This window comes from Nuphar pumila, chromosome 2 (assembly GCF_984573655.1).
Source record: "Nuphar pumila chromosome 2, dmNupPumi1.hap1.1, whole genome shotgun sequence".
NCBI classification, from domain to species: domain Eukaryota; kingdom Viridiplantae; phylum Streptophyta; class Magnoliopsida; order Nymphaeales; family Nymphaeaceae; genus Nuphar; species Nuphar pumila.
In genome coordinates, this window is record NC_143250.1 from 86,291,933 (window position 1) to 86,364,021 (window position 72,089).

The window sequence follows — 72,089 nt, forward strand, 5'->3', positions numbered from 1 at the left end:
ATCGATTTGAAAATTCGTATTGATATCTTAAAAATCGATATTTAGAATCAAAACAATATCTTAAATCAATATTAAGAATCAAAACAAAGGGTTTAGGGTTAGGGTTTAGGTTTAGGGTTTAGGGTTGTTAGGGTTTAGGGTTTAGGGTTTTAGGGTTTTAGGGTTTAGGGTTTAGGGTTGTTAGGGTTTAAGGTTTTTAGGGTTCAGGATTTAGGGTTTAGGGTTTAGGGTTTAGGGTTTAGGCATTAGGGTTTACGGTTTAGGGTTTAGTTTAGGTTAGGGTTTAGGTTTATGGTTTAGGATTTAGGTTTATGGTTTATGGTTTAGGGTTTAGGGTTGTTAGGGTTTAGGGTTTTTAGGGTTAGGTTTCAGGTTTTAGGGTTTAGGGTTTAGGGTTTAGGGTTAGGGTTTAGGCGTTAGGGTTTACAGTGTAGGGTTTAGGTTTATGGTTTAGGGTTTAGGGTTTAGAGTTTAGGGTTTACGGTTAAAGTGTTTAGGGTTTAGGTTTAGGGTTCAGGGTTAGGGTTTAGGCATTAGGGTATACGGTTTAGTGTTTAGTAATATATTATGGGTTTAGGGTTAGGGTTTAGTAAGATATTATGGGTTTAGGTTTTGGGGTATATGGTTAGGTATAGTAATATATTATGGGATATATGTACCGATTTGTAAAATATTAAGTGCTTTCTAGTGTCGATTTGTTAGATATTATAGTATGTAATTAAAAACTGTGTGTGAGAAATTTACATTGTAGCGACATAAGCTGTCCATTTGCATGTTCAAATCGTTGCTCATTTAGCAATTTTTATGAAAATCGCTTCAAAGCTTCGTACCTATAATTAATTAATTGTCATGTGAATCGCTATCGTCAACAAGTATACATCGCTATTTCATCAAACATATAAATCATTCCTGCTTTTAACGTATAAATCATTGCTTTAAACGTACAGATCGATGCAAAAATCACACCCTTCATAAGTACATATCATTGTAACGTTCGAGATTCAACAATAAACGTCGTTCCACATCCTGCTCGATGTCAAAAATCGATATGCCTTGTGAGACCTGGATTCCGGTTGACGATTTATGCAATTTATGCAATGACGTATATGTCGGCCACAATGATTTGCCTTTGTATAGAAAATATTGGAATAATATAACGCAAATCGCGATTTGAAAGCTATTATGCTAAATTTTCATATCAATTTGTGATATATTATGCGATATGTATATCGCTTTGTAACATATTACGTGTTTGCTAGTGTCAATTTGTATGATATTGGTATTATGATATTGAAACGTGTCCATGCAGCATTTATATTGTTGTGCGATTGCGGTGGCGATTTGCGTATTCAAATCGCTGTTCATTTAGCAATTAAGATTGAAATTGCTTCACAACGTTATAGTTGTCATTAAATCGCTGTCACGTGAATCACTATCATCAACACACATATACGATAAGTCGTTTCTTTAATTGAGATGGTAAATAACAACTCGATGCATAGTATAGTGCAATGCAACTGCAGATCATGACAGATAACATGAAGAATGATGTGCATGTAGATTTAATTTTGCATGGTCGGCAAGAAGAAATCCTTTTGCCTCATAAGTGCGCGTAGTTTTCATTCTCCTCCTCCTTCTTCCTTTGCTTTTCCTTCTCTTCATTCTTCTTCTTCTTCTTCATTCTTAGTTCTTCCTCATCTTTCTTCGTTTGCTTTTCATCTTCAATATCTGATGGATTAGGTTCCGCATAATAAATATCAAACAATTTGTTCATGTCTTTTTCATGGTCAATGTTCATTATATTTTGGTACTTTACATAACCCTCATATATATCGGATTGGCAAATGATTTCTCCAAGAGTCATCCCCTTCAACGACGAAGGCTTTCTTGTCTTACGAATTTTAGTCATTGCTAACCTGCACAACACATAAATTTAATCACAAATCGTTATAAAAATCGAATCCTTCATAAGTATATATCGTTGTAAATCATAAATCGCTACTGCATTAAATGTATAAATCATGAATCATAAATAGGCTAAATCACTACTTCTTGAAACGTATAAATCGTTGCTGCATCAAACAAATCACTACTGCATTAAATGTATAAATCATTGTTAAATTCAAACTTACAAATCGTGGTGGAAATTTAGCGCTCATACTTACATATCGTTGTAATGTTTGGCCTTCATAAGAACAAATCGTGCTAAATGTTTTTCGACGCCCAGAAGGTGGATAAGCACAAATTGATTTGTTTCAGTATGAAAATAGGTGTTATTTAGCATGAATAGTATAACCACTTGTAAGATTTAGCATTTACATTTATAAATCGATTTATTTACATAACAAAACCTTACACAAAACTCATCGAAAGGACACAAGTTTTGCTAATCCGATAGTGGAGGAGAAACACCTAGAAGGTAGTGCTCCGACGACAGTAGATGACAAAAAGGGGTGCTCCGACGGCAACAGATGATGGCAAAGGGTGATCCCGCAGTAGCAGACGACGTCAAAGTCTGCATCATCAAAGGGAGCTCTTGTTACAACAGATGGTGCATCGTCAAAGGGTGAGCCAGAATGTTTAGGGTGACATATTGCGAGGACCTCCTATTAAAGCAGAGGAGTTTACTCCTTAAGGCAAGAATAATGATGAGATTAACCCTTTCTGGCGGGAGAACATTTTTGTCCTTTACTCGAAATGTCATTTCATGGCGCTAATGGCGGGAAAGGGTACTTAAGTCTTTTCAAACAAACCAGACTCCGATGCTCAGTGATGCTGACACACACGAGGAAACAAGCCCCACGTGCTTACATACGTGGCACTCATTCAAATCTTGAAACATGCACCTGCATGTTCTGGGAGGGAACATATGATTCGCGTTGCCCCTTCAATGTCCACCCCATTTCTGACATCTTCCCTCAGATTCCCCTTCCCCTCCGCCTCTAGTAAGGTGTACACAACGTTGATTTTCGTGAACGTGTTATCGTAGTGGAGCCCGATGTCAGAGTCCAAGATTCTGACATTCGGTCGGAAAATGACGTAATTGAGGAAGATGTGCTTCGAGTCTGACATATAGGCGAAGAGTAGGCAGGCATTGATCAAGAACAATGATATGGTCCACACGTGGAACCTTAACAAATACAGAACCCATCCAACAAGATCTCCCCAAAATCAACAATGTTGTCATAGGGGGATCTCTTCCACCCCTGTCTCCGGTTGCATCTACCCGACGTAGACAATGATGCCAACACTGACCATGATAGAGAGGGGGTTATGCTCTGCCCCTCTTTATTTTGATTTTTTTTTCTTTTCCGCTGGTGGTGGTCGAACCCCTGTATTGTCGTCACATAATGCATGACCCTACCTTGGCTCAATCGAGTCCATGCCCTGGCGCACCGCTGACTGCTTCTATTGTGCACACTAGTACTTCTCTATGATACCAATGATGGATTTTGGATAGGGTTGTGCATGGTGAGGGCGAGCTGACTGCTTCTATTGTGCACACTATTACCTCTCTCTCTCTCTCTATCTGTATTTTATATCTATTTTTGGCTTATGTGTTCTTTGTCTTGTTTGTCGGTTTCAACGGCTGTTGAACCGGTCGTAATGTTGATATCTTTGATTCGTCTCTCTCTCTCTCTCTGATACCAATGATGGATTTTGGATAGGGTTGTGCATGGTGAGGGCGAGCATCAGTTTGACAAAGGAAAAAAGAATTGGGGTTTTGATTAACAGCATACTTTAAGGGAGATTTTCTCGATGCTTGGATCAAAAATGCTATCCTGCATAGGCATGGGCTGGGTCTACTTATCCTTCCCAGCCATGAATCGGGTTTATAATCCCATTAAATATGGTATTCAATATGTTATTTAACTCACACTTTACGTGAGTTACGAATCCACTATGATGTGGCTCTTCAGATTTTCACGTGAGACCTTATGGCCACACTGAATCCATTATTTGGATCCAACACCAAGCGGCATGGAAGTCACTAACTTTGGTCAATTGCTAGAGGTGGTCTTGGCATTCGTAAGCTTGGGCTCATGAACAAAGCTTTACTTTGCAAGTGGTGATGGCGTCTTGTAACATAAGAATCGCCTTCGATGGCAATAATTAAGCACAAATATGATTTGACTCTCAAGATCTTGGAAAAAGCGTTTAGCTATATGAAAAAGAATTGCTAAGATTCTTGAATTTTTCTTGCAAAATATCAGCATCATGGAAAACAATTTTGACACCTCAGGGAATCTCTTCGCAGGGCAAGCTCTCTGCCTCATGCTATTCAGTACTATTGGATCTTGGTACAAAGGTGGTTTTTTTTTTTATCTGAATAAACAGGTAGGGGTCTGCTTAACCCCAGCTTTCTTCTTGGAAAACAAAAGCTGAAGTGTAACCAATCTAATAGCTAACATAGAAAACATTAATATAAATATCACATGAAATATGTTACTCAAAAAACTATCATAGAAAATATTACAAGTATTTTTTTTATATTCTTATCCCTTTTGTTTAATATTCAACATTACAGGTATTTTACTTCACTCATCCTGTGCCTCTAAGTTTGGTTCCATTTGCACAACACTCCAAAAGCAACCAAAGGCAAAATGTGAGTTATGCACAAAACCCCAAAACCAAGCGTTTCCAAATGAGACTTCATGAGATTCGAAGTTCTCATGAGATTTAGAAAGTGAATCTCATTTGCACATCACTCTCACAAGCAACCAAACGTACCCTAAATGCCTTAAAAGAGTTCATTGAAAGAGTCTTTCCAATACTTTGATTTTGTCTTCAATCATTCAGTCAAGTTTTTTTTTTTTTTGGTAATTTTCAAATTATTTAACTTTTGTGTCTTACATTGTATATGTTCAATTTTTATTCTTTTCCGCAATATTTTTCTAATAAAACACAATAAAATAAAAAGATTCAATATCTGACAATAAAATTCGAAACCGGTAAATTCGCCATTTTTATCATTGGTTCGTCGTTCCCTGCGGGCCCCACTCAATACATCCCAATTTCCTTCCATCACTCCCCGCGGGGCGTTTGGATTCCGGGAGAATTCCCGAGCGATCGAATTCCTCCCGCCATGAGCGCGACGGAGAGAGGGCGTCCGCCTCGTCTGGAGCCCCTCCGCGTCCCTCGCCACAAGATCCACCAAGTCTCCGGCGTCGATTCCAGCGAGTTCCGCTGCCTCCTCTGGGCCCTCCGCCACTCCTGCGTCGTCGGCCTGGACGCCGAGTGGAAGCCCGTCACTTCCCGCAACTCCTTCCCTTCCGTCTCCCTCCTCCAGATCGCCTGCTTGCTGGTTCGGAGCCCCTCCGGCGATGAAGACGAAGACGGCCCCGTCGAGAACGGGACCGTCTTCCTGGTCGACCTCCTTGCCCTGCCCCACCCCTCCATCGTCGGGCCTCTGAGCGAATTGTTCTGCTCGCCAGATACCCTGAAGCTAGGGTTCAAGTTCAAGCAGGATCTCACTTACCTGTCTTCTACCTTCTCCTCCCATGGATGCGATTCCGCTTTGGAGAAGGTGATCGCGAGCTTTTCTTCTTCATTTCCCCCTACTTTTTCTTTTTTGGGGTATTTGGGGATTTGGGGTATGTGAATTATGGACGGAAACCCTAGTTTTTGTAGTTGATTTTCCTTTTTTGGGATTTATATATGAATGTGGTGCATGAGTAGACTTGATCGTTTTAGATGATTTATGTTGAATTTAGAATTGTTTTTTATTTTTTATTTTTTATTTTTAAAAAGACGGCACGTTTTATCTCATTTGTTTCATTTAGTTTATATAAGTGGAGACGATAGACTGTGTTGAGTATTAGCCGATAGACAGACTGCTTATGTAGAATTGCAGAATGCAAGAAAGTAGAAATTGTTTGAATGGAAGGATAATTGACCATTTAGATTAAAATGTAAAAGAAATCCGAAGTGGGGCTTGGATGGTCTTCTATCGATTATGTAATAACGCAATAAACAGGAAGTTGAAGTATAAGAAGCATCGATGATTTAGTTTAGAATGCAATGTTGTCTGAGCTAGGTCTTGGCCAATCATCTGAGTATTTGTTTGGAGAAGAATTCCTTAATTTAATGTGAATGCAGATGTGATCACAATTGTTTCTTGGTCAGTTGTTTGACCCTTCTTGTAGAATGCAAGAAAATATAAGAAGTTGAAGAAGAAGAAGGCTAGATCGTTTAGATTAGATACAAAAATTGTATGAGTCAGGGATCAATCACTTTTCAACTCTTCATGTAGGTCTTAAGAGATTCGTAGTTGTTGAAGTAGAAGAAGAATTGGTTAGTTAGAATATAATGCTTGCATTCTCCAAAATTATGTCTGGCCAATCTTCAACTCTTTGTTTGGAGTGTAATGTTGAAGATAAATTAGAGTTGATCCTTTGAGTGGATCATCCTTCATGACCACTTTCAAGATTCCACTCAAGGAAATCAAGTAAAAGAAATCATTTATATGTGTTAAAATCCTAAACCTAGAATTTAGAGTAACTCCAATCGATATATTGATCTATGAGTATGGACTCTCTTACTTGAGCACTCCCACCAGATTTGAACAGATGTAACATGACCCACCCTCTTCTCAGTGCTTGTCTCTCAGTAAAAAATTCTGGGAAGCTTTCCTTCCTTGAATGGAACCATGAAAGTCTACCTGATAGCTTCGACATTCTTCTTTAGGAGTCACCTTCAATTCTTCATTCACCTCTGGCTTTAGGATTGCCAACTGAGTATTGCATTTGTGCTTTCTTGGCATGATTAGCATATAAGTTAATTCATTAGCCTTCAACTCATCCAACTTTGTGTCTTGATTCCAGAGCTTAGTTGCAGATTCCATGGGAAAAGTGATCCCTTAGGTTAGATTTCTGTGTCACAGTTGAAGCCTTTGCTGCAACACATGATGTGGAGCCTTCGTTCACGGACAAACGATTGGAAACCTCCCTACCCCATGAGAAACATTACCACAGAAGGTGGGTTTCCTCAAACGTGGGCATCTTTCCTTACGAAAAGAGGCTCTGCTGTTTGTGTTGCCACAGTGGGGGCTGCAGAAACACATGGGCTCCATGCATTTCCGTAGAAACCTTCCAGTTTCTGTGGCACACACATGATGTGGAGCCTTCGTTCACGGACAAACGATTGGAAACCTCCCTACCCCATGAGAAACATTACCACAGAAGGTGGGTTTCCTCAAACGTGGGCATCTTTCCTTACGAAAAGAGGCTCTGCTGTTTGTGTTGCCACAGTGGGGGCTGCAGAAACACATGGGCTCCATGCATTTCCGTAGAAACCTTCCAGTTTCTGTGGCACACACATGTGCCTTTAGGGTGTGTTTGAAATTCATGTCATACTTACATAGATCAAGTTGTTGCATTTCCGTAGAAAACTTTGAATGCCTCGGATCTCAGCTCCGAGGTGATATAAGATCCTAGGATCTCAGATCCTATTGTTCAGCAAGGATTTGATTTTGTGTTTATTTTCAAAATAGATTATAAGTTTAGATTTCAAGTACAACAGCAAATGTCAACAAGATGATAGATACATCCCATAGAATAAAAGGATGATATACTGAGAAGGATGGTACACATTTGATATATGTAACTCTTTCTGCTGTAAAGATTGTCCATAGGATCTTCCACGGCAGCCATAATAGCTTCGACTTTTCACGCCAAAGGAAGAACTACTCTTATTCCACAGTTTCCCTGCTATAGTTTACAATTTAGCAACAGTCTTAATTCCAACTAATCTAGAATCATTAATCAGAGAATCCAACAAAAAAGAAAAAAAACAACTCATCATCACAATCTAAATAAAAAAGATTTGGTACTCTGATAGAGCACACCCAGTGTTGTGAAAAGCGTTGAGGCGTAGCGAGGCGCTCCACCAAAATCTAAGGCGAGGCGTAAGTCTCGAGGCATAAAGCGTAAGCCTCAAAGTTTTTTTTTAAAGCTATAAAAAACATCTAAAATTATAAATAAATAAAAAATTCTTTATTGATGAAGCAACAACCAACAAGAAATAAAAAATCTCAAATAAACACTAAAAAAATATGAGATTAACATGTAAAAATAACATTAATGCAACAACTTGATCTATGTAAGTATCTAAGAAATAAAACATGAGCATTAATTAAATAAAAAATTAACATTAACAACGAAATGCATATTAGCATTAACAATATCATGTCATAATTAGAAAATGCTTTTTAGCATTAACAACCAAATGTTAATATATATTAGAAAATGCATGTTTTCATTTCCATATATATATATATATATATATATATAGGGTTGTGACTGCATGTAATTGCATGACTTAATTTTGCCACTAAAAGGGTTTAACGTCACATTCTAGAAGAGATTATTACTCCTACGAAATTGAATACATTGAACAAGTTGACACGGTGATATTAATTTTCTGTGAAACGAAACAACTAATCTCAATGACTTCATTAACGTGGTTGCTTTGAGTGTCTATTAGACTGTAAATTGGTGAACCTGCTACTAACGGTGTCAATGGATTGGGTATGACCCGATCCTAACCCATATTGGATCTTATAGGGCTAGGGTTTGGTTGCAAAGAAGGGATTCTGATTAATTATTCAGGTTGGACCCATGAGGTCCGATTATTATATGGGTTGTGTATGGTTTATAAAATTTTATACCAAACCAGGTATGACCGGAGTTTCGATTAAGATTCTCAAATTTTTAATATAAAATAATTAAAAATATTATTTTGCCAGGTATGGATTGGGCCTAGTTTATGTAATTTTTATCGGATCTGGGTATAGTTTTTCTTATAAAAATTCGGTTAAACCCGAATCTTGATCCGATACCTACATTACTTAGTCGGATTCAGGTTTGGACCCACTCATTTTAACATAGGTCCAACCCATTGACACCCCTACCCTGTGCATTTATCATGCCCTTTTTTTTATATTTACACATAGAAACCACTGTTAGAAAGTATGCAGAAATGAATTACAAGAATGCATAATGCATTCATAAGGTCCAACATTGGACAAACACAACCCCATAATGGGGAATAACAAAATGGTCCACTAAGGGACACCACAATAAGCCTACAAAGAGGCATAAGTTGCATATGCTTTATTGAATGAGGGCCTAAAAGGCCATATCTTACATTGGGGAATACCCCTCTATTTATACACAAAGGAGTGAGAGAAAGAGTGAGAGAGAGAGAGAGAACATTGGGAGGCCCAAAAGGGGACTCGTTGGGCCCCCAACAGTCACATTTGTGACCGTTGGAGGTCCAATGACTCCTTTTGTTGGGACCCTCAATGCAATGCATTAAATGCATTTTACAATAAATAAAAAAGAAAAAGAAAAAAGAAAATGTAAAATAAAATACATGTAAAAAGATGTAAAAAGACTAAAATGCCCCTAATGGGTAGAATTACAAAAATACCCTTTATAGGGTATGATGAGATAAATACATATATATGTATATATGATTACATATATTTTAACACCCCCCATCAAACTTTGCGTGGGGATAACGAGAAGTTTGAAGATACAAAAAGAGGGTTTTAGTCTTCAAAAAAAAATTTCAATGAAAGTCACCAACATTATAGCACATGAAAGAACATCCCCAAGCTCTTTTCACGATGTATCATAGATGCTTCATTCATCCCATTTTGAAGATCCTGTGGAACAAGCCAAAAGAACTCCAAGTAAAAAGTACTTTTGTATCTTAATCAAATAAGAGATATCAAAAAATGGATAATAGACCATAACATTGATTAAGAAGGACAATGATTCAAAAGATAATTTATGCATTTTGATTGAGTATTTATGCAAAACACGAATTAACCTTAAACATTGATAAAACACACTAAGTTCTTGAAGAAAGATAAGTGCACAAAGGCCACACTAAGAACATTTGACCAAAAATATCTCCAAGAACCATGTAAAAATGCCTTCAAAGATATGCACTTCAAGCACCAACACCACAAAGGAATATGTGTGCAAAGACACACCAAGAACACTTGAATAAAAGTACCCAAAGGTACAAAGGGGACACTCACAAATGCAAAAGATTGAATTTCTTAGAATAGGTGAGCACTAAGGCTCCCAGAATCATTCTTACAAAGGGTTTTATCAATATTTGGAAGTAAGGAGTGTGTGCACGAAGAACACTCACAAGTGCACAAAGACACACAAAATATGAGATTTGTATTAAGATAAAGTACAAAATTTCATGTATTAGAAATATATCTAAAAAGACTGTTCACATAAGAACAAATTGCTCCCAAGGGAAGTGTACAAGAGCATACGAAAGAAAGCATGTTTTACACACATAGATCACCAATAAGGAGACATTTTATCAACAAAAGATGAGTTAATGATTTCTCTCACATCTTAGAGAGAAGAAATTCTATGCCAAACAAATGCCATATGTGAACTTGCAAGGACATGATCTAAAAAACATCCACCCAAGAGTCAAGATAATGAGTGTTATTTTAGTAGAGAACCTTACACATTTAGAAACATCTCACTCAAATGATTGCAATTATAAAAACTCATTTTGCATATCAAATACAAAGGTGGCCAAAACCATAAGCACTTAATATGTAGATTAAATGCCAAAAAATCAATTTGATTTTGAAATATGTATATTAATGATACGATTCACTTGTATCTTTAAAAGACAAAATATGAATGAAATTTCACAAATTTCAACAATAGTTCATCCACTACAAGCAACTACCTCATTAGTCCTCAAAAACCCACAAATCAAGTGTATAAGCTATTAGAACAAGAACATAATCATAATGCCATTAAAGGCCAAAAGACACACACAAAAGTGTATATAAACACATCTTGTCTACATGTAATAATACTTGAAATGAGTGTATCAACGATAAGAACAAGAGAATACACGCCAATATGGACCAAAAACATCTCTTGTCTTCGTAAAAAGACACTCAAAATCAAGTATGTCCAGCTACTAGAACAAGAGTATCAAGCCAACCATGGGCTAAAACAAATACATCTCTTGTCTACATAAAATGACACTTGAAATGAGTGAAAGAAGCCAACCATGGGCATACATCTCAGCGACTAGAACAAGGACACAAATGTCAATATGGACTAAAATCACACACCATGGTGTGAATCAACGTGCCTTGTCTACATATAATAACACTCAAGACAAGTGTGTTCAGCTACTAGACCAAGAGAACGAGGCCAACAAAGGGCTACCAACACACAAAGGTGTAATAAAAATCTTGTCTACATATGATGACACTTAGATAAGAGTTATAAAAAGAGAAGACTTTTGAGGCAATAAGACTTGTAATGACAAACATTTAACAAATTATCAATTTCAATATATCTTAAAACACTTATGGTTTCAAACTTTAGACATCCATCACATGTATACATAATTAAGAGCATCCATAATAAAATCAATGGCCAAAATAAATGAGTGACACACATAATTAGAGATCACATAACAAGTCATTTTAGAGTCAAACTACAAGTTGACAATCTAAAATGACATAACACGAGGTGCACATAACTCACCTCAACAAACATCTCTAATATAACAATAATAAGGTCAAACAAATGATGCATTAAATAACAACATGTGATGAACAAATATAAATGCCATAAAAAGACAATAAACACTTAAGAAAATCATTTTCCAAATAGAAGTTTTTACAAAGAGGACCGATTAAAAATCGAATCAAAGGTCCAATATAATCAATCACAATAATATGCCTCATAACAACAATTTTGCATAAACACGAATTATGCTTAATCATGATCAATTCTTTAATTTATACAAAAAAAAAACTATCATGAAACATTAAGCAAATAATGCATATGAAATTTCTATATCATGTAAGAAGAGGAAGCTCACGAAAGCTCTCATAATACAACATGCTAAAAAAGGCATACATAAAATAGAGAAAATATCTCATTAAAGTGGGATAGAGCCCACACAAGAAGATGGTTTTGAATGCAATAGGTTCAATAATGAACCAATAAACATGCACATAAAGTGCGAGTACACCCACCCACTAAGGGATGAAGCCAAAAGAAGGTTATGAAATCATTTATCATAATGCAATCATATTTTAGAAAACATTGAGTTATCATGTAATGAAGCAAGGTGGTCTTCCACAAATGTTCTTCGAACACTCAAAAGGAGGTGTCTAAAAGACACTTTAAGCAAAACCCATAAAAAGGGTAAAAGAGGAACAACACACATGAATAAACAATTTTATTTATGTAAAAGAATGCTTAAAAAACATTACAAAACAATTATCAAAATGTATTCACGACAATCTAGAGATGAAAAATCTAGAACCATTCTCAAACATTGAGAACATCTTAATGCTATCAATTGTAATACAAAAATACATATTTTCAAAAGATGACACAAGAGAGTTTTAACAAGGAACCAAGGCATATCCATAGATAAAAGAAACAATATGAGAGACTAAGTGCATACATTCTCATAGAAAAAGCACTCATGCAATAATTAAAGCCATATGTCTCATAAAATAAACATGCTTTCAATCAAGTTTAAGCATATATGCAAATGATTATATAAAATTTTACATTTTTAAGCATGTAACGAATCGAGAATTTCAAACATGAATATGCATGTCTATCAAGGATGAAATACAAATTGTATTTTGACGATTATCATATATATATATATATGTGTGTGTGTGTGTGTGTGTGTGTGTGTGTGAAAAACAAGTTTATATTTTATAAAATAAGACATCATTATCAAATCATTAAGATAAGACAATGATTGACGAAACATCTAGAATAAATAATTCATGGTTTTATATATATATATATATTAGAGTTATTTTCAAAAAAAGGCTTCAAGATTCAAAACATACTACATATATCTAGTTTCCTTAAATAAGTTCAATGATGGTTAAAATGCTATTTTAGAAAAAACCATACATTTCCTTTCAAAACATACTATATATAGATATATATGTATATATGTTTACATATATATCAATATATATATATATATATATTCAATGGTAGAAAAAAAAACAAGTGTTTTTCTCATGTGTAATGCATGGGCTAAATACTTGAAAAGTGTAAGAATACATGCCAAGTAATCCCAAGTAGAAGGAAGAGAGATAAGAGATAACAAACGCTTCATCAAAACGTAAAGAAAGAAAAGAGGTAACAAAAACTTCACCACTTTTTCGATTTTTTGAACATCACGCTTTCTGATGCACCGAAGGACTAGCTTGATTATAACTGTGCTCTGATACCATGTTAGAAAGTATGCGGAAATGAATTACAAGAATGCATAATGCATTCATAAGGTCCAACATTGGACAAACACAACCCCACAATAGGGAATAACAAAATGGTCCACTAAAGGACACCACAATAAGCCTACGAAGAGGCATAAGTTGCATATGCTTTATTGAATGAGGGCCTAAAAGGTCATATCTTACATGGGGGAATACCCCTCTATTTATACACAAAGGAGTGAGAGAAAGAGTGAGAGAGAGAGAGAGAGAACATTGGGAGGCCCAAAAGGGGACTCGTTGGGCCCCCAAGAGTCACATTTGTGACCGTTGGAGGTCCAATGACTCCTTTTGTTGGGACCCCCAATGCAATGCATTAAATGCATTTTACAATAAATAAAAAATAAAAAGAAAAAAGAAAATGTAAAATAAAATACATGTAAAAAGATGTAAAAAAGACTAAAATGCCCCTAATGAGCAGAATTACAAAAATACCCTTTATCGGGTATGATGAGATAAATACATGTATATGTATATATATACATATATATGTATATATGATTACATATATTTTAACAACCACCCCTAGGATCAGAGACCTAGCCGGTGTTGGCTTTGCCGGACGTACTTACGGTCAGCGGGCTTGAACAGGGTAGTAAATGCCCTTTTTACTAGCAGCTTAGTTAAAACTGCGTAAAAAAACCCTAATTTTTGGTCAAATGAGGGCTTTGACCCTCATTTGACTAAAAAATTCGAGGCGTGTACGCCTCGGCTTGAGGCGCGCCTCACCTCGAGGCATGCGCCTCAAGGCGTATGGGGCACACACATTGGGGCTTTTGCGCTTTGTACATGCGCCTCAAAGCATAAAGCCCCTCGCCTTGAGGCGAGATGCGCTTTTTGTGCTTTGAGGCGTGTTTTTAATAACACTGAGCACACCTTTCTTAGCCATCCAACGTGACCCAGTGATTTCTTTTGTGAAAATCATATTGACTGCACTTTGCAATTCAAAATGAAGATACCCATGGGTTTCTACTCTAATTATACAACAGCACTTCCACCAACATATCCACATATCCTGTATAGCCACATGAAAAGGCAAGACTGTTTCCATTAGTATGTTTTTTTGATAATTCCAAAGATAGAATGGGGAGTTTCATTTACAGGAGTTTTTTGAAAAACCCCAACCTCCGTGCTTTTTGGTGGAAGACAAAAAGGAGAAAGAGGGGCCACATAGAAAGATGTTAAGGTTGTATGTGTGTGTGTGTGGTGGGGGTGGGGGGTAAGAGCTCGTCAAGAGATTTTGTCGATTCAGGGATGAGAGGCAGTAATAGCATGCACTTCTGAGGGTAGCCATCCATTGCTGACAGGTAAATATTTGTTGTTTGAAGGTGTGAAACAAGAGAGGTTAAAGGCTGGATAGGACATTGCCTTTGAGTGACAGGAACAAGACACTCACACAGAGATTCACAGATTTGAGGCGTAATCAATTTTCAAAAGATGAATCTCAAACCCCTTGTTTGCCAAAAAACCAGGGATTTTGGATGGTGCCCATAACAAAAGCAATACATTGTCAAACAGACCCTTACAGAATTTTGCTTGGATATCCATCCAACTAAGCCTAATGTTCCTGCAACTGTGTAATGCCAAAGGATTGGATTAGTATTTTCAGTTTCATTATCTGTGTCCATACCCAAGTGTCTTTGTTTGGATTGAATGAATCAAAAAATGGCTATTGATACATTCTTTTGGGTTTTTTCCACTCACACCTGCTTGACATTAGTGAAAAAGGGGATTCCTTTTCAAAAGTAAGGGATTTCTCATTCTTTTCATTGTAAAATGTAAAATTTGAAGAAACCCAAAGATTTTGAGGAATTCCAAATGTAGGAAATTCTAAAGCCCATCAAACATGGATTCTTCCTAATCCCAGGTCCTCATAATCTCTGGTTTAGAATCTTCAAACCAAATGTGCCCTTAGTAAATTTTCTTCATGGACCTTTCTGGGTAACAGGTGACCAGTCTCCAAAAGTTCCATCTGTTGTGGAAATTAATTTATGTTACAAATCATATGGCCCACTGTGCTTTTCTCATGGCACCCCCTTTAGCATTTTCGGATGTTTCATTTTTAGAGCTATTTTCTTGTACAGGTTGTGCCTTGATAATACTTAACCTGAGATGTTTTTTTTTTGTGCTACAGGTTGAGCCTTATTTAGATATTGCAAATATTTATCATCTTCTGCATAGTAAACATCATGGAAAAAAGATGCCAAAGCAAAGCAAAAGCTTGGCAAAAATTTCTGAAGAGGTGCTTGGAGTTTGCCTTTCAAAGGTTTGGTCTCACAAGTCATTTATCTGTATGTCCTAAATCTCCTCATCTTTTTGCTTGTGATTCTGCTATCAACTTATACTTGTTCTTGTAATTTTTCATGGTCTTGAATGGAGTGCATGAACTTTATTATGTATGGAGAATGTGGTGTATGTTAAACTTAGTTGCTATTTCTGAACCCCTGCTTGCTTAGCATCTGTTTGCCAGGAAGCTAGAAAATTGTAATGGTTCTATTTCCTATGTTTGCTCTTCCTCTTCTCATATGGAATGGCTAGAGTTTGGAACCTTGTAATGCGTACATATTCATATATGTGTTTTTAACATTTGTACTTAGAATTTGATCTTCTACATTAACTAATATATCATTAATCTTCTGTTTGTGTAGACCCTTTTTTTTTTCTTTCTGACCACGGGATTTCAAATTTTGTTAGCAGTAGAAACGTTTGATGAAATTGTTAGTGAAAGGATGTGGACATTAACAATGCCCTTTGTGTATGTGTGTGTGTGTGTGTGTGTGTGTGTGTGTGTGTGTGTGTGTGCACATCAGCGAATGTTCATGACGTATTAGGTTTGCAATGTGATTTATTTTTTGTTTGAGTTGGATGTTCTTGATGCAGTGCTTAACACATTTGATATATTTTCAGGAGTTCCAATGCAGTGATTGGTCTCGTCGCCCTCTCTCTGAAGAGCAAATTCTGTATGCTGCAGCAGATGTGCACTGCTTGCTTGAAATATTTATCGTCTTCCACTGCAGGTTTCTTAGAGAAGGTTTGATCTGCATCTATCTGTCCCGTGTCCACACTATCTTTCTATTCCTTTGGGAGGATGTATCCTGATTGCAACATGCATTTTCTTCATATCTTTTAATGTGGAATTTCTTCTAGCTTCTAACTGCAGGCAGGAGAATCTAAACAGCTTAAGAAAATATATCATTGATTATTTTATAGAAATTTAAAAGAAAAAGGAGTGCTGTATTTGCTGACCTGTCAGGGTACTGGTTTCTGGAAGTTAACATTGATTTCTACTGGCACTTGCCTTCTATCATCTTATTGCATTGTTCCAGGGGCTTTATGCTTTATGATGCATAAGTCATTGTAACATATTCTTGTAGGCAACCAAATCTAAATGTATAAGAGAGTGTGTTTGATTATTTGGAACGACATTAACAGAAACAAAACCATATTTCATGACATGAAAGTCTGCTGATTTTAAAGTCCTACCTAGAATTTTAGGAATAACTCCAATTAACAAATCTAGTCCAAGATTTTTTCTGAAGAGAGAAAAAATATTCATTAAAATGAAGGACAGTGGTGATAAGTCACCAAAAGTACATAATTAGAAGGTAATAGCAGAAGCCATATAAGTAGGCTCCATCCACAATGTTCGAATTATCCAAACAACTTTATCAGAAAAATAAGTCAACCATACAGATTTTATAGAGAAAAATATTCAAAGTAGATGATGAGTTCTGAGCAGTGTGTCCATTCCTTTCCAGCCATAGAGTCCACCAGGCTGAAAATAACTAGCATTTCCAAACCTTCTTTCATTGCAAGAATGTACTAAGCCTAGAAGGCCCCATAACCAGGTCCCTAAAGCTGGATTCAAGGCGGACCTTCAAAACAGTACCCGGCCATGTTAGATGAAATATGTTTCGAACAAAGATTGCCAGACTAAGAAGTGCAAAAGAAAAACAATACGGGAAGCGGAAGCGAGAAGCGATGCATTTTAAAATGTATAGGAAGCATGAAGCGAGGAATAAAAAAAACGATATAAGAATTGAATGAAAATCGAAATGGAATGCAAATAAAAACTAAAATAAAAGTGACTATTCTTAAATTTCATGAATTTTTAGTGGTAGCATTAAATTTTTAACAAAATCTAAAAATGATGACTGCCAATTTGGAGAAACATCATGGAAGTAAGTGAGAAACGTAAGAGGAAACACATAAAAACATGAAAAGTAGAGTGAGATAACATATAAAAAGAATAGATGAACTACATGGAGGTATAGGAGAAGCGTGGGAGAATCTAGATTCTCATCAAGTTTTGGAAGCGAGGAGTATCGTGCTTCCGAAGTGAGTTTCTGGGAAGCGGGCTTCCCTCCTATCTAAGAAGCTTCCGGTAACTTTGTTTTGGACAAAGTCACAATACCAACTTGGATTCTTCCTTTCTGCAACACATAGGACAATGGTTTGCTAGTTGGAACCCAAATCTTTAAGCACGACCCATGAAAATCTCGCCTAGGGAGAAGGGTCCCAGATCCACAGCATGTTATGCCAATACAATGACAAAATGGTGAAGGATCCATCCTGGTTGAGTCTCCACCTGACGTCATCTTGATTATTGGGGAGAGAGCTCAGGCATGTAGGGATGTCAATGAATCAGATTTTATCGGATATTCGACCCAATCTGACCTTGTTTAGTCAGATTTAGTAAGCCTAAACCATATCTGACTTATCATTCCTTTTCATATCCTGGATGCAACATCTCAGATTTCATCTTCTTGTTATGTAGATTGATGCTTTGTGATTTTATTTCTTTTCTGTTAGTTTTTTTCCTTAGATAACAGCCAAGGGGTGGTTATTGGAAACATCTTGCCTGGGGTGCTCGGTGATCCATCTTTGTAGTGACAGGAATATCAAAATGGGAGGTTGTCCTAAAAATTAGAAAAGGCTACCAATAGGTTTCTTATATTGCACTTCAATTTATAAAAGACAGTTTTTCCTTTTTTCTTTTTCTTAAACATTTCTTTTGTTCCTTATTAGCCGTGATTTCTGAAATCTTCTAGATTTTTTCTTGTTCTTTATCTTTATGTTGAAATTCATTAACTGCATCCAAGGAATAAAAGTTTTCTTTTCATTTAACTGTCCTGTTTTTTGTTTTATCCAATTGCATCTTGTCTTCTTTTGGATGGTTGAGTTCATTTTTGAATTTTTTGTTTATTATCTTTCCATGCATCATGGTTGTCTCTGAGAAATTTAATTATCAACATGTGCAATGTTAATTTTTGTTACCTTCTCATGCTTTGACTTGTGGCATGTTTGTGCATTTCAGGAACTTCATGGCTCGACTTCACCAACCTGCATTCAACAATTGCTGTTGGATTGAATGTTATCCTTATAAAAGAAGATTGTAACCAAAATGTTCTTAGACATAAGCTTTTACCAGCAGCAGATATTGTGAAATCAACAATTTCCAGATTTTTTCCAAGAATTCATGATGCACATAAACTAATCATTCTCTCTGTGGATGAAAAAAGCTGTACTTTTGAAGGTTCTGTCTTCAAAGTTTCAAATATGTATGGGGAGAAAATCCTTTTGAGAGAATCTGACAGACAACCTAAGACTACAAGGCAAAGATGCAGGAGGAGACAAACATTAGTATCCCCAAAGTTCAAAGATGAATGGTTAGAGAAGAACCGTGATTGGGAAGGCCCTGCTCCATTGGATTTGTGGAGTGATGGGTGTCCTAAATTTCTTTGTGATGCAATGGTAAGGAGTTTGATTATTTGCAGCTAGGCTGCACATGAGCCAAGTTCGAGAAGAGCTTGGGCTGGCTTGGCTCGGCTCTTGAAACAAATGGCCCTTCAAGCTTGCTCGAGCTCGAGCCGAGCTTGAACAGCCCTTTGTTCAGGAGTTAAACTCGAGCTCGGCCTGAGCTGAGTACCGTTACTTAAAAAGACTTCAAAACTAAATAGAGGGAGGGTGGGATTTGAACACACCAACTCACTCGTAGAAGTCTAACGTCTTATCCATCAGGGAAAGGCCTATTTTTTGTTAACTTAGTCTGCAAAAAGAATTCATATCCTAAAACTAGATGCATTATAAAACCATGTGAACCGATCTTAATCAGGCTAATCGGGCTTAACCAATCTCGACAGCCTGATCAAGCTTGGCCAGTTTATCTGTACTGAGTCTGAGCCCATGCTCAAGCTTGGCTTGTTTATTTATTCAGATGAATTCGAGCCAAGCTTAAATAGGTCGAACCCGAGGCTCATTGTGCAGCCCTATTTACAGCTACCCTCTTTAAAAGAAGCAGAACATATATTAATGTAAAATCAACTGTTCGTTGATCTCTGGTTGCACTTCTATGTTTAAGATCAGTACTCTCTTGTTTTTCAATCTTAGTTTCTTGATTGATGCCATGGTTTGAAATCCCCATACTTGTGAATCAGTCATGCTTGACTTGTGACTCGGCTGGTTCATGTTAACTTTTATCTTATAGAAGCAGACACACATACACACACACACATGTATGTAGAGTGTGTCCATTGTGGTACTGAACCACAATACGTTATTTTGGTAAACTCTTGATTGGCATATAATTTTTCCAAAAGCAAAACTAGCCTTTGTATCATGTTTTACTGTTTTATTTACTATATTCATGTGTTGCATTTGGCTCTAACTTGATCTTTTAGGATATTTCTAAACCATGCTTATCTTGGTAAATTATAAGCTATTGATTTTGTTGCCATCCTGAAAATTAACCTTTCATGCCATATTGGTAACTATTAAATGTTACTAGCATAGAAAAATAAACTATGCCAAACATGCATGTAAAGCTAAATCTAATGTTTGATTGTTAGATTCAAGCAAAGAGAGAATACCACTCCAAGGTATAATGGTTCAGAACAGTAATCGTTATAAGCAAAAAATGTTATATATATATATATATATATATATATATATATATATATATATATATATATATATTGGGAAGGGGGACCGTGCAACCAAAGCAAGGTGCAATATCTATAACCAGTGATGATTGGATGGCTTTTTTTCTCCAATTATCAAGTTTTTTATCGATCGGGCTCTACATATCGCCTTTTTATCATTTATTTAGTTAGCAACATATTTTAAATTATGAATTTTTGATATTTAGATGTATTTTTTAAATCACTAAAAATCAATGACTGACAATATTTTGTATGTAAACATGTCTAGATGTTGTAAAATCTTCATGTAAAGAATATTTCTTATTAAATACATTATAAAGAACATATATATAAGGTCCGGTCGATGAAATGCTTAAACACCAGAGAAGGAGAGCCATCCGATCATCATTGGTTATAGATGTTGCACCTTCCTTAGGTTGCATGGTCCCCTTTATATATATATATATATATAGATAGATAGATAGATAGATAGATAGATAGATAGATAGATAGATAGATAGAGAGAGAGAGAGAGAGAGAGAGAGAGAGAGAGAGAGAGAGAGAGAGAGAGAGAGAGTTTTGGACGGGTCATACTGATCTGGGTTGAGTCTTGACTGGGCAAGTTACTTAGTCGACCTGCCAGTAGGGATGCACAACGAGCCGAGCTAGCTCAGGCTCGACTCGTTTAAGCTCAGCTCAAACTCGTTTAAGCTCAGCTCAAACTCGTTCGGGTAGATAAATGAGCCAAGCTTGATCAGGCAACCAATCTTGGTTGAGCTCGATTAGCCCAATTAAGCTTGGTTTGCGTAGTTATATAATGCACAGAGTATAGTATATGTACAATTTATGTTTTCAAATTTAACACATTAAATGGCCTTGCTTAGATGGGTAAGGTGTTAGTCTTTTGCAGAGGAGGTGGGTAATTAGAAACCCATTGTTTTCTGCGCAGTTCAATTTTTTTAAATAAAGACAAAAGTTATTCAAGCTCGAGCCGAGATGAGCCAGCCTAAGCTCGGCTCATGTGCATCCCTACCTGCCAGGTTTTGTATGATTATGCCAACATCTGCTGTATTTCTGAAAATGATGTTGAACCACTGAGCTCTGGACCTCTGGCTAGGTATCCAGCCACTAAATCTTTAAATTTTATCACATTCTCTTATAATTTGGTCTGTCTTTCCATTTCCTTGAATTGCATTTCATATTTTTCCCATTATTTTATGAACATTGACTTTGTTTTACATTCTTCTCATACTAGCCTTCTTTGATGTGCTACATAACCTAAAAATTCTATATATTTGCTTAATCTCCAACCCAATAGTCTTCACCCTGTAAAGTAACTGCAAACAATAATAGCAAGCCAATCAGAAATTACTGTTGAAGTCTAATCCTGAAAAGGTTGTGCTTCCCACATCTGCTGCCTGAACTGCAATTTTAGAAATTTGTTTGGCTCTTCCAGATTCCATGAGATACTTGAATTGTTGCAATTGTTTGTCCACATTCTTGTAGATAGAAGGCTTAGCGAGACAGCTTCGTTGTGTGGGAATAGATGCTGCAACTCCACGGTCAAAGAAACCTGAAGCCAGGTGTGAACATTATGATTTTTTTGGATTATGTTTTTTGTACATAGGATTGCAAATGGTCAAAATATGTAATAAGTTTGTTATCATTATAACCTTTCTTTTTCCTCTTTTTAGGCAGTTAATAGAACAGGCAGTGAAGGAAAACAGAGTGCTATTGACCCGAGACAGAAAGTTGTTGATGCACCAGTATTTGTCCAGAAATCTAATATACAGAGTGAAAAATCTTGTTAAGGAGGATCAATTAATTGAGGTATACTATTTCACTTTCTACACACGGTTATCATGCTCTTGTTTCCTAAGAGAAAGCCATTAGAAAACTGTGTAGGCATCATCCCACGATTTTCTGATGCTATAATCAACCAAATTCGTTATAAGTATCTGGTGATATGAGAGCTATAGGTTCTCCAGCATCCCCTCTGACGGTAGATAACCTTAGTGATGCTCCTGGAGATGACATCATAGAAGCATACATAAAGATGCACATATCCTTTCTGTCTTCCCTTAGAGATTAACTTGGAAATACATATTTCTTCATTTTATTTTAAGATTTTATTAAATTGACAATCGTGGGGGAAGATCAACCATGACAGTGAGTAATAAAACCATTCAAACATGATTTTCATATCAAACATTGTATCATTTGCTACATGTTAATAGAGCATGATAAAGTTAATGCTCAGAAAGACAACCCATCATGCACCTTTACATTTATGTGATATTTTCAGCTCCTTTATATTCCAGAATACCTCATGCTGTTTGGGTTAAAGCTTTAAACTTTAGATCCTTAGCTAGGACTTGAAGTTCATATCAGGTTGTTACTTGATTCAGTGGGTTGGGGGAGGTTTGGTTCACACAACTGAAGGCTCTTTTGTCTTGCAGAGTTATGCTTGAACTTGTTGTATAGGAAAAATGCTCACGTTTCATTATTGTTTCCATACTAGGTTATTGAGGCATTTCAGTTGAAAATTTGTGAGGAACAGTTAATGTCAAGATGTATCAAATGTAATGGAAGGTTTATTCAGAAGCCTCTAACAACTGATGAAGCTATTGCAGCTGCAAGGGGCATGCAAGTGATTCCTCAGTGTCTGTATAACAGAAATTTTGAGTTTTGGCAGTGTGAAAGTTGTGGTCAACTTTACTGGGAGGTGAGACCTTTGTCTGTTGGACTACTCTTTATTCTTGAGCATTAGGTGGATATGGAAAATGAAAAGTGCATATATATATATATCCAACATTGATGGTGCTCAACATGGGGAATGGTTATGCTGACTGGTTGGTGGAAAAAATGCACAATAACCAACCTTATGTTCAGCATCATCCATCCATTGGATTGTTCTATAGCCTTTTTCCCTTTTATGACAATCAAATGAAATGGTTTTTTTTTCTGGTGTTCTGTGATTTTATTGGCATGTATCCAAAGACGACAAATTCCTTTTTTATTTTGTTTTCCTTGCTGACTTTATCTAAAATAATGATTTACAGGGGACCCAGTATCACAATGCAGTACAGAAGTTTATGAATGTTTGCAAACTAAATGAATGATGTGATTTTGGATTCCGTTGCATCTTTCTCTTCAAGCAGAAGCTCCCTTGCTCTAACTTTTGTTGGAGTGTTGTGTGTACAGCACAAATGGTGATGACTTTGCATGCTTATTGTGTTTGTTGCACATTTTTGCTTGATCAACATCATATGCTCATGACATCCAGCCATGCTGATGAATGTTGAATTGCGACTAGTAGTGCATGCTTCGGTTGTATATAAATAATGATATCGTGAATTCAATTCACTGAACAAAAGATCTGGCATATGATATTTTACTTGGAGAAACCGCCCCAGGTGCAGAGACCTAGTAGCAGCTGGCTCAGCCTGCCATACTTACTGTCGCTGTCCTGTCAGAGTAAAACTTCGAGGGCTTACGAGTCAAGAGCAGGCATTTTTGGTAGATTTAACCCAGCTTCATCTGGTGATATAAAGTAATTTTCAGCAGCATTACAAGCTACACATTTGGAGGATGGACATAGTGGTGCACTTTTTCCAATATGCTGCCGTGTACGCTTATCTGAGTTAGGCCAAGAACTAGTGTAAACAATGAAGCAATCAGAGAATCTCCATTCAAGGATAACCGCTAGAGTCTAATTCCCTGCCAAAGGTAAAAATGCCCCACTTTGTTTTCATGGTGTGCTTGGAATCTAGTGATTTGATAAGAGTTGATAGCCTGGATGATGATAATAATAGCAGCAGTACAAGGACAACAATGGTATAATACTGTTAACAAAATGGCAGTAGTGGTAGGTCAAGCATAGGAGACAACATTTGAAATTTCTTTCAAACTCTTAAGTTTTTGCTTCATGGTGAATCTGGCTCTGCCTAGCTCCATGTGAGTCCATCTTGGTCCACCCATCTTTCAACACTGGGTTCCACGCTCTGGCCTATTAATCGTCGGTAAAAATCATCCACCAGAATTTATGCGATCCATGAAGATAAGAAGCCTGAGAAAATGAAAAGTTGGTTTAGGTATATAGATTTTCCAGAAGCAATTTTCTTGACAATGAAGAAGATTCAGATACGAAATATGGAGTTAATTTGGTGGGATAAGTGGCTTGTTCTAGGTCCAAATCAGTTTGAAGCCAATGTGGTCTTGAATTGAAAACCTGTCCTAAGTGAGTCCCCATTCAAGTTTTTTTTTTTTTCTTTCTACAAGGAAAACTGGGGTTAGGTGGACCCCTACCTGTTTATTAGAAACTGAATATAAACAAATTTACAGTTGGGGAACCCAATCAGGACTCATATTACACCAGTGCCTGTCTTCATCTGTAGTTGCCAAAGTTGCAAGAGACCTCGCGACGGTATTGAACTCCTTCGGTATAAATCACACAGTGCTTCTTGCAAACGACCATAGTCTTTGGGTCAGTTGTTGCATAGGACCACTTGGAGTATTTACTCCCTCGAAACATCCATTGATTCTACTTGGTCCTTCCTTGAACCCTCTATCACAATAGACGATGAATCAGAAATATTCGATAAAATTTTCACCCAGCTTTGATAGTCTTTCTCCCAGAGGTGGGATCTGTCCATCCACCTTGCTGATATGTATAGTCCATGGGAGTCATGGATCACATCCAGAACTGGCCTCAAAATCCAAAATAATAGTCAAGAAATAATGAACTGACTTCCTTTTATCTCAGTTGTAAAGTAGTGCATCATCAGCGAAAAGGGAGTGACTCCAACTGAAATCTTTGGCAGAGATCGGGGAGATGAAACAATCCCTTTCTGCTTGGTGAAGTCGCCAACTCAATCTCTCCATCACTAGAAAGAAAAAAAAATGGGAAGAGAGGGCCCCCCTTACTAACACCCAGAGTGAATTCAGGTTCTGGTTCCCCATTCATCACCACGGTGAACTTAGGGGTGGATACACATTGCATGATATGATACGATGTGCCCACTTCACAGCAAACCCAAAATGACAGAGTTTCCTCCAAAAAGGTCTAATCAACCCGGTCATAGGCTTTAGCAAGGTTCATTTTAAACATGAACCTTGCTAAAGTCATAAAATCAACTTACTCATGGGCCAGAATAACACTTTCTCGGATATTGCTTCCCTTCAAAAAAAAAATCCTCTGATTCTAAAAAATAATACGCTGCCAAATGGGATCATGATCTTATAAATAACATTACAAAAGCTAATGAGTCTGAATTTTGAAAGAGAGTGGGTGCCCAATTGTTTGGGGACAAGGATAATGTATGTGTTGTTTATACTAGTAAGGATTTTACTCTTTAGCAAAAAAGCCTTTAACAACCGCACAAACAGCTTTGGGACAAAAAAGAAGTGTAGAAGCTACCTGAGAATTCGTCGGCACCAGAAACGCTATTTCCATCAAGATCAAAGGTGGCCTTTGTAATTTCCTCATATGTGATAGAGCATGGAAGACTCATTTTTCCTCTGTGCTAACACAAGGCTCCACGGATCCTCCAAAGCAACTGGTGCTCACATTGGTTCTGGTAAAAAGCCATGTGAAAAAATTTGTGGCTTCTTTGAACATGGACTCCCCCTATCAGTCACACAAGATCCATCCTCGCATTGAAGCCAATAAATCTGTTTTCTCTTTTGCGTGTTTTTGTTAGTCAGAAGATGGAAAAACGAGAATTGAGATCTCCCTTTTTGAACCATTTGCAATGGGATTTCTGACTCGAATTCGCCGCCTTTAATGGCAGGATTTCTAATAGTTCATCTTGTAAGGTGGATTCCTTTTCAATGGCTGCAAGATTACCTAAATCCACATGAGATTGCAAGTTAAAAATTTTCTGAGTTTATATCTTTTAGGGCTTGAAGACTCCCAATGAAATGTTTCCTCCATTCCTTAAGATGGCGAAGCATTGCAACCAATTTACATACTACACAATACATAGGGAAACCATGAATTCGTGTAGACCGTGTTTGTTTCACAACCTCACGACATTCATGAACGGAAACACACGATGAAAAATACTTAAAAAGGTCGTGGAACTGAGGTCTGGATACTAGCCCATCACCAGCAGAGCATTGTGATCTAAAATGGATTTGGGCAGAGCCTCAATGGTTGTAGCAGGGTACTTAAAGTCCCCATTCATGTTAATGATAACCAAACATCAAGCATAATTCAAGGTTCGTGTCAGAGCCTATTCATTAGATTATCCAAATTACAAACCCGAATTTACATTTATGGATTGCATTTGCACCCTAACTATTAGGGCTGGACAATGTGTGAGCCAAGCCAGCCCGGCCGGTTTTGTGGATGGGCTTGACCAGACCGGACCCTATGTGCTAACCAACTGGTTCTACCTCGGGTCTAATACAAAGCCCACAGCCCACTCGTTAGGACCATGGGAGGATAAATGAGATCCAAAATAGATTTATTTTTAAATCATTACAAAACTAATAAGCAGAAATCACTTTTTTCTTCAAAATTTTTTAATTTTTTGTAGATCAAATGTCACTTATGTGATCTACATGGTTTGTTTAGTAGAAAACTTGATTTGAATAATGTGATTATAACAAGTAATTAGGTTTTTGAAAGGGTCAAAAAATCAATGGCTCACAATGTGCCAAAATTTCATAACTCACAAAATCACATTTTTATATCAGAAAAGCATGATCTAAGGCTGGATCCTTAGCAAAGGAACCATGCTGAACACATCTATGTGGTTAGATTGAGTTGATGCCTATGATTTCTAGCTCATTAGTTATGTACCTTCATTAGTAGCATATATATATATATATATATATATATATATATATATATATATATATATATATATATATATATATATATATAATGCTCCCGGTGCACCTATTGCTTAATAACAGCCATTGGATCTTTTACAATCCAAAGGCTGTGATAAGCCATTTAGTATGATTGCTTAAAAATAAACAAGCTCAATATGCAATATTAAAGGCATTTAATATGACTTTTCTAACTTCTATAAAACATTTGTTTACGTCTCTCTCTCTCAAAAGGAATTTAAGTAAATTAATGAGCATTAATTGTATTTGATATCTCAATATAGCATTTAATATCTCTAAGTGGCTATGCTCTCTCTCTCTCTCTCTCTCTATCAACATGAGAAAAAGAGATTGTTGGGTTATAAAATGTGTGTGTTTTATTTTATGAATAATTATCATTTAAAAAGTTATGAAAAGATAAAATTTTGTAATAACAAAGAGAATGCTTCAGATAGTTTGTTGGTTCAACCCAAATTTGAAGCTTGTGAGTTCTGGTTGTATTTGTTTAGGATCCAACGCATAATGTTTTTTTCCCGTGAATATCAACAACCAAATTCCCATGATGACAGAATTTTTTTTATTTTTTATTTTAAAATAAAACAATTTTAATTATTATTCACAAAGAATTTTTTTTAAATAATTTCTGACAATTTTATCAGAAAATATCGACCAACCAAATTTCTCACGTAAATGTTTTTTTTTAATGGTGATATTGGTCACTAGGCCGGGAGAGAGCATATCCAAGTAGGAAAGTTATACTATAATAATTTCAAACACCACTGAATGCAATTAATGCACCCTGCTTATGTTTGTCACACAGAGAGAGAGAATATAGAAGTTTACAAACCCATGTTAAATGTAATAAATGTTTCTTATTTTACTTTGATTTTTTTTAGTATTATGTAATAAATGAATTATCACAACCATTGAATCATAATAGATCCTATGGCTGTGATTTGGGAGTAGGTACTCCGGGAGCACCCTATCCTTACTTTTATATATATATATATATATATCCCAAACTGACCCCAGATTTTGTCAGGTAAAGCCTTCTTCCAAAAAACTAAGCCCATGCCCGAACCCCATTGTACAGCCCTTACTAACTATCATTCTTGCCAACCCACAAGAAATCCCACCCGTGGTCCACATCATAAAGTTATCAATGAGTACCACACTTATGTGAAGATCAATGCCCCCTCCCTGCAAAACTTGAAATTTATGTGGTTGTTTTATTTTTTCAATAAAAAAATATTTTTAAATGAAAAATTTATGAGGTTTTGAAAGGCCTCTTTTCGTATTCAAATTTTGAGAAAAGGTTCTGTAGCAAGCGACGACTGCGATTCCTCGCCCGACGAAGGGATGATATCGATGGCAGTATTGTAAAATTTTCAATCGTCGATGATATTATGGTGATGACAGCGATGGCCATACCATTCATTCTAATCTCTACCATGATGATGATGATGGTGATGATGAGAAAGGACACCTTCCATACGTGCTGAACCCGCCAGAGCGGATAAAATGACAAAAGAGGGGTCTTTCCGCCGCTGACGTGGACTGCACCAAGCTGGTGCGCTGTCCACGTTGGAAAAGCGCCCACGATTCCAAGTGCGATCTCGCTGGAGCTGACGTCATCGTGTGGGGGGCCAGCTTGCGTGGCGGCGACAATCGCTTCGCCGCCCGGAGGCCGCGATTCTTTACTTTGGCTTCGAGGGAGTTGCGGGCCCCACAGTGCCCCCCATCGGCTGGGCCCACATGGTCCAACATTTCACGTCTTCTCCACGTGTTCGCAGATGGGACAGATTGTGCTGGGTGGATCCCACCCACCGACCGGCCACGCGCCACCTACTCCCTTGTCCAGTTGTCCTCTGTAGGTGGCTGGAGAAAAAGCCACGTTTTGACATCGTTTGTTAAAAGCAATGATAAAATCGTGTAATAGATTTTATCATAAAAATGTAGAGGAAGTGTTTGTTACTACCCGTTCTCATTTGTATTTTCAAAATTTATAGTTGCATGTATTTATATATATATATTGCTTAATTTGAATATGTAAATATATTTATTATGGTCTAATAAAGAGAAAACATGTATTAGAATAAGGAATTTCATACAAAACAAAGACAGGTAAAAAATCAACAGCTCATATCATACTAACACTTGATAAAAAGAGTCAAATTTTTTAATTCAATCCATTACGCTGCCGGTATAAACGGCATAACGACAGTAGGTATGGCAGGCTGAGCCAACAGAATCATGTTTTGGTGTCAGGTGTGGTTTCTTTGGGTTATAAATAAATAAATAAATAAATAAATGACAAACAATTTTAGGTTCAAATTAAGAGAAAAACTAAAACTTTGGCAATATGACTTCTTACAAGGTTCTAATGTGGGAAACAAAAATTAGTCCAAATGAATGCATTTCTTGAATGCTTAGTATATCACTTTTTCTAAAAAAATGAAAAAAATCTGATACTTTTAAAACATGAAAAATATATGGCCTTCTTATTTTCAACTTACTTGTACCTCTAGGTTTCTTATTAATTATTTTTTAATATTTTATTCATTAATTATTTTATGGAGACTTTCCTGATAAAGCCCTGACAAAATACATGAAAACATCTCAATAGAAATTCACATTTGGATAATCAGCGATTTAATATTTTTTTTTTACCATGCTTGTCTACTATTGGGATTCCTACCACATCTAAGGATCATGAACTCTTCACAGAGTTTTTGCCGATCAACAACTCTTGCTTTCTCCCCATTTAAAACCATGATCACCAAAAACTTCATTACATAATGTTTTTATTTTCCTATTTTGTCTTCTATCACTATTTTTTGAATTAGTATTTGATACTCTCGACTGTGCCATTATCTTTATTAAGAAGCAGATAAGAAAAAATGGTGTTTTGCAATGCCACTACAAGAAAAACGTTAATTAGGGACAAATACTATTCGTCGTTAATCCATTGCAAAATCCGTTGCTATAAATCTTAGCGACGGAATAGCGATGGCTAACTTCCATCGCAAAATTCTAGTCGCTAAAATGCGACAGAATTTATCTTTCGCTACTTCCGTCGCTAATATGCGATGGACATGATCTGTCACTAATCTGTCGCTAAATAAGCACGGATTTAGTTTGGCAGCATATTATATTCCATCGCTAATCCATCGCTAAATTATCGACGGAATATAATCCATCACAAAACATCAAAATTCATCATTGGATATTAGCGACGGATATTATCTGTCGCTAATCCGTCGCAAAATTTTAAAAAAAGAGCCCTGAGGCGTGCACCTCATACGAACTAAGAAAGTCAGCATGAAGTTTCATTAAAAAAATGGATCACGCACTTGTGATTGTTCCAATGGCAGTTGGAGAAATCTACAGAGATACATGGATCACCACCAAAGAGTGGGACTTGAAAATTGATTAAAAGAAAATAAAATAAATAAAGGGTTGCAGACATTAAGAACACCAACTTAAACAGTCAGACATAAAATTTGAACAGGAACGGTTTTTTCTCCTCAACTATCGTCCTCTTCTGAAACCTTGCCTGAACCAGAACTCCCAGTCTTCTTTGGGAGCAAGACATTGTGGATGCTGGGCATCACCCCGCCGTTGGCAATGGTCACAACATCGAGCAATTTTCTCAACTCCTCGTCGTTCCTCACAGCCAGTTGGATGTGGTGAGGCACAATCCTCAACTTCTTGTTGTCACGGGCAGCGTTCCCAGCGAGCTCCAGCACCTTCACAAGAATTTCAACGAAATGAATCAGAAACAGAACACCAACGAGGATATTAAAAGTGTGTAGTACAGCAAGAAAACCCAAAGAAGAAACCCAAACAACAACTAAAAACCAAGAAACCCTAAGAGGAAAGGAGGGGGATCTTACCTCAGTGGCCAGATACCCGAGGACGGCGGACAGGTAGACCGGAGCTCTTGCACCAACCCTCTTGGCGTACTTGTCGTCCTTCAGAAATCGGGCGATCCTGTCGACCAGAAATTGCAGGCCGACCTTGCTGCTTTGGGAAGTCGCCTTCTTCGATCCACTGGCTCCCGCAGACTTCCCTCTTTCAGCCATCAACTTCCATAAGTTTTTACTTGAGAGAGAAGGGGTGAGGGTAGAGATTTGGTCCTCCTATTTATAGTGCGATCTCTTCTTCGGAAGAGAACCCACCAATAAGGAGTGACCACATGGATTGCCATCTCGACCGTATATTTGCGGACAGATTTGGACGACTTCGATTCTTTCTAGATGGTTATTTTACGTAAATAGCCTTGTCATTTAACGAATTAACAAAACAACGCTGAGTTCGAAAAGCCATTTATAGCCATGAGGGAGAGATTAAATTAGCGACAAACAATTTTCGTCGCGAAATTCGACGCTAATTTGCGGCAGATTGGTGAAAAAAAATTCCCATCGTTAATCTGTGCCTATTCTGCTACAGATTTTGGGACGAAAATTTTCCGGCGCAAATCTGTCGCTAATTAGCAATGGATTTTGCAACAAAAAAATTTGGTCGCTAATTCCGTCATGAATTTCAATTTTGGCAACAATTAATTTTCTCTAGCTAATCCGTCGCTAATTTGCGATAGAAAAAATCCGTCATAATTTTTTGTCACTAATTAACATTTTTCTTGATGTGTGCTATTTTAAAAGAACAATATAAGGCATGACACCTTTCTCGTTTGGCATCCAAAGCATGTAGTGTTCCCACTACGCAAGACAAGAGTCCTATGTAACAAAGACACAAATATAGCCTGACACCGACACAAATGCAACATAACAATTTGATTTTTTTTTTCAGAAAAGGACATCAGAAAACATAATTTTTAAATTTTTAGGCTAGTATCCTCACAAGTATCGATGTAGGAATCTGAAACACCTACTAAGTTATTAGGTATTTGATACGTAAAATTGAAAATGCAATATTATTTATGGTAACTAACAAATTATTAATGCATATCTTTTCAATACAGTAGCTAGGAGGATAAGAAGGCATTCACGTGCTTTTAATACTGTAGGCATTTGCCCAAGATAAAAGCATAAGGTTATCATTAATAAGTATGCACAACCTATAGGGTAAGAGTCACAATACCTTAGTAGCTCTATAGGAATCATCACACGAGATTAATTCTTCACAGACACCTTTATTTTTTTTTACCTGGCGTGCATTACCACATTCTTGCAAGGAGGATGCTTGTGCTTCAGTTCTGGTATGTATATTTCTTATATATATATGTGTGTGTATGTGTGTGTAATTCTTTCATCTATGCTTATTCACATGCCTCGTATACAAGCGTAAGACTGTTTTCCCTTCATGTAATTCAAGAACTTTCAAACTATCTGTATATATTTGAAATAAAACTTATTTTTTTTATTATTTGACATTGTTTATATGTATAATTTTTTTTTATATTTGTTTGAATATATGTATGATCTTTTAAACTATCTCCTCTTTATGTATGATTTTTTCTATAATGAGTTGAATATGTGCATGATGAAGTTATGGAGGGTTGAAGTATGTACGCATATATGTAAATGTTGGAGTTATGAAAGGTTGAAGGAAGACATATATATAGTTATGCGTATGTATGCTTTAAATATTGTGTTTCTTGTAAAGCTTCAAATGTGAATATTGGAGTTACAGAGGGTTGAAAGAAGAAATATATATAGTTTTATGTATGTATACTTTAAATATTATATTTCTTACATGGCTTCATTTTTTAATGAATGTATGTATAAACTTGCTCATTTGGTAATCAATGAATGAATAAATGATTGTAAGAGTCAATTCATATTGATTGCAAAAAATGAATGTATATATGAGCAGATTCATTTTTTAATGAATGAGCATGTTCATTTTGAATGAATATATGAACTGGTTCATTTTTAAATGAATGAATGCATGAATGAATGTATGTATAAGCATGCTCATTTTAGAATATGTCTAAGCAGTTTTATTATTGAATGAATGTATGCGCAAGTTATACATGAGAAAAAATTAAATTAGCGAAAATAATATCATCATCACTAAAATAGCATTAAAAAATGCTTTTTCTGTCGCTATTTTAGTATCAGAAAAGGTATTTTTTTGACGCTATTTTAGTGCCAATAAATACCCATTCACTGTCGCTATGCATTAGCGTCAATAAATGTACTACTGATAGCACTTTTAGTGGTGAAACTACTGGTGATATGTTAGCATCAGTAAAGGTCTTCACTAGCACTAGGTAGACTTTTACTAGCACTAATTTATAGACATACAATAGTCACTTCTGTGTCAGACATTTGACATAAACTATTTTAGTTAACTACTCTATCTCTAGTAGAACCCTTCTTTGCCAATAACATTAATATAATGTACTTTTATATTTTTACTAATTTGTTATTTTTGATATTTTAATAAAGGGTCATGTTTAAAGTTGCCCTAGTGCTCTTTTTTTTAGAGAGCTTTGCCTTGATAGTGTAGTTGTTATCAGTCTTGTGTGAGTGATGTTAGTAAGAACCTTCTAATGTTGAGTGAGCTAACAAAAGATTTTACCTTGAATTAAAACCCCTTCATTGGTGTTCCTTCTTGTCATGATCTATCTTACTGTCATTGTAGTTGATTGATCATTGAATGACATGAGAGAGCTCCGAGGCCACCTTATCATCATTTGCATATCCAACTAAGCAATTGCACAAAAAGTGCATATTACGCAATTATCTCAAGTTAATCATTCATGAGTGCACCTTTAGTAACTTAATGGTTTTTTAATAACGAAGTTCTCTACCCAAGTCTAGTAACCTTCAAGTGGGTGTCAGCTGTTAGAGATAATGATCGAGATCAAGTTGAGCAAGATCCAGATCAAGATGGACATCTCCACATATCCCACATAGGAAAACTTCCAGATCAAGATGGGAACTTTCACACGTCCCACACATTTAGACCTCCTAATGGTGAGAGTTCTATAAGAATAATAAAGAAGGCTCAAGAAGACTCCAGAAAAAAATCCAAGACGACTATAATTAAGGCTAAAGAAGATTCAAGAAAGAACATCCAAGAAGAGTGTAACTAGTAAATAATCTTATGTAACTGTAAAAGGCTCTAATTGTATCCAACATGAAGTGGGACTTTGTATGAGATGTCTCCCTTGATTCTTCTTTATAAATAAAGCCTGGTCCTCTTTCCTGAAAGAATAAGAGAGAAAGGAGAGAGGAACCAATATCATGGATGCAAATCTCCTTGATCAAACCACATTAAAAATCATGTATTTTTTTCCTGTGCGTGTGTTAGTGATATACGTGTGGTTCAGTAAGTTTGCTATTTTTTTATGGTATTAGAGCCATAACTACCATAATTGATTTTCGTGCCTAGCTATCTCATTATCATTGCCCACAGAAGCCAATCAGAGTAAGTTGTCCTCTCTCATTCCATCTCTTCTTGCTCCAAATACGCTCCAATATTTTCTAAGCACCAAGATCACAATTAATAATTATGCATTTTGGGCTTTCCAATTTATGCCCTTGCTGATTTCCTATGATTTATATGGTTATATTGATGGGTCCAAAGTTAAGCCTGTTGAGTCTATAACTAGGGATGAAAAAGCGGTTCCTAATCCTCAATATGTGACCTGGAGAAGGCATGAACAATTTCTAATGAGATGGATAATCTTCTCCTTCTTAGAGGCTACCCACAGTCAAATTGTAGATCTTGACACCTCATATGACGTTTAGAAGGCTCTTAAGATCATATGATGTTTAGAAGGCTCTTAAGGAAGCTTATATTGCCCAGTCACAGGCAAAAGCCATGCAGTTAAAAGAGAAACTTCAAAGATTTAAGAAGGGTGACAAGAGTATCGATGAGTATATTTAGAAAATAAAGTTGAACTTATATCAACTTGTTGTAGAGGGAAAACCAATTCAAGAAGATAATCTTATCCTCCATTTTTTTGGGGTTTACCTCATGAGTACGACTCTTTCCAAGTGTCTATTACCACTCATGCTAAAGTTGCCTCAATCAGATTGACTGAGCTTCATAACCTCCTTCTTTCCCAAGAAGCTCATCTCTCTGAAATAAATGAAGAGAAAACTGAGACTCATGAAGCCAACTTTTTTTTAAAATGAGGTAATCGAGGCAGTTTTTGTGGTGGACAAAGACAATTTAGAGGTTGTGGAAGAGAGGGTTGATTTTATGGTAGACCCCAAAATTCTAATGGAGGACGATAGTCACAAGGTGGACAGAGCAACCCAAACCAACAATATAATGTTTTTCAATTTTGTGACAAACAGGGATACTTTGAGAAGACCTACAAGATGATTTCTGGAGAAAACCATTATGTGCAACCTCATGCTTATCATGCAACTCAGGGTGGCGTGTCAAGAGAGGATATATGGTATCCTAATTTAGGAGCTTCCATCACATATCTCTTGATCTGAATGCTCTATCTACTCCTTCAGAATATCAAGGCCAAGATTATGTTAAGATTGGTAGTGGTAAAAGTTTATAGATTTCTCATAGAGGTAGTTCTATTTTTAAATATGGCAGTTCAATTTTTTTTATGAGTGATATCTTGTATGTTCTTAAAATAACAAAAAATTTGCTTTCTTTGTAAAGATTCACACAAAAAAATGGAGTAGTGTTCGAGTTTCATCCATCTTATTGAAGTGCTAAGGATGCTAAAACCGAACAAGAGTTTGTTTGAGTGAAAGCAAATGATAGTCTTTACTTTATAGATTCTTTTAGTGGTACTAATAATAAAAGTGATTATATAGGAGAAAAAACTTGATTTTGATATTTGGCATAATAAGCTTGGACATGCTAGTTTCAAAGTTGTTCAGAAAGTTATTCAAAGATTTGGTTTACCTTATTTTAATATAGATGTTCATGTTTTTTCTGCATGCCAAATGAAAAAACAACATAAATTATTTTTTTCTCGCATCTCTTATGATAATCTTGAACCATTGCAGTTTGTCTTTTCAGTTGTTTGGGGTCCAACTCTTGTTTTAGGTGAAAATGGATACCAATATTATATTGTTTTTGTTGATGCCTTTTCCAAATATTCTTGGTTTTATTTAATAAATTACAAGTCTGATGTTGCAAATATTTTCTGAAGTTTTGATTGAAAATTTAATTGAAAAAAGATTAAATATTTTCATATTGGTGGTGGTGGTGGTGGTGGTGGTGAGTACAGAGTCCTTGACCCCTTCCTAAAAGAGTGTGGCATTGGTCATTGTGTGTCTTGCCCTCATGCGCAAGAACAAATAAGTGTTGTTGAGAGAAAACATAGACATGTGGTTGATACATGCCTAACTCTTACGGCACATGCCAGCATTTCTAAAAAAAAATTGTATACTATGTCTTTTCTATTTAAAAAGAAACAAGAGTATAAATCCCTTAAAACCTTTAGGTGTGCATGTTATCCAAATCACAGGCCTTACCTGGAAAACAAACATGATTTCAGGTTCAAAATTCATGTTTTTTGGGATATAGTAATAGTCATCATAAGTACATATGTATTGAGCCCCAATCTCATAAAGTTGTTATATCTAGAGAAGCTACCTTTGATGGAACTAAGTTTTCATTAAATAAAACTTGAGAAAAAGAAAAGTCATCCAATTGACCTAGTTCTCAAATATGTGTTCCGATAAACCCACAATCCATTATATCTATGAGCAGTTCTCAACCCAATCCTATGACCTCTGCCAATACAAAAGAAGAAGCCCTCCAAGAGTTTGTCTCTAGCATGCCTAATGTATAACCTATTTCTGATTCACCTGTTGTCCCTAAACATAACCTTGAAGTTGTCATTATCCCAACACCTCAACAAACTCATCATATGGTGACACGTGTTCAAGATGGAACACTTAGACCTAAGGTTTATCATACCTCAAAATATTCTCTTCCCATAGCCTTACTGAGCGAGCTTACTCGTGATCAGAAAGCTTCTAGCTTTAAACAAGCTATCAAAGACCCTAAGTGGCAGTATGTTATGCAAGAACAATATGTTGCTCTTATCAAAAATAAAACTTGGGAGCTTGTTCATTCGAGTGAAACTCATAACCATGTAGGTTGCAAGTGGGTCTATAAGGTCAAAAGGAGAGTTGATGGAACCCTTAGAGTGATACAAAGCTCGCCTAATAGCCAAGAGTTTTCACCAAAAATAAGGTGTCGACTTCTCTAAAATGTTTAGTCTAGTTGTCAAGCCAACTACTATTTGTACTATTTTATCTCTTGCTCTCTGGTTGGGAGGGAAGACAACTTGATGTTAATAATATTTTTTTGAATGAAACATTAAAAGAACAAGTGTATATAGTCCAACCATGTGATTTTGAAAACCCACACTTTTCTAAGCATGCTTGGAAACTCAAGAAAGCTCTATATGGCCTAAAACAAGCTCTCAGAGCTTGCTTCAAAGAATTGAGTAATGCTCTCTTTAAGCGAGGGTTTGTCTGATCCCTCTTTATTTATTTTTCATAGAGATAACTTGAAAAACTTTATCCAAGTATATGTTGATGATATATTGGTTACAAACAACTGTTCATTCGTTATTTGTGGCTTGATTTCCTTTATTGAAAAACAGTTTGCCCTTAAAGATCTTGGTAGATTGCATTATTTTCATGGTATAGAGGCAACAAATACTTAGTAATTTCTTGTATAGAGGAAATATGTTTTGGACCCTCCAATAGGTCTAACATGTTGGAAGCTAAACCAATATCCACGCTTATGTCTACTTCTCTTAAACTCACTGCCACTAGTGGTGTTGAATTTGATGATCCTACTCTACATAGGATTATTGTCGGGGTTGTACAATATGTTACTTTGACACAGTCAAATATTTCATTTAGTGTGAATAAAGTTTGTCAGTTTATGCATCATTCAACTGTTGAACACTGGGCAGCTGTTAAACGTATTCTTAGATACCTGAAGTTCATTGTTCAATATGGTTTATTGCTCAAACTGTCCAAAACCCTTGGTATTTCAGTTTATTCTGATGCTGATAGGGCAGGCTATCAAGATGACCGTAGGTCTACTTCAGGTAATGCAGTTTATCTAGGAACAAGTCTAGTGTCCTGGAGTGCTCGAAAACAACACATTGTTTCTCTCTGTAGCACAGAAGCAGAGAAGCTGAGTATAGAGTTGTCACCAATGCTGCTGCAGAAATAACATGAGTTTAGTATCTCCTTTGCAGTGGCGTAGCTAGGATTCATGTGAGGGATGGGCAAACCGGGGTGTAGCAAAAAAAAAAATTTTGTGTGATAGTCGGGTTGGGGGCAGCGCCCCAAAATTTTTTTTTGAGATAAAATAAAAAATGGCTATAATTATTAATAAAAATCTATTTCATATGGATGAATCAAACTACTTGCTGCAGTCAGGGCTGGGCTAGGACTGGGCTGTGCTACAAAAATGGATAAAAATCTATTTCATATGGAAGCAGGGCTGCGCTAGGACTGGGCTTTTAATTTTTTTTTTATTTTAACTATTTTGGGAGGCAGGACTGGGCTGCAGCCCAGTCCTGCCCCTCCCTAGCTACGCCTTTGCTCCTTTGTGAGTTGTGCGTTCCTATGGTCTCTCCACCTATAGTTTAGTGTGACAGTGTCATTGCCACATTTCTTGTGGCACATCCTACGTTTCATAATCAGAGCAAGCCCATTGAAATTGATGTTCACTTTGTTTAAAAAAGGTGGCCAAGAAATAAATTCGCGTCAAGAATTTATCTTTCCAGGATCAAATTACAGATATTTTGATCAAGCCATTGCCAATATCCCAGTTTCAATACTTCAGGTCTAAGCTAAATGTCACGTATAGAACGTTGAGCTTGAGGGGGTATGTTAGAAATAATGATCCAGATCAAGCTCAGCAAGATCCAGATCAAGATGGGTGCATCCACACGTCGCACACAGGAAGACTTCCAGATCAAGATGGACACCTCCACACATCCCACATAGGAAGACTTCCTAATGGTGAGAGTCCTACAAGAATAATAAAGAAGGCTCAAGAAGACTACAAAAATAAGATCCAAGAAGACTATGCAATTAAGGCTCAAGAAGACTCTAGAAAGAAGATCCCAGAGTAAGTAATTAATAAAGAATCATATGTAAATGAAAAAAGCTCTAATTGTATCCAACATGAAGTGAGATTGTGTATGGGGTATCCCCCTTAATTGATTATTCTCTGTAGTTAAAGCCTGGTCCTCTCTCCTAAAAGAATAGAAGAGAGAGAGAGAGAGAGAGAGAGCAACCAATATGGTGGGCATAAATCTTCTTTATCAAACCACGTGAAAAAACCATGCGGTTTTTATTTTGTAAATAATTTTTATTTATATTTCCTGATAAAATTATATTTTTTATTGTCGGGATATTACCAAAAACTGCATAATTTAAAAAATTAAATTCAAATTCTCACGAGTTTTTGGCTGCCTATAATTTGCGGTTTTTAAACTTTTGTCACTATTGTCACTATTGTCACAAACTCAGCTACAATGTAGCACCAATTTCCCTCTTTATGCCCATTTCATCTTTTTCTAGTGATAAGAACAGAATGGCAAACAAAATGCCAAAAGACAATACGTGTTGCTTAAGTTACTTCATTTGGCGCATATGCATTGATTGTAACTGATGGTTTAGAAAATTAGTCACATGATTGATACTATACCTTTTCTTGATCAAAGGGGTTGAAACTCGAAAGTTCTCATATACCCAATTTCTTTTTTTATAAAATTTGTCTACTTACTTGTTTAGCTATTTATTTATCTATCCATCTCTTTATCTATCTATTTTGTCTATCATTTCTCTATTTATCTACCTACTCTTGTCCCACACGGGTTTGGCTATAAAATTCCTATTTTTTTGTGTTTTATTTTCCTCAAATGATCAACGTCAACCTATTCCAAATTCTTTAAAGTCATTTCTCACTGCCTCCATGTCCTAACAAAAAGAGAAATGACTTCACAAAAGAAACCAAAAATAACCTAGCTAGACAAATCTTGCTTGTAGAATTAGTGTCTTTCCTGCACCTACTAGCCTACAAATAGCTAGTAGAAAAATGGTGCTATATCAAACCTAGAATTCCATAGACAGAGACTATAAGAGTCAAAATATAAGAGAGTTGTTACACCCTATAAGGGGGTCCAGGTATGATGACAAATAAGAAGACCCGATTAAGACTCGGGTCCGGATTCAAAGGTTTGATTAATACATGAATCCAGGTATAGTTTGTTAACTTTTTTATACCATACCCCAGCCTCTGATTAAGACCCAAAAATTTTCAATGTAAAAAATGATAAAAAATATTATTTTACTGGATCTGGTTCATGTAGTTCTTATCGGGTCCGAGTATGGTTTTTCTTATAATAGACCCCGGTACGAACCCGATACCATACCCAAAAGTCTGGTCCAATTTAGGTACAACCTTGGTCCGAACTAAACTCGATCGTTTGACACTCCTAATAGTAGCTAGTTCACAATGCCCTTACTAGAAATTTGGCTAAATAATTGTCAGAGTGCTGAAATTGACTGGTGTGGATGACACAAGTCACATATGAAATCGATTGATAGATGGGGTTCCTCACATATAATTAGTAGGTGATTTATTAGACTTGGAGGACTCAGCTTGCTGTTTGAGACATTTCTTATCCTTATAGGTTTCCACAAGATACTTTATTTAATGCAAGTGCCTTATTTGGAGGTTTTTATTTATTTATTTTTTTTTTTGTGGAGTCCTTTGTTACATGGAAGGCATGACGTTTTCTTTACGATATACTGTTTCATGTTTTCTTTCTTGACTTGTTTTATATAAAATTGTCACATGAACTGTTTTTATGCAAACTTGTCTCTTTAGTTGAAAATCAAACCTTTATTTGTTGCATTCTTTATTTATTACAGTGTATAATGTCTTAATAGTGATTATTTTCCGCTAATAACATGATAGGAACATGTTCTAGTCCAGATATGTGAAATCGTCGTTTGAAATTTGTTGTGCTATATTCATAGTGTCATTTACTTAGAGGCAAACAGACAAGGGAGCCCCTTAGGCCTTATCCTTAATTAAGGCTGTGTCTAGCTGTCTAGTGCTATTCTTGATCCAGTGTCAACCAAAACTCCTAAAAACTTGTCCAACTCCAACCTACCAACTTGTATGGACTCGGCCCAGGCCTGTTTCTCTGTGTGATAAATCAACAAAAAAGGTCTGGACTGAAGCCCAACTTCTGAACTTGCATGAGACTCGAGTCCTCTAAACAGTCAAGCAAACGAGGAACGAGGGCATGCAGTGTGATTTTTTGCTCTCACCAGAAGGTCCAAAACTAAGAGAGTGGCATCGAGGGTTAGTTAGGTAGGACTGGAAGCTAGCAAAGCAGCGCATGCTTGAAAGTAGACCTCCCCAAATTTCGAGTGAAAAGGGGAAACCGCAATCGAGGAAACGGGCCCAGCTGAGATTGACTGGCGGTTTGGTTTGGACGTTGGGAAAAGGGGTTAGACTAGAGGTCATGAGGGCCATTCACCTCCTTCCAACCAAAGACAAGAGTACAGAGGGATATTCCAACTTAAGCTCGTGTCGTGTCTATAAAATGGCGCATCCTGTTTTTTTTAACGTGTCCTTGTGATGTAGGCTAATTGTCTTCCTTTCACTTCATTTCCCCCCCAAATACAAACCCTTAATATGAATAGTTGGACGGCGTTTTACATATAAATCCCAAAAGATGGCTAAAATTTTACTAATTAAGGTGTTTCACGGACACAAGTTTGACCTTATAACCATGCTTTTTCAAAATTAATGCCATTCTTTTAAAGGTATTTTAAACATTTTAGTTAAAAAAAATTCATTTAAATGTTAAATGCAACTAATTAACCCCCCCCCCCCACACACATATATATATATATATATATATATTGTGAATCAGCTGGTGGTTCTGATTTAACACGTATTTGGCACGTTTCCTTCACAAGAAACAAGAAGCTCGTACAAAAATATTTCTTACTCCATAATAGTTGATCCCATCACTTGGACCATTGACTAGCAAGAGTTTGATGGACTCATCTTTCCTCTGTTGGGATGTACAATCTTGATTTGAAACTCACTGAAGGTAGGACTGGAAACAACTAAGGGGACGTTCGGTTGGATCATTCAGAATCGCTTTTTCAGGTTTGTCTAAAGTTTTTTTACCTTTTACAATTTTTTTAATAAAATGACATTATTTTAAAGTTATTTAATAAAAATATAATTTGTTTTGACCTAATTATTCTTGTATGAAAAATGTTGCTTGCACCTTTCAAATGGTGTAGCTTTTGCCCTTGCAAAAGACGACTCTCTCTCTCTCTCTCTCTCTCTCTCTTTCTTTGTGCATATTGAATAACACTCTCCAAACTCCTGATGATTGGTGGTGCCAAGACCAACCACCTCTCTTTTGGTTCTTCGATGCCAGTTTCAAACTCGGGATGACAAGGTCAACCACCTTAGACCAATATCTCGCATTGGTTGGTTGCCTAGTTACTTTTAGGTAATGATGCTTCAAACCACCGATGGATTGAAAAAAATAAACACAAGAAGAAATAAAAATAAAAACAATTGCACAAACAACAAATATTCACTATATGAAAAATGCTAATTAGCGACGAAACTTTGCGATAGACAAAATCCATCACAAAGTGGCAACGGATTAGCGAGAGAAAACCATCCATCGATAACATGTAAAATATTTACAAAATTAGCGCCGAAAAACTTTCTGTCACCAAAATCCGTCACTAAGTAGCGACAGATTCGTGACGAAAGTGTTTTGTCGCAAAACCAATCGACCTTAGCGACAAATATAGCGACAAAAAGTTTTCCATCGCTACTTAGCGACAAAGATTGCGACAAAAATATTTCATCGCTAAATGTCGATGTAAAACGCTCGCTACTTAGCAACGGAGTAGCGACATAATATTTTCGTCACCCATCCATCGCTAAATATCGATTTTAAACGACCTAGGGCATGAAATCGATTTTTTTTTACTCTCACTTGCGCTTCTCTCTCTCTCTCACACTCTCTCTCTCTCTCTCTCTCACCTGCGCCACTTTTCGTCCTCTCTCCGGCAACCGACGCCTCCCTCTCTCCGGCTACCGGCGACCGCCTCCCTCCCGCTCTCCGTCGACCGCCCCATCCTTCTCTCCGGCTACCGGCGACCGCCCCTCTTTCGGTTTCCGTGATCCGTCACCACCGCTGTCGCGACCCCTGAGATAAAACCCTCTGCTTCCTCTGAGCTTTCCGGCACCAGCGTCTGACGACCCCTCAGGTAAAGAACCCCCATCGTCTGTCTTCTTCCTCTTCATCTTTTTCTTTCATTTCGTCAGGCAGCAAGGTTGTTACCGCCAGTGGGTTTTTCGACGGGACGGGAGGGGAAAAATGGGAGGGGGTGAGAGGGAAAAGGAAGGGGACTTCTGTATTATAGAAAATGGGAGGAGACTTCTGACACCTATACTTTTCATCTTTTCTTTCCTTTTTTTAGTTCTTTTAAAAAAAAATTACATCACCATTCGTAGGCTTCATGATCCATAGGACATTTACTGTAATATGGATATTTTATCATCAAAATTTGGTACAATAACAACCATTCATTTTTTGCCACTTTAAAATAAATGTCTGAGCATCAAGATGCTTAATCAAAATCATGTTTTTTTATTGAATAAACAATGATAAACACGTCTAACGATTCAATCTATCATAAAACACTTAAAACTGTATTTTTTGAAAGGCAACAAAAACTTTGAGCCTAACCATATATATTTCCACACGTGTGAATCCATGATTCATCGTACAACTGTCATATGTGTTCTATAATGTACACATCATTATAAAATATAATATATAGCTGTGTGAAACATGCAACATACATTGCCTTCATATGCATCCAGATCCATAAATATTTTAGTGGTATAACACATCATGTGCATGTGTGTTTTTTTGTGTTTCTCCGCATGCATGTGTGTATGTGTTAGCCAGTGTCAGGACCACGTGTGCATCCACAAGATGTCTACTATACGCCCATGCATCATGTGCATTGTGTAAAATATATAGCTACATAGTACAAGATGAGAAAAAATGTGGCAAAAGTTTCTATTACACGTATATATATATATATATACAATAAAATGTTGAATTTTTTTTTGCTTCTTTGACAGAAAAGTGAGACCCAAGATCGCCTTTAGAATCTTTTTGCACATGTTCGTGCTTGGGTACCCACAAAAACCCTAAATCTTCCTCCATCTCCAATTTCCAAATCCTTTTTAACACCAAGACTTGTTTTTTTTTTCTCTTTTTAATGTGCACATGAGTTAGTGACATGTGAGTTAAAATTTTTAATTTGTTTGGTAGAAATATTTTTTTTCCCTTCTAGCACTGCAATTATAATAGTTTGCAATGTTTGATGTGCAATTATAACATTTTTAATTGTTAGAATATGGTTCGTGGAGGTCACAGTGGTCGAGGACCAAGTGGAAGTCATGAGACATCATTAGGTAAATGTTTTTGTGTTATATTTAAATATAGACATTCATTATGTTTTTGCTTATATGTTGATATAAACATTGTTGTTAAGCATCATTATAGGATCCCAGTTTAGTGAGAGGCAGTCTCAACCTTCGTCTTCACGCAATGCTTTGATAGGTATATCATTTAAATAATTATATACTTGATTAGTTTAAATGTGTGTTGTGTGAATTTCTAACTCATTGTTCTGTAGGTGATGTTTCGCCTACACCAACTACTCATATAGATCATGAAACAATTCCGAATGTAGGGTCTTCTCAGTGTGACACACTACTACTCATTCAAATAGTGTATATCGATAGGTGACTGTAAGTATTTAATTGTCACTTATCCAATACTTATCTTATATGCAGTCGATTGTAAGTATTTAATTGACAGTCGATTGTTAATGTGTATCAATTCATGTGCAGTGCGAGATTCGAGCAACAAGAAGTAATACAAGACATTAGGAAGTCACTACTGCAACATCTTCCAGGATCGGTCGCGCAATGAAAAAAGTACTCGAGGGAGGTATTGGACAGTTTAATGTCTTCATTCATGATATACAATCATTTATCATAACTACTATGATTCATATTTAATTTTTTGTTATACTCATGTGTGCTAACTTTCTGAAACTATTTGTAGGCTTCCCATCGCTTCACAACTACGAAGGAGGAGGAAGACGCGATGATAGTATGTCAGAAGGTGGCTGCCAATAGATTTGCCGACATGATGCACAATATAAAGACTACAACAAAAAAAGCAACTGGTGGGATAGATGGTTCACTGCAGTGGAAGGGTCATGGGCCTTCTACTGTCAGGAGAGATTACTGGGAGGGCATGTGCGACAAGTGGGCGAGCAATGAATTTTGAAACCGCTCAGCAAAGGCTGCATAAAACCGAGCGAAGATGCCCGATGCCCATCTACACACGGGTAGATCTAGGACTTTTGGTAGCCACTAAAAGAAAATGGTAACTCATCAATATATATGTTGTCAAATTTATAAGTATTGTTGCATACTTTTTAATTGTTTTTTTTATCATTTAACCTCGCAGGAAGCAGAAAAAGGAGGCCTTGTGCCTTACAAAGATGTGTTTGTTGAAACACATAGACGTAAGATCACTGAAGAGTTCGTATCAGAGAAGGCGAGAGAGACAATGATATGTATTTATTGCATTAATAAACATTGTAATAGACAAGTTACTATGAATTTTGTTATCATAAATATTGTAATTCTTAATTATTAATTCATATTCTAATCATTACATTGTAGGAGTCATACGAGCAATAAATGGTACAACGATATGGCAACGACTCTACTCAACATCCGCCTTTTGATCCTGCAGCATAGGTGACTGCAACCGATGAACCCAAAAAGGGTCGTGTGTTTGGGTTTGGGAGTAACATGAACACCACACCAGTCGTTGCCTCATGCAGTCATGACTCTCAAAGTTCTCCCGCTAACATCAACTCCCAACGTTCGATTGACCCTGCTATGTCTTGGGATGGTGTCTGTTAGCGTATTAAAGATAAAATGCAACACTTTTTAAATAAAGTCATTCTCAACATTGTCTGTAATGAGTTATGCAACTTTTTTCAGGACAGGGGAACTTCGTCTGCATTCAACATGAACTCCGGTGCCCATCAGGTATAAAGTTTTTTTACTGCTTTATAACACATATGAGCATGATAGAATCATGTATAAAGTTTTTTTACTACCTTAGAACACATATAAGCATGATAGAATCACATATAAAGTTTTTTACTACTTTATAACACATATGAGCATGATAGAATCACGTATAAAGTTTTTTTACTGCTCTAGAACACATATGAACATGATAGAATCTGGTATAAAGTTTTTTTACTGTTTTATAACATATATGAGCATGATAGAATCATGTATAAAGTTTTTTTACTGCCTTAGAACACATATGAGCATGATAGAATCACATATGAAGTTTTTTTTACTGCCTTAGAATACATATGAGCATGATAGAATCACATATGAAGTTTTTTTGCTGCTTTATAACACATATGAGCATGATAGAATCATGTATAAAGTTTTTTTACTGCCTTAGAACACATATGAGCATGATAAAATCACATATAAAGTTTTTTACTGCTTTATAACACATATGAGCATGATAGAATCACATATGAAGTTTTTTTACTGCTTTAGAACATATATGAGCATGATAAAATCACATATGAAGTTTTTTTACTGCCTTAGAACACATATGACTATTTTGTTTATAATTACTAATATTTATTGTTCTTGCAGGATGCTGGAGATGATCAATGTAGAGGAGATGATGGAGGTATGGAGGGAGGGGTAGATCGAGAAAATGAAGAGGATGATGCCCCAGATCTTGACAACGATTAGATTCATGTATTTAATTTGTTTGACATACTTGTAACTAATTATAACTTGGCAGAGACTGTATTTGGTTGTTTAACTTAGAACTTGTGTTCATTTTGCTTCACCTGTATGAATTTTTTGTGTATATTTTGGTTTTTATAAGCAAGTTATATGAATTGTATAATGAGAATTTTTTCTCGAGTTTCATATTTATTTATTTTTTTTGGTTTTTTTTAATATTAGCGATGGATTAGCGACTATCCATCGCTAACCCGTCGCCAATTTCAATCCGGCGATTGTTTGGGATGAACATTAATCCGTCGCTAACTTACCGACCAAAAGTTAGCGATGGATTATATCCAGATATCATCTATCGTTACGCCATCGCTAATTAGCGACGAATATACGTTGTCGCCAATTCATCGCCGATTAGTGACGGATTGACGACAAATAAAATTCGATGCAATTTAGCGACTAGGATTATGCGACGGATGCTGTCCATCGCTAAGGATGTTTAGTGATGGATTAGCGACGGACAACGTCCGTCGCTAATACACATTTTTCTTGTAGTATTTTATATGATTCAACAAGAATTACTTTAGTCCGTGATAGTCCTATGGAGCCTTCTTATTTATTGATTGAGATACAATACAATAACCAAATTACCACCTTTATGTAGGAGTTTATGAGTTTTATAACAAGTCTACTAGTATTGTGCAATATAACAAGGATGCTAGAGTAAAATTACCGAACTACCTTAAAAAAATTGTTGAAAGCTACACCCTTGAACTCCCACCTTATGGATAAGAAGTGTGATTCTCTTGCAACCCCTCGCCAACTTATCGCAAAGTTGGATCTACAAAAATTAAAGATTTATGTGAGGCTCCACACTTCTCCAACAAATACCTCATCATTGGCACCTCGAGGAACTCTTGATGATTCACCAAGATCCCATGTACGAAATGTTAGTGCTCCTTTCACGCTCTTCCTCGCGTTCTGTATCATCACTTAGACATCCCTAGGGGTGGCAATCGTGTCGGGTTGACGGGTCAGCATGCCTCAACACGAACCCGACCCGTTTATTAAACGGGTCAGCTGTGGCAAACACGAACCCAACCCATTTATTAAACGGGTAACCCGACACGACACGGTTAACCCGTTTAATAAATGGGTCGGGTAAATGGGTAGGTAGGTCGGGTTTGGGTAAACGGGTTGACCCGCCCGCCTAACCCGTTTATTAAACGGGTCAGCCGGGTTGGGGTACCCCTAACACGAACCTGACCTGTTTAATAAACGGGTTAGGCAGGTCGACCCGTTTATGACACGAACCCGTTTAAGTCAAACCCGAACCCGGCTAAGAAGCGGGTTGGTGGGTCGTCTCAAATTTTGCCACCCCTAGACATCCCAATCCTCGTTTGTCTTTGTTCTTACGTGAACTCTAGGGGTCTAATCAATCTCTCTTCGGCCCACCTATAGTTGCACGTTAAGGCAGTTCTTGGGAAGACGGTGAAACCTCGTTATTGCATCTTTAGTGAGTGTTCTTTACAGGCTATAACACTCACTTAGGGTTTTCTATGTAAGTGGAGGGCCCATCAAAAGAACCCTGTTCTTTACCACGCTGCTCATCATAAACTAAAAAACAACAATAAAGAGAAAAAAGGGTTTTTATACTATTGATGCAGTGTATCTGGGCAATTTTGAGGAGAGTATGGTGATGACACGTTCGTGCCCAGCTTAAAGCAGGCCAGAACGCTATTTTGGGGGTATTTTAAGTAATTTTTAAGCTTTCAAATTTTATTTTGAATAAAATAGACATTATTTTCATCTAAAAATCATTCTGTAGAATTAATATATTATTTATATTTTTGAAAACTTTTAAAAAATAAAACTACTTTTTTATTTTTTGATTAAATTATCATATTTGAATCTACGGCCAATAGCCGGTTAAAATTCATGTGGGATATTGGAAGGTGTATGAGGTTGCAGGGTAGATTTTTATTTTTATTTTTAATTGATTGAATCTGGTGGGTGCCCCAAATCCATCTATTGGATCCAAACACATTCTCATGAAGCAGCAATATAGTTGTTGGACCTTTTTAACAAGGGTAGGGGGGTCCGTCTTGGTATTGGATTGGTCAATCCAATTATATACTATATATATATATAGTATATGTGGTTTGGATTTGGATAATAATCCAAATCCATTTCAAAAAACCTATTTTTGGGTTTTCAAATATTGGATTAAGATTGGATTTGATCCAATTCCAATTTAATGCAATATAGTATTGTGTTCTTAGTTGGTTTGGGTCCGAATAGACCCAAACTCTAAATCATCCAGTTTGAGACCCACTTTGGGCCATGTTTGGATCATGGATCTAACACAGACATTTATGTATTTATTTTGGATCATGGTCGTTGCATGTTTTAAGAATAGGTCCATATTTCTGGATCCAATTCTAAACCAAAAATATTTATTAATGCAGATTTCATTTGGATCTAACTTGTTTTGAGGTTGGATCCATCAAACAAATCAAATCCTATGCCTTAAAGTTTTGAGGGATCTGGATCTCTTCAGAGATCCCACTGTTAAATATTCTGAACCCGGATCAGATCCATTTGAATGAATCTGAGTCATTGTTATGTTGTTTCATAGATTTGAATCATACACTGGATTCAAACCTGTGTAATTAAGAGAATTCAGTGGATTCTATCCATGTCAAAAGTACGGTTGGGTCAGGGGTTGATGGGAGTCAATTCATGTGGATCCCTTATCAAGATCTAGATCCATAAAGTGTTTGTATAAGCTAAATACCCTTATAACATCCAAAAGTTGATCGATTATTCATGGTCGATGAATTTTTTTTCATAAAAATACCAAGAATAATCCCTTATCATTTCAAAAAAACCTTAAAAAATTATGAACTTTACAAAAAAATGGCTGAAACTTAGGGGTGGCAAAACCTGACACAACCCGCCTCTTAGGCGGGTTCGGGTTGGGCAAACACGAACCCGTTTAATAAACGGGCTGACCCGCCTAACCCATATATTAAACGGGTCAGGTTCGTGTTAATTAGGGGTATGCCAACCCGCCAACCCGACCGCCAACCCGCTGACCCACCAACCCGACCCACCAACCTGACCCGCTAACCTGCCAACCCGTTTACCCGACCCAACCAGTTTATTAAGCAGGTTGGCAGGTCGTGTCGGGTTACCCATTTAATAAACGGGTTGAGTTCGTGTTTGCCACAGCCGACCCGTTTAATAAACGGGTCGGGTTCAGGTTGAGGTATGCTGACCCGCCAACCCGACCCGATTGCCACCCCTACTGAAACTCTCACTAACAATTACCTAAAAGGGTGATTGAATTCATCTAAGAAAACCCTCATGTTAGGCGTATTTTGGGCATACCCACGAGTAGGGACATTGTTAGGGTGTTTCCCTTACCGTCACCGTCAACTATCTATTTGAAAATCACAGGCCACAATCTAAGAATCTTATATAATCCAAGGGAAAAACCCTTCCATCATGAACTGCACATTGTAAAACCCTTGAGATCCGGACCTACGAGTAGTATACATACTTTGGTTCAAATTAGTTTGACGTGAAACATTGACATTTGAATCATAAAATGTCTAAGACTTTTTTTGGTGGCCTCTCCGCTGCGTGATTTGGGACAGCATGGCCACTAAACATTAGATGTGACCGATGTGCCAAAACTGCATTTGTCTCATCTCTGGAACAATATTTCATCGTTTTAACCCTATTACGCCGAGAACAGGGACGGGAGGAAGATAAAAAAAAAATTGGGTAGAGGCTGATCCCCCCTCGCTTCCAAGAAAGCAAGTTTTTTCATGTAGCAAGAAGCTTCCGGTAACTGTGTGCTAGACCCATTGTCAACCTGCTAATTATGGGTGTCAACAGGCTGGACCTCCACTAGAAGTGAATGGGTGTGGGTCTGATGTGACTAAGATGTGCTGCTACTTGGTTTAGATCTTGGTTCAACTGTATCGTCCATATAAAAAAGAAAAAACTACCCGGTTTGGATAGGGGAATGATTTACATGTATATAAACCATATCTAGACAGGGTTCGCTCAAGAGAAGTTTAGGCCCTAGGCATTTTTCACTGGAGGCCCATATTTTCTTCTTCTTGGGAAGCCCTAAATATAAGTTATAACCATTATATATATATTTTTAATTTGAAGCCCTAATCGGTGGCTTGCCAGCCGGCCCTCCATCTAGATCTAGTCCATAAACAGTAAAATAGTATTTTTATGTTTTATTTTAAAAAGTTAATGTCCTTAATTAAAACTCAGGTGAGTCCACCTGGATTTGGTATGAAATTTTATAAACCATACTCACCTCTATATAGGGGTGGCAATTTTTGAGCCAACCAGCTTCTTAGGCGGGTTCAAGTTTGGCTTAAATGGGTTTGTGTCATAAACGGGTTGACACGCCTAACCCGTTTATTAAATGGGTCGGGTTCGTGTTAGGGGTATGCCAACCCGCCAATTCGGTTGACCCGTTTAATAAATGAGTTAGGCGAGCGGGTCAACCCGTTTACCTGAATCCAATCTATCAACCCACCTGACAACCAGTTTACCCGACCCTGACCCGCCCGCCAACCCCCCTGCTAACACGAACCTGACCCGCCAACCCGTTTACCCGAACTGACCCATTTATTAAACGGGTTAACCGTGTTGTGTCATGTTATCCGTTTAATAAATATGTCTGGTTAGTGTTTGCCACAGCCCACCAGTTTAATAAATGGGTCGGGTTCATGTTGAGGTATGCTGACTTGCCAACCCGCCGACACGACCCGCCAACCGGACCCGATTGCCACGCCTACCTCTATATATGGTAATCAGACCTCTTGAGTCCGATGCAATAGTTAATCAGACCCCTTCCTTTGTAACCAAAACCCTGATCCTACAGGATCTGGTACGGGTTGAGATCGGTTCATACCTAACCCGTTCACACCCGAATACCTGCAAGGTGCTTTGAACTTTGAAAGGGTTTGGATTGTCCCCGTTCAAAGTTTCACTCAAAGGAGGGGGTGGGGCCCGGGTTTGCGTACGGGACGTCCAATCTGGGAGTCACACCTAGGTGGGTCCCACTCCACTCTGGTCCTTGTCGGGCAGCTGCTTTTGGCGCCATCCGGCCCTCTACGCCCCCACTGACAGTGGCATCCCCTTGTGGGTCCCACCCTCCGAATTTTAATTTTAATTTTAATTTTTATTTTTATTTTCCTCTTGCAGCTCAGACCTGAAAATAGAACGAATAAATATCATTAAATAAACAAATAATTGAGAGAGAGAGAGAGAGAAAAAGACTGTGTACACGGGTCTCTCTCTCTCTCTCCTCATAATGGACCGACCAAGAGTTGAAAACGCCACCACCAAAACTCACTTATAGCACCTCTCGCTTTTAGTTCCTCATCCTTCTCCTTCCCCTCCCCTGCTCTTCGTCTTCCTTAGCCACCAAGATTCCTTCATTGTGCTTGTTGTGATGATGGATACGGCGCCCTGGCCACAGGTCATTACCCTAGCGTCATCTTATATATATATGCTTTTTGTTGAGTTCTCTACTAGTCTTTTTTTTCATCAGAATTTGAGCTACTTGTTGATGATCAAGATCTTGGTCATGGAATTTGAGCTACTTGTTGGTCAAAAGATTTTTCTCTCTCTCTCTCTCTCTCTCTATACTTTTCCTTTGTTAATTTGTTTAAGATCTTTATAATCGATATCTGAAACTCCAGACAATGCGCTGATCCCATGTACGATTTTGAAGCGACTTTCACACGAGAGAGATGCTATTTTTTCAAACCACAAACCAAACTGTTTTTTTTTTTCTTTTTTTTCACAAATGATCATGAGAAAAAAATCAGGATTCTTTCTCTTTATTGTGATGTGCTGGTGAAATTGTTCACAAATTGATGCAGGAGATGGGGCTAGGAACAAAGCCCATGGTGGAGATGGTGTCATCCGCTACATGCTCATCAAGGCCAATGTTGGAAAGAAAAGTGAGGCGTCAGAAGGAGCAAGCCTTGAACTGCCCAAGGTGCAACTCCACCAACACCAAATTTTGCTACTACAACAACTACAGCCTCTCCCAGCCACGCTACTTCTGCAAGACCTGCAGGAGGTACTGGACAGAAGGTGGGTCTCTGAGAAACGTGCCTGTTGGTGGGGGTTCCAGAAAGAACAAGAGATCAATTTCCAAGGGATTGTCTGATCTCACTGCTCCTATCTCTTTGGATCCCTCTTCCAATCCAAAGGCCCATGATGGGAATGACCTCAACTTGGCATTCCCAAGCCCACATGACTACCAATCTCACCCCACACGTCTACCTTCTTCTGAACTTGTTGATTATGAGAACCTTTCTTCTTCTTCTTCTTCTCTCTCGGCTTTGGATTTGATAAGGAATGGGCTTTCCACAAGAAGTTTGAGCTCTTTCATGCCTACCCAAGATTCAAACCTTTATATTGCTGCTGGTTTGGGTTTGCATGATTTTAGGAGCAGTCTGCCTGTTGATGGGTTCAGCGGGTATGGGAATTTGCAAGGCATTCAAGAGAGTGGCAGGTTGGGTTTCCCTTTTGAGGATCTGAAGCAAGCTTCTCATGTGGATTTGGATCACAATGCAAACCTAGGAGGAGCATCAGCATATTGGAATGGGATTTTTGGAGGAGCATCATGGTCCCAAGTCCCAAATTATGGCCTTTAGAGAGTTCATGTCGATGGTGGTGATGGTCATGGTCATGATGGTGGTGATGAATGGCATTAACAATAAATAGGAAAAGTGTCCTAGTTTTTTCTTTTTTTTTAATTAACATTTGAAGCTTCTTTTAGGTTGGCTTCTTATGTTGTTTCTTGGCTATAGTGGGGTATTGAGCGTCTTAAGATGAGGTGAAGTAAAGGTTGACATTGCCTAGGTTTTGTGTATCAGGGCAAGAATACTTGGATCCTTCATGGAGGAATTTAGAAGTTCTATCTCTCTGAAAGAAGGGTAAACAAAACATAAAAAAAGAAAAGTAATTAGAAAATCGAAAGAAGGTAGAACATGGTGGTGGTCAGGGAATAATATGTTTGCACCCATTATGTGAAAGTTTGCACTTTGTTTGTTTGTTTGTTTTTGAAGAGTTTATTGAAGAGAATACGGTGTTTTCTCTCTTTCTCTCTCTCATCCAAATAATGACAAATGCAGCTTGAATGATGCGCTATGGAGGGTTGATGCTCGTTTGCGGTTCCCCTGGTTTTGAAGCTTCATCTAAAGTTGGCTTCTTGACCTCATGGGTTTCAGTAAACGAGGGCAAATCATGTGCAACGTGGTTACACACTTTTGGTGTGCTGCTACACTTGATCACCCCTCATCTGCTGTTAGGCCCCACAGCTGACAGGGTGTAATTACATTTCCCATGATTCTCCCTCTCAGTAAACTCTCGTTCCATTCATTGATCATCCATGTAACCATAAAGGTGCATTTGCAATGTATTTGGAGTGTGGTTCATCAAAGATTTGATTAGATTTTGCAACTTCGATCCACCGACCATACAAAATCCGGAAGTTTGATGGGAATCATTCTGTCCCCTCTGAAAAGGAAAATAATCAACACATGCTCACATGTTTACAATACGTATTCCAATTCATGATCACACGTACGGTGTCATCAATCTCTTCTGTCTCACAAGTGAGTTTGCTTTTATGCCTTACTCATTTGAGTTCAAGTCTTTATCCATTTAGCCCCCAAAGGGTTTCACGACGTAGTGAGATGGGTCCTAGGTTCTATTCTCATGGGCGTCAGCTCCTTGCATTATCAAGAGTAAGAGTGCCATCTCTCTTGCTTAGGCAACTTTTTGGAGGCAAAGGGTTTGTCACAGGTTTTCTATCATTGGGACAACGATCGTAAGCATGACAGACATACCCAGTCGAGATGTCTCTGATCACAACGGTTTCCCCTTCCTCATAAAAAGAATAAGTCGTTATTGGTTTATCATGGAAAACATTTTTTCAATAAGCCTTGTTCACTGTTTGATGAGTAGTGTTCATTTTTTTTAAGATGAACGACATCCAAGGCACGTTCCTCTAATGGTATTATTCTCTCTCCCTCTCCTTACAATCGACGTTATATTTGTTTATTGATTGAGAGTTCAATTTTGCGTTATTTTATGTGTCAAACAAGCCCAACTTGGCATCTTGAATAGTCAAGCCACCATGCATAGAGTGTTTACTTCTGGGCACTCACAAACATTCCCCTGGATAGGCGAGCCAAAGAATTATTCGTCTTCACATGGTCCTTCATATTTTAAGGGTTTCCTCTTCCTGTAACGAGTCTTGTGATCATTCCTCCTATATGAAAGACGTAGTAAGCAAACAAAAGGCTAGGAAGCATATAAAGCAACCTAAGCGTTGGGAACCAAACATCTTCATGGTTCAAGTCATATTAATCAACTAAATTTCACCATGTAACTCTCTTTTTCAAGTAGTTTTTTTTTTTTTTTGAACATGGGTGAGTAATTTTCTTGGGCTCCCAATCCTGAAAATAGATCAGGCCATATTGTATACAACGATCAGTGGTTATATTCAATCTGCATTGCACATTTCACTTGGAAGTTGTGCCTGTCGCTTGGAAACTCTGATAGTGGGGCCGTGGACATCTCCATCTTTTCTTTTTATAAAGCCATATCAAACTTTTATTCATATAAACCTCATGAATAACATGAAGTGGGTAATGAAAGATAACCCGTGGCCTATGAGAAAGCTATGAAGCCTCCTAAATCTGCAATGCGTGAGGTGAGCTGTCCTGACTAGGTTCAGCTTTGAACCGCTTCCATTCTTTGCACTCTCAGCTAACCAACCCTATGTTGGACAAGCTTTATATTCGTGACTGAACAAGAGAACTTCATTTCTATGCATCCAGACATGCTTCCATATAGTGACAACCCAACACCTCCAATCTAAGCCATTTACTTCATGTTCCCTACATCGCCAACAATGAAAGAACAAATCATGTGGGCTATGAATATACAAATGCCAAGTTACCGTAGGTTGGAGTCAATTGCCATTCTCTCATGCAACACCATCCATCCAAACAGCATCGACCTTGGAGGCAGCCCCCCGGCCCGCCAAAGACTACCACTTATTTTAGGTGCATGGCCAATACTCGTGTAATCACCTTCAAAGGTGTCCCCATAAGACCGTTATAAAGTCATCCTTGCAGGTTAGCTAGGCCGCCTTTAAAAATTTAATGGGGAACCCATCAATTCTCGGAGCCTTGTTGTTAGGAAGCCCCCATATTGCTTGTTTTATTTCGTCCAACAAGAATGGCTAAAACAAAGAAAATTGAGCTCTGGAATCAAATATTCTCATGCATGCCTCCCTTAAATCAGAAGATGTTAAAATGTCTCTCAAGTGCTCAGTGGCAACACTTATGATGTCTTCATTCTCGTAAACTCGACCCTTTATCCCCATCATGTGATGAAAGTTATCTCTTCTTCTAGTTGATGAGAACTTAGTATTTGTATCTTCATGCTTCATCTATTGAATCTTAGACTTTTGTTTTCATCGGATTTTTATTTCACCCTCCATTCCAGTATACTATCAACCATGAGCTTGTACCTCTCATTCCCTCCCACTTCTTCCCTTGTTCTGCCCCCCGATTGCTAAGCCTTCTTGTAACCATAAAAGCTCTTCATCCCAACCCTCAATGGTTTAAAACCTCGCAACCCCTCCCTTTTTTGACCACTCTATTAGCCTCTTTCTCACGTGGTCCATCTTCTTAACCAGCCTTAGTGCAGCCCAAGATGTAACACCCTGGATTTTTTGAATCCTTTAAAAAGAGGATTTATTTAATATTATATGAGCTTTTGCTTTGGGATTTGCGTTTTATATTGATGAATAAGGGTTTATCATTGAATTAAAAAAAATGGTCAAAATTGGGTTTGGATTGGACCCGTTTGGTTTTTGGGGGCATAGTTGTTTGCAAAAAGGAGTAAATTGGGTATAAGAAGGTTATGAAGAGCATTTTAGTAACTTTGGTATGGGCAACTATCATTAAAATGAACAACTCAGCCCCCACCGACTTGATTTCATTGGCACATGTTAAGAGAGGTATGAATTGATTAACAACTTTAAAACCTAATCTAATCCTCTCTCTCTCTCTCACTATACGCATACCTTCTCTTTCTTTTCTCACTCTCTCATCGCCATGTTCTTACTCTTATCCCCCTCACCCACCCGTACACTATCTTTCTTTTGCCCATATCCTCTCACAATATCACATTTTGGTTTAGGTAGAAGGGCTGCACGCCACATAATTGGTTTTGGGAGCTCTTGTGTAGTGTTTTCATCTCGTGGGTGTTTGATTCCTCGCATTTGAGGAGCTGTCTTGGGCAGATTTCCTATTTTTTTAGCAATTACAAGGTGTGATCTTCCTACTCCATGATCTCTAAGTGCATGTAAATATGTAGATGATGTTTGTTTGAAGATGCTATAAAGTTGTTCGACTACATTACAGTTTAAGCTTTTCATAATTTCGCATACCCATGAATGTTATATGTTTAGAAAATAATATTTTTCAAAAGCATACTTTTGTATGTTTTAATGAGTATAGGGGTTTACTGCAGTTTTGATCACGGTTTATTGTTTGAATGCATGTTAGAAATGTTTATCTCATATTTTAGAATGAGAATCCATGAAAAATTATTGGAGAGTTTTGTTTTGTAATGAAGATTTTTGGTTTGGCCTGTTAAGGGTTGAGTTTTACTGGTTTGGAATCGACTACTTTATAATTTACATGTTGTTCTAACCTCGAGGGTCGACCCTTGCAAATCAAGGGTCAATTCTTAACCTTTTTCATATTGTTATGTTTCTCAGGGTAGAAGGTCAACCCCCTGTATTCTGTGAGTCAACTCATTTTATAAAAAGTCGACCCCTATAATTGAATAGTCAACCCTTGTAACAGAAGAGTCAACCCTTATTATAAAAGAGTCAACCCCTTTTATAAAAGAGTTGACTCCTACAAGCAGAGAGTTGGCCCTTGAATATAAGAGTAAACTCGTGAAACATCCAAATATGTTTTCTTGGTGTTTTGGCTTCAGATATGGGTTGTTAAGCCTAGGGGTTTGATATATCAGTCTAAAATGGTTGTGTATGTAGTTCTATAACTGTATTAGTTGTTTTAAAGTAATCTTTATATAATAAGGTATGAATGTAAGTTTGGGCAGTTCAACAGGAACCCATTTTGTGTGTTGATGCATATTGAATGTTGTATGCTACCTTTCATACTAACTTGATCACGTGCTACTGTCTTGTGATGCTCGCGTCAAGCAGTTGGATCACATTGAGACGGTGGTTTGTCTCACTTCCCTATTTGAATTATTTTTTAAGTATTGTCTTGGTTGAATGGATCGATAAGGAGCATTGAGCTCGGTGAACTTTTGGATGTGGACCTAAGACTACTTTTGTAGTTTTGGAACCTTGTACATAGATGTAAATGTTGATAAACATTTTGTACAAGTTACATTTTGTGAAATGAATGACTCTTAAGTTTTGCATGAAGACGCATATTGTTTTAATCTTGATTTGGAACCCATGTTTCGAAAAAGAGTTTTAAAGGTAAAGCCTTCCGCTGTATTTGATTTCGAAAGAGAGAATTTTAAAATAGTATTTTACTAAACGAAAAAGAGCATGGACTATTGATATCATGCATTAGGGCATGAGAGAGTTATCTTATGAGATAATGACACTAGAATGCGACCTATGACTTGATAATAAAGATAACCCTAGACCATAATCCATTTGAAGCGCCGGTGAAACCAAGCTCTCAAAGATGGCTGGAGTTTATCTCGATCTCATGAGATGGCAGAGTTTGTCCTGATCTTTTTATCCTCTCGAGAGAGGGAAGGGTGGTACAAGCCTCGTGAGACATATTGACTTTTTAAGGGCTGAAGGTGACCTAGAATGACACTAGAATGCGACCTATGACTTGATAATAAAGATAACCCTAGACCATGATCCATTTGAGGCACCGTTGAAGCCAGTCTCTCAGAGATGGCTGGAGTTTATCTCGATCTCATGAGATGGCTGAGTTTGTCCTGATCTTTTTATCCTCTCGAGAGAGGGAAGGGTAATACAAGCCTCGTGAGACATATTGACTTTTTTAAGGGTTGAAGGTGCCTCTTATCCCCGTTGCACGAAGGTTAGAGTACAAGTCTACTAATGAGATTTAGGTGGTAGTATCATAACTCTGTAGAGTTAGGGATGCATGCCCAATTTTAGTTGGCTATATTGCTTTGGCATAGGCCAAAACCTGAGATCATGGGTCTATTCTCCCAACTGCTGCACTACAGGGTTGAATACCTCAGAAAGAACCAATTAAGACATAAGAGGGCAAATAAAATGCATAGAACAATAAATACTCATATGGTTACACAAGAAGTATGTTGTGACTCATTTTACTATTGCTTAATCTTGTCGATCATATCATCCTTACAGAGCCACCATAGTTTCATTCTGAAGTGTTGCTTATTATTCCATTGGACCCTCACTCAAGTATAATTGGTACATGATATGAAATTATGATTTGCCCAATTAGTTCCATTCTATCGTACCTGCGCTTCCACCACCCTCTCAAAACTAAGAACCTATCTAGCTTTCTCATGCAAGGATCAAATCTTTTATTAGACCACGTGAATAGTTTCCTCAAGATATGCAAATCATCTAAGTCTCCTTCATTAATGAAATCATCAAACCTTCTCATCATACTAGTGTACCTTTGCTCCCAATTAGATTCATAAGAGTGAAGCAAGCAGTTAAAATCTCCAATACACCAGTTATCAAAATTCTTGCCTCATGCTAATCACACTCTTTCCAGACCATCCTCTTTAAAGGTGAAATTGCAGGACCAACCATACACTGTAGTGAGCATGAAGCTTTCTTAAGATGCTAGCTTAGTAAAGGCTATAGTTATTGAGAACCCACCTCTGTGAACAACACTACCTTGTATGCCAAACTTTCAAGCCACCAATATTCCTCCTGACCACTCCACAGATGGAATAATGTTGAAGGAGCATTTCCTCCAAATATTATTTAGAAAACCAGCCCCTATGGCCTCCATTTTTGTTTCTAAAATACATAAGATATCTAATTCATATTGTCTAATCAAATTTTCCATAAGCATGTGTTTACCAGGGCATCCAAGCCCCCTAACATTTCATGCAAAAATATGAATAATGAAACAATGAGAGATTGAAACTAAACCTGTCAGACATTGTAGAACCAATATGCTAGTCCTGATTCCACTCCTTTCACATTTGGGTCATGTATCCGTTTGAGCTTCGATAATATTGGTTGCATTGGTGACTCCCATACCTTTATTTTTAGCATAGCCATTGCTTTCACCAAGGTTATTTCATTATCGAAAGAAGGCCCACATGGTTCTGCCTCCTTCCCCCTTCTGTCTCGTGAAAGGGCATAACCCTCAACTTGGATAAGACCTAGATCTATCCAAAGATCCAAAATCTAGATCATTTTCGGTTCTGGTGTACTGGGTCAGGTTGGTTTTTTTGGATCAATTTTTGCTCCAAATAGTTTGGGGCTGTTTAAAAGAGAGCTTGATGGGGAGCTTGACACATGGCATGCCCAACACCCTCCTTCCAGCATGAGGGGCGTTAAGCCTTCTTTGATAACATTGGGAGTAGGGTGTCATGTAAGACATAGGGGTGATTTATTCAAATCCATGGGCCCCATAATCCAAAAGAAACCAAATCTAGTCAATGATTATGAGAGCGTAAAAAAGGAAAGAGAGATTACTACGTAGTGGGTACCACAACAACGTAAAAACCCTCCTTTTCCTCCAAAAATCCCATATTTTGTGGGTTGTTCCATTGCATAACACCCACTCTCCCTCCAAAAATATCTTCCCCTCTTATCCTTGTAATTATTTCTCTCTTTCCCTCCCCAAATTCCACAAAAAGTTAGTTCATCTTTAGAAAACTGCCTCCTCCAAAACTGCCTCCCCTTCTACTTCTAGTTACTGTTTTTTGGCTCCTCTCAAAAACCTCATCATGGCTATTACTTTGAGCATTGAAGCCCACCTGCCTCCTCCAAATAGACATACCCTCATGAAGAGGGGCTTGGACCACAGAATGAGGCGACTCTTCCCTTCACCATTTAAGAAACTGGCGCCCTTACTAGGAATATGATTTTTTTCGACCTTGCAACCACCTTTTTTCAGTGCCACTGCTGCACCCCAACTTGCTTTGGAGCCACCCTAGTGTGGGATCTTGTTTCTTCTGTGTTTGCATCCCACGACTCCCCTCCCTGAGGACCAAGGTGCGGCTTGGGTACCCCCTATGCATACTAGCTATGGTTGCCTCTTCCTTGTCACGTCCCACTAAGTTTACATTGGGTCAATTTCTCGTCAGGGCTTCCAGATACGACCTGCAGCCTGACCCGCTCTTTCCTTTCGTTGGCGTCCCCTTCCTTGGCACAACATTTTTGTTGATCTTGGAGGTATCTTCTTAAGATTTTGGAGTCCAAAAGCACCCTAGCTCTGGCCTACAGACAATAAGGTTTGGGATGTTTGTTGCCCAAGGTCTAGCACACTTTTTGCAACTTGAATGCTTACAAAAGTTCAATAAGAGACAATGGTCGTACATCAATCGCCATAATAAAGTTTTATTTTCTCAAGCTTCATGAAGGCACTAAACACTTTTGGAACCTACAAAAGTAGACCACCTTCCAGTCATCTTCCTCCTCCATAGCCGAAGTCCACAATTGCCTTCTCTCTTTATCAAGTGATTTTTGTGAGATAAAGTAGGGAAAGGCAAGAGCAACCCATTCCGTACACCTTAAGAGTTCGCTGCGTGATCATTCACAAAAAACATTGACCTCTCGAGCATTGAGCAAATCCATGTCCAAACTATCCTTCAACATCTGTAATAAGGCCAAGAAGAAAATGCAATTGATTCCCTTGTGACTCATCAATCTCACACCCATTCTCCAAGTGTTCATCATTGAACTTTAATCTCTCAATGCTTGAATATTTTTTGCCTTGCTTTGCCACCAGCAAGTGCCCCCTATAATCCTCTCCACCAACGGCAATATATAGTCTCCTTACTGTTGGTTGTAGAATCGACATCTCTGATCCCATTGATTTTTGACAAGATAGTCCTGTGATGATCCCACTCATGTTGCAACGGTAAAACCTTATATGCCAGCGAGATTCAAGCATGGGCCCCATCAATCGCATGCACATCTTCAATAAGTGAGATGTGCAATGTGAGATTGAATATAACTAAAAAATTGGTATATATAATATGAACTGATCAGATATCTCCAATTCTTGATAGAGATCACATCTAAAACTGACCTATCATGTCCATAATTATTGAAAGTGCTTACGAGTAGGAACCACAAACCTAGAGAGCAGAAAGCAAAAGTGATTGAGAACCATGATTTTCATGGCGAATGAATTTTGGTTCCTATAAGAATTTCAATTCTCATGACATGAGAATCTTATTCTCTTATATGAGAATCTAGATTCCTATAGGATTCTTAGTTTCTATATTAAGGAATCCTGATTTTTTTGACACTAAAATCCCTATATATTTACATTGGAATCTTGATTCCTTAACTTCAAAATATTGATTCTTATTATTAGTTGCTTTAGATAAATCGTTATCTACTGATAACGATTTATCTACATTTGCGACATGTAAGTTATCATCTACATTTGTGGACATTTGTGAGGCCATTACCTACATTTGAGGAGTAAGGGTCGACCAGGCTCATCTACAGGAATAACATTTGGGCTCATCTACAGGAATATCGTTCATTACATTTGTGGGGTCGTTCCCTACATTTGAGAAGTAAGGGTCGACCAACATAGTCGACCAATACAAGTTATATTTATGTACTCAACTTTTTATAAAAATGATGTATCAAGAAAAACTCAATTAGATTTTCATCTTTGATATCCTTCTTCAATTCTTTACTTTTCTTCATGGTATCAGAGTACAGACTTTGCTCTTGCACATTTCACCTTGCCAAACCCGCAGTTTGGTCATCACATGTTACCAGGCCACTGTCAATGATTCTCGTCTTCCCATCGTGGTAGATGTCTTTCTTTTGTTGACCGAAGATCAACTTCGTTCACAACAACTTTGAGCTTTTCCCAATGGCTTTTGATAGTATCAACAACAGTGTTGGTTCATTTGAGAATACTCAAGAATCGACCGTCAATCATTTCTTTCTCCATAACTCGGATAACCCAGGGATATCCTTAGTGTCCCAACAACTTGTTGGAGATAACTACTCGATGTGGAGTAGAGCCATAGTTATGGCACTAAGTGCCAACAATAAATTGGGTTTCGTTGATGGATCGATCACGAAACTTGAATCATCATCACCAAATGTTGCCATATGGGAGCAATGCAACAATATAGTGTTATTCTGGTTGCTTAACTCCATTCACATGGATCTAGCAGCCAACGTTATCTATGCTCAAACCATAACTGAGGTATGGGCAAAGCTTCGTGAGAGGTTCTCCCAATCGAACGCTCCCAGAACATATCAAATCCAACAAGAGACAATCAATCTCAAGTAAGGACAACCTTCAGTAACAGTATATTTCGCCAAACTGAAGGGGTTATGATACAAAATGTCCACATATATTGAGAATTCACCTTGTTCGTGTGGGGCCATGAAGGTCATTCAAGAACTCCAACAACGAGAAAGGCTCATTCAATTTTTGATGGGCTTTAATGACAGTTTTAGCGCCATCTGGAGTCAATTACTCCTCATAACACCCTTACCAAATATATCCAAGGCCTATTAATGGATCATTCAAGAATAATGACAATGTGACCTTCGTCTCACACCATCCCATGAACCAGCTGCTGTGGCAATTGATCAAGGCAATCTGCCTATCAAAGCTGACACATTGAAGATAAGCCAGATGTGTCCTAGACCAAAATGCAATCATTGTGGGCATTAGGTCACATCAAGACAAAATGTTATTACCTTCATGGTTTTCCTAACCAATCAAGGGGTTCTTCTAATGCTCGCTTCACCAGCTAGGCTAATGTCAATGCATGTTCCTCCAAAACCGAACCTGAAAAACCAATTTTCAGTCCTTCTCTTCCCAAACTTACCCAAGAACAATATGATAAGTTCATGACCATTGTCAATCTAGGTAACCAAAACACTTCATCTATGGCCAACCTTGTAGGTAATATACCCAAACCATCAGTTTGTTTATTTGCATCTCAATGTTGGATTATAAACTTAAAGGCCACAAATCACATCACAAATTTAATATCCAACCTTTCATCCTCAGTGCCAATTTCCTTTCCACCCATTGGCCTTCCTGATGGGACGTCCACCCCTGTGACTTACACTAACAACGTCATATTAACTTCCATAATTACTTTACAAAATATCTTATATGTTCCTCATTCCAAATTCAACCTCATCTCAGTTAGTAAATTAATTTATAATTTGAAATATGACATTGTGTTTAAAGAAAATCATTGATTTTTTCAGGACCTGCACTCAAAGATGATGATTGAAACAGGTAGACTACAAGGAAATCTCTACATCCTTGAGAACAGTGGTAATGCCTTGAATGCTTCATCTCCTTGCATTTGGCACCTTAGACTTGGATATTTATCCAATTTCTGACTTCAAATTCTTATTAATTCCAATAAAGTTAAGGAAAAAAATTCTCATAAACATTGTTTCATTTCACTACAACAAAGCAATGGATTAGCGACGACCTCATTCCATCGCTAATCCATCGCTAACAGGCTTAGCGACGGATTAGAGACAAAGTAGCTTATGTCACAAATTTTTCGATGCTAACTGGCGACAGAATAAATCCGTCGCCAGTTCCGTCGCTAATTGCGATGGAATAACGAACGACGGATTTCGTCGCAAATCCGCTGGTACTAAACAGCGACCTCGGCTTAGCGACGGATTTACAGCCATCGCTAAATTATATGTATAGTGACAGATATATCCATCGCTAATCCGTCACAAACAAGAAAAAAAATAAAAAAAGTTATTTGAAAATTAAATATCGAGAACGCTACAATTTATATTTCCTGTACAATTTATATTTCCTGTAAATAAAAAACAAAGTACACATAAAATTTCATATAAAAGGAAACTAAAACAATTAATCGTTCCACTTTAAAATTAACAAGTTTAATTATTTACAATTCAATAATTATATTTTCAAAAAAAAAAGAGAACAAATTCAACACATTAATCTAATCATCGCCAAAATTTTGTGCGTCTTCTTGTTCATTGCCTTGATCTGTCCCTTCAGCTCCGCTACGCTGATTATCGCTAGCAACCTATACAAGAAAAGAACAGTCAGTATTGATAAACAAAATATATTGAAATAAATTATACACTATATGTGATTCTATTATGTGCTCATATGTGTTCTAAGGCAGTAAAAAATCTCTATATGTGATTCTATCATGCTCATATGTGCTCTAAGGCAGGCAAAAAACTCTATATGTGATTCTATCATGAATGATATGTGTTCTAAGGCAGCAAAAAAACTCTATATGTGATTATATCATGCTCATATGTGTTCTAAGGCAGCCAGAAAAACTCTATATATGATTCTACGATGCTCATATGTGCTCTAAGGCAGGCAAAAAAGCTATATATGTGATTCGATCATGCTCATATGTGTTCTAAGGCAGTCAAAAAACTAAATATGTGATTATAGCATGATCATATGTGTTCTAAGGCAGTCAGAAAAACTCTATATGTGATTCTATCATGCTCATATGTGTTCTAAGGCAGTCAGAAAAACTCTATATGCGATTCTATCATGCTCATATGTGCTCTAAGGCAAAGCAAAAAACTTTATATGTGATTCTATCATGAATGATATGTGTTCTAAGGCAGTAAAAAAACTCTATATGTGATTCTAGCATGCTCATGTGTTTTAAGGCAGTCAAAAAACTGCATATGTGATTATAGCAAGCTCATATGTGTTCTAAGGCAGTCAAAAAAATTGTATATGTGATTCTATCATGCTCATATGTACTCTAAGGCAGGCAAAAAACTTTATATGTGATTATAGCATGCTCATATGTGCTCTAAGGCAGGCAAAAAACTCCATATGTGATTCTACTATGCTCATATGTGCTCTAAGGCAGGCAAAAAGCTATATATGTGATTCGATCATGCTCATATGCGTTCTAAGGCAGTCAAAAAACTGAATATGTGATTATAGCATGCTCATATGTGTTCTAAGGCAGTCAGAAAAACTCTATATGTGATTCTACCATGCTCATATGTGCTCTAAGGTAGGCAAAAAGTTGTATATGTGATTCTAGCATGCTCATATGTGTTCTACGACAGTCGAAAAACTGAATATGTGATTATAGCATGCTCATATGTGTTCTAAGGTAGTCAAAAAAACTGAATATGTTAAGGCAATCAAAGTTACATGAAATCTAACGACATGCAATATATTGCAGAAAACTTTCATACCTGAGAGGGACCTGCAATCGAAGTTCCCCTATTCAGCAAAAAACTGTTGAACTCAGCTCGGAGAACGTCGGCGACGGTTTCATGGAAGTAGTCACGCATTGTGTCCTTAACGATCTGGCGTACATCATCACCGAAAAGAATAAGATGCTGCTTGGAGCTTATGTCGATGGAAGAAGTCTGTGAGCCGTAACTGGAAGAAGCAATAACAGGTGAAGTGTTCATATTACTCCCAAACCCGAACACACGACTCTTTTTGGGTTCACCTGCTGCAGGATCAAATGATGGATGCTGAGTAGCATCATCGCCATATCGCTCTACCATCTGTTGCTCATATGCCTCCTACAAAATAATGTTTGAAGTATGCATTAATAATTTATGATAACTTGCATATTGCAATGATTATTAATAGAATAAATACATACCGTTGTCGTTCTCGCCTTCTCTGATACGAAGTCTCCCGTGGTCTTTCGTTTATGTGTTTCAACAAACACATCCTTATATGGTACAATGTCTCCTTTTTCTGCTTCCTGCAAAGTTAAATGATAAAAGATTTAGTTAACAAGTTTGCAACAATACTTATAAAATTAATATTATATATTGATGAGTTACCATTTTCTTCAGGTGACTCCCAAATGTCTTAGATCCACTTATGTGTAGATGGGCTTCGGGCATTTTTGCTCGATTTTGTGCAGCCTTCGCAGAGCGATTTCGAAATGCATCCTCCGCCTACTTGTCGCACATTCCATCTCAATAATCTCTCCTGATAGTAATAGAGTCATGGCCCTTCCACTGTAGTGGATCATCTATTCCACCAGATGTTTTTTTTGCTACAGTCTTTATATTATGCAGCATGTCTGTAAATCGATTGGCGGCCACTTTCTGCCACACCTTCCTTGCATCATTTTCCTCCACCGTAGATGCAAAGCGATTTGAAGCCTACAAATATTTTCAGAAAGTTAGTAGACATGACTAAAAAAAACTAAATATGAAACACATTAAGTATGAGAAACAACTGTATATCGTGAATAAAGACCACAAGCTATCTATCACCTCTTTTAGATACTCTTTCCATTGAGCGACTGGTCCTGGTAGATGTTGAAGAAGTGAATTCCTAATCTCGCGTACTACTTCTTGTGGCTCAAACCTCATGCTGTATATGAATTGGTACACAGTAAATATCAATATAAAATATTTATAAGATATGTAATAATTGAAAACGAAATACTTACGGTCGATTATCGATATATACTATTCGAATGAGTCTTCTTGTGCCAGACTGAGAAGACCCTGCATCCTGTGTTGGCTCCTGACTTGTGTGATTAACTGGTGTAGATGGGTCGTGTACAGGCGAAACATCATCTGTAAAAGAATACGTTAGAAATTCTCAGAATGCGCATTTCAACTAATCAAGCATCCAATTAGTTAAATGATATACTTATCACAGGAGCCCATGAAGATGAAGGTTGTGCCTGGCTACTACTGGATGAACGACCACTGTAACCTCCATGAACCATATTCTAACAAATAACAAATGTTATACAATACATTCAAATAATTTGCATTAAGTATTACAATACATTCAAATCATTCACATCAAGTATTGCAATACATTCAAATGATTCGCAACAAGTATTATAATGCATTCAAATAATTCAAATCATTCACATCAAGTACAATACAACCCATTCATTCGCATCAAGTATTACAATACATTCAAGTCATTCACATCAAGTATTATAATGCATTCAAGTCATCCACATCAAGTATTGCAATGCATTCAAATCATTCACATCAAGTATTGCAATGCATTCAAATCATTCGCATCAAGTATTACAATACATTCAAATAATTCAAATCATTCACATCAAGTATTATAATACATTCAAGTCATTCACATCAAGTATTACAATACATTCAAGTCATTCACATCAAGTATTACAATACATTCAAGTCATTCACATCAAGTATTGCAATGCATTCAAATCATTCACATAAGGTATTGCAATGCATTCAAATCATTCGCATCAAGTATTACAATACATTCAAATAATTCAAATCATTCACATTAAGTATTGCAATACAACTCATTCATTCGCATCAAGTATTACAATACATTCAAATCATTCACATTAAGTATTGCAATACAACTCATTCATTCGCATCAAGTATTACAATACATTCAAATCATTCACATCAAGTATTGCAATGCATTCAAATCATTCGTATCAAGTATTACAATACATTCAAATAATTCAAATCATTCACATCAAGTATTGCAATGCATTCAAATCATTCGTATCAAGTATTACAATACATAAAAATAATTCAAATCATTCACATCAAGTATTGCAATGCATTCAAATCATTCGCATCAAGTATTACAATACATTCAAATAATTCAAATCATTCACATCAAGTATTGTAGTGCATTCAAATCATTCGTATCAAGTATTACAATACATTCAAATAATTCAAATCATTCACATCAAGTATTGCAATACAACTCATTCATTCGCATCAAGTATTACAATACATAAAAATAATTCAAATCATTCGCATCAAGTATTGCAATGCATTCAAATAGAGGTTTGTATTACAAGATTTTGCTCACTAGCTTGAGAATTCTTCCTCGTCACTTGTTTGACTTTCATATTCTTCTTCTTCTTATTTTTCTTTATTGTTTACCCATCCACTTGGCATATCATTTGGATCACATTCTTCTATGAATGTTTCATCGGCCAATTGAGATATGGCATGCATATCATGCGAAACATCGTGACCATAAGAGAAGTCATAGATATCATCTAATTGATAGTAATCACTATCTTCAGCTAACTTGTCTTCCTGTAACTTATCATACTCAGGGTATAGTTTGGACTTCACCTTGCAAACTGCCCACCATTCATTTCTATCTGACTTTTTTATACTCGGATATGAAGTATAATAAACATGTTGAGCTTGCGAGGCTAATATGAATGGTTCATATGTTCCAAACTTTGATTTATGATTCACCTCCACAATGCCTGAGGCTTTGTCGAGTCTTGTTGCAGTTGGATCAAACCAATGACACTTGAATAAAGTTACCCTATTATTTATGCCTAAGTAAGTCAACTCCATTATTTCCTCTATAACACCGTAGTAATCATGTTCATTTTCACCGTAGCTGCTACCCTTGACACACACGCCACTATTCATCATTGATTTGTTTATACCGTAATCTTTTGTATGGAATCGATAACCATTTACGATGTACCCGTTGTAGCATTGCACAACTTTGGTCAGACCATTTTCTAAATCACATATTCTTTGATCTTTAACATCACCATGGCGGACCTACGCATAGACATAAACAATGATTGTGATCACGACCAATTAAGTAACTTAGTGTTGTTTACAAGTACAAAATTTATGTTAGCGTCCTTACCAACTGTTTCAACTACTCCATAAACTTAGTTTCACATTCTGTTTATACTTCTGCATCAGTGAGATGTGAAACTTCTCTTCGCAACTCCAGATCAAATCGTCTACAAACCACAAATACTTATATTACCGAACCATGTATGCACGTATAGAACATAAAAGGATTTATAATTGTGTTGCGTCTACATATACTTACTCGATGTATGGGTTGATCGCTGAGCAATTAAAAAGAATATAGATGTGTGCTGCGTCTTGCTCTCGATCTGTCAAGAGCCTTGATCAGCAACTACCAAATGCATGCCCAAGTGGTTCAAATATCGACAGCTTGTTAGCTACAATTACTTGTTCTCCATCATCGTTACGAGGCGGGCATGTGTAACGTGTTGGAATGTGAGGTTTAAAGTACATAGATGAGAAATTTGAAATCTCTTCTAAAGTGTACGCCTCACAAATAGAGCCTTCTACTCTTGCTTTATTACGAACCTTTTTTTTGAGGTCAAACATGCATCTCTCAAAAATATACATTTCAAATTTGAAATATCTGTCATTAAAGAGACAAATATAAAAAAATATATATCTTTCAAATGGGTACATTCATCGATATTGCACAGGGCCACCAACCCTTAGTTCATATGGCAAATGTATAATCAAATGTTCCATAACATCGAAAATTGATGGCGGAAAAATCTTTTCTAGCAAACAAACAGTGGTGATGACAGAGTCCTTGAGATTATTTACATCAGATACTACGACTTTCGATGCGCACAATGTTCTAAAAAATCCACTCAACTCAGACAATACCCCCCTTATAGGTTTGTCTAACGTAGCATGGAATGCTAGGGGTATCAATCGTTGCATAATGACATGACAATCATGGCTCTTCAACTCATATAACTGTCCATCGTCAATCTTCACAGCCTGAGCAATGTTAGAGACACATCCATCTGGAAATCTCAATTGTCTCAACCATTGACATACATGCTTTATTTGATCAGGTTCAAGCATGTACTTTGCCATTATACTCTTTGAGTTTAATTCTAGTCTTTTATATATTACTTTTAAATCCATACGGGCCTTCGGATTATCCTTCGTTTTCCCTTTAACATTCATTATTGTATTGAACACATTATCAAACACATTTTTTTCCACATGCATCACATCCAAATTATGTCGTATCAATAGGGTCGGCTAATATGGTAGTTCTCAAAAAATAGATTTATTTGTCCAATTGTGATCCTTTCCAAATCCACGAAAGGGTGTTGGACTGCAGGCATCTATTAATACATCTGGAAAGTATCATAATCTTCTTAGAATCTCTATGCCAGACAATCGTGTGGATGAACATTCCATTTCAGTTGTGTCTGCTCTAAACACATTCTTTTGTCGTCTAAACGGATGGTCGTTAGGTAGAAATCGACGATGGCACTCAAACCAGCAAGGCTTCTTTCCATGCGTCAATCTAAAAGCTTTGGAATCCTCCATGCAGTACAGACATGCCAACCTTCCATGTGTGCTCCAACCAGATAGCATACCATATGCAGGAAAGTCACTGATTGTTAACGACCATCATATTGAAATTTTGTTTTTTGTGGGCATCATACGTGGTAACACCGTCATCCCACAGTACTTTTAGTTCATCAATCAATGACCTTAAATATACATCAAGATTTTGGCCAGGTGAGGTCAGACCAGGGATCAACAACGACAAGAAAAGATTTGGACGTTTCATACATAAGCTTGGTGGAAGGTTGTATGGAGTTACAAATACTGGCCAACATGAGTATGGAGTTGATCTACCCTCAAATGGATTAAATTCATCTGTACATAGACCAAGTCTAACATTTCGCACTTCCATTGTGAACTTCTGATGAGTACGATTAAAGTGCTTTCAAGCTTCAGCGTCAACAGGATTCGTGATCTTGTTTTCATGGTGTCAAACTTTATTTGCATGCCATCTTATGTGTTTAGCTGTTCTTGAAGACATATACAATCGTTGCAATCTAGGAGTGATAGGAAAGTAGCGGAGCGACTTGTATGAATCTTTTTTTATCTCGTGCTACCATTGCCTCTTGTCTTTGGCTTGAACCGAGGATGCCCACATGATGGACATTATATGTTATTTTCCTGATCCTTGAAATACAACATGCAGTGATTTGGACAAGCATTAATCTTTTTATACCTCATACCTAGAGCGTTGACCATAACTTTCGCA

General features: G+C 37.2%; 3 protein-coding genes across 3 annotated transcripts; 2 read left to right on the top strand and 1 right to left on the bottom strand.

Annotated features, from left to right (window-relative positions):
* Positions 1-4,811: 4,811 nt before the first annotated feature.
* Positions 4,812-23,946, top strand: LOC149845935 (3'-5' exonuclease domain-containing protein). Its single transcript, XM_089997798.1, has 8 exons — positions 4,812-5,527; positions 15,459-15,590; positions 16,232-16,355; positions 18,642-19,078; positions 21,751-21,827; positions 21,939-22,074; positions 22,766-22,969; positions 23,307-23,946. The coding sequence occupies exons 1-8, from the start codon at positions 5,087-5,089 to the stop codon at positions 23,364-23,366; spliced, it is 1,611 nt and encodes a 536-aa protein (XP_089853924.1). The 5' UTR covers positions 4,812-5,086; the 3' UTR covers positions 23,367-23,946.
* A 6,665-nt stretch (positions 23,947-30,611) lies between these two features.
* LOC149845936 (putative histone H2A.3) lies at positions 30,612-31,169 on the bottom strand. Its single transcript, XM_089997799.1, has 2 exons — positions 30,981-31,169; positions 30,612-30,833 (listed from the first exon to the last, which is right to left on the bottom strand). The coding sequence occupies exons 1-2, from the start codon at positions 31,167-31,169 to the stop codon at positions 30,612-30,614; spliced, it is 411 nt and encodes a 136-aa protein (XP_089853925.1).
* A 21,208-nt stretch (positions 31,170-52,377) lies between these two features.
* Positions 52,378-54,113, top strand: LOC149845937 (dof zinc finger protein 1-like). The gene is made up of 2 exons (XM_089997800.1): positions 52,378-52,474; positions 52,881-54,113. The coding sequence occupies exons 1-2, from the start codon at positions 52,448-52,450 to the stop codon at positions 53,661-53,663; spliced, it is 810 nt and encodes a 269-aa protein (XP_089853926.1). The 5' UTR covers positions 52,378-52,447; the 3' UTR covers positions 53,664-54,113.
* Positions 54,114-72,089: the final 17,976 nt, after the last annotated feature.

Bases quoted from the DNA above. Each gene is read 5' to 3' on its own strand.
- LOC149845935 (XM_089997798.1), top strand. From the start codon at position 5,087: ATGAGCGCGACGGAGAGAGGGCGTCCGCCTCGTCTGGAGCCCCTCCGC. The intron at 5,528-15,458 runs GTGATCGCGAGC...TTTGTGCTACAG, and splicing joins GCGATTCCGCTTTGGAGAAG to GTTGAGCCTTATTTAGATAT. The intron at 22,075-22,765 runs GTATACTATTTC...TTTCCATACTAG, and splicing joins AGGAGGATCAATTAATTGAG to GTTATTGAGGCATTTCAGTT.
- LOC149845936 (XM_089997799.1), bottom strand. From the start codon at position 31,169: ATGGCTGAAAGAGGGAAGTCTGCGGGAGCCAGTGGATCGAAGAAGGCG. The intron at 30,834-30,980 runs GTAAGATCCCCC...ATTCTTGTGAAG, and splicing joins TCGGGTATCTGGCCACTGAG to GTGCTGGAGCTCGCTGGGAA.
- LOC149845937 (XM_089997800.1), top strand. From the start codon at position 52,448: ATGATGGATACGGCGCCCTGGCCACAG. The intron at 52,475-52,880 runs GTCATTACCCTA...AAATTGATGCAG, and splicing joins ATACGGCGCCCTGGCCACAG to GAGATGGGGCTAGGAACAAA.